The 72,089-nt window shown below is 41.1% G+C and overlaps 1 pseudogene; it reads right to left on the reverse strand.

Moving 5' to 3' along the window:
- Nucleotides 1-19,374: 19,374 nt before the first annotated feature.
- On the reverse strand, nt 19,375-47,349 carry LOC120401171 (annotated as a pseudogene).
- Between the last annotated feature and the right edge of the window lie 24,740 nt (nt 47,350-72,089).

Here is a 72,089-nt window from a genome sequence, read left to right on the forward strand (position 1 = left end):
TGTACATCTGCGTAATTGAGGTTTTAGATGTTTAGCGTGCTGAGCAGACATGTTTCTGATGTGCTCATTTTCCTCTGCTCAGTTCTTTCCTCAGATAAACCCATGTTACCCCACTCGAGGGAGGCAATGTCCTTTTGAAAATAACTTAAAGGGTCACTCTCAGTCACTGACTGGATCTTAAATGCCTCTCCCCTAATGGAGCCCAGGAGAGTATATAACTGTGTCCCCTGAATGGGGGTAAGCCCCTTCTTCAGCACAGTTACCCTGTTGGCATGGGTGTGTATATAGAAATTCCACTCCCTATACCTGCAAGGATGAATATGGCCTAAGAGTGTTGCACATGTATAACGGAGGTCAGGTTCATGTATAATGGAAGGTCTGTTCTTTGTTCTATTCTGAGCTTCTATTTCCATGGAGATATATGTTTTCAATGCATGCATCTCTGAATGACTTTTCACATGAAATGAAGGCCAGCTTGTCTTGAAAAGTTTTGCACACTGACATTGTTCCAGTGAATACAAGCATTTCTTGATATTTTGTAAGCTGTCGTTTCAGATGAGTCAGCAGGGAGTATCCTTAAACTGTATAGTCATACCTATAAACAAGAGGTTTGATTCACAGATGTCTTAGCCAGACTGGGTGCGGTATCAATGAAGCGATTCTAAAAAAACTTGGAACAGACAGGTGAGAATGTAATTCTATGAAAAGCCATTTTCATATTTTTTTTCCCAGTCTGAAGGCAGAATGATGCTTTAGTCATGGAATTCATTATTCTTGATTTTTCCCTTGTAAAGCTAAGTAGTTTTATTCTGAAAAGGCCTCAGGGTCTACTTTCCACCTGACATCATCATAAAGAAATCTGCTGGGTTATTTCTTTGGGGAAATAAAAGTTGGTTTAGCTTTGAAAGAGAATTTTTCCATTATACTTCAGCACAGTTTACACATTTAATATTTTATCCTGCACATTTTTAATATTTCGATAGGCCTTTCCATTTTGTGGTCTTTGGAGATGAGATCTGCACACAGTGCCTCATAAGAAACAATAGGTTGACTTTACATGAACCTCTGTACCACTTATATAAAACGATCTGTATCTAAAAACATTAGTATGGCATTATACAATACTGGTAAAACTTCCCGAGTCTTAACTGAACCAATGTAAAGTTAATGATAAAATAATTTGTAGTACATAGTGGGCCATATTCTCTTTTTGTGACAAGATGGAGGAGTGAGGAGATGGCTACTTTAATTTAACACAGCTGGCTGATTCCTTGAAGGATCACATGCCAGCTGAGAAGGGGCACAGTGGAGCTCCAGTCAATGCATTCCCAGACCAGAAGAGTGGGCCAGCTGGTAAAGGAGCAGGCTCTGCTGGCATATTTGCATTCCCAACTGCTGAGGGAATTCTCACTTTATCATTTGCAGCCAAAATACCTCGATGGACTTGGAGCTGAAAATCTGGCCCATTGTGTCTCCTTAATCCTTGAAGTTAGTTAGTTTCACCAGAAGCTTCCAGGCTTCTTTGGCTTAGTTTCTACTCACGTTAAAACCTCACAACTATCTTCTTGATTTATTAGCCACAACTGGACTATCCTGTGGGAATGGCTTATTTGAATAAATTCACAGAGATGTCATGCATCACTTTTTACAGATAAGGAATATGTCAGCTACATGTCATTGTCAAAGTGAGCTAGGCATTAGGATGCTAAAAACATTGTATCATATTAGGCATAAACATATTGGGTTATAACAGACAATCATACATATACACAAGATTGTCTGTTATAACCCAATATTTTTATTCCTAATATGATACAATGTTTTTAGCATCCTAATGCCTAGCTCACTTTGACAATGACATGTAGCTGACATATTCCTTATCTGTAAAAAGTGATGCATGACATCTCCGTGAATTTATTCAAATAAGCCATTCCCACAGGATAGTCCAGTTGTGGCTAATAAATCAACAAGATACTAAAAAACTTCTCAGACCATCTAAGCCAAGGCAGCTCAAATCTAGCAAAATAAGACCCCCAACTCGAACTATGCACCTGCAGACATGCCTTACATGCTTACATAACTAAAGAAATAAAACTAAGTAATAAATGGCATTTTACAGCTTGCACCTTAAACTCCAGGGTTACCATAAATAACTATTGTCCTTCCCTTAGGCTTGCTATACTGAACTTGAAGGTCAAGACAAATCAGCCTAAATGACAGAAACATCAAGGCAGACTCTCATAAAAGCCTAGCATACACTCCTAAAGAAAAGAATTCTTCATGTAAGAATATTGAACTAGTTGAACTGGTCGCATGCACTACGTTAAGTGTGCTCTATCAACAACAGTGATACAATAGCTGGACTTCACTTTGTACTTACATGCAGAATCAGAATAAAAAGAAGTACTGCTGATCAGCAGTGTGACTTCAAACTGGCCTTTGGATGGTTTTCTTTTTTAAAAAAAATTAGACTGAAAACTTTTTTCTAGAAATGGTTACTGCCGTGCTGGAACAGGTTTCTGGCACAGTGCTCAGGGGAATGGAATCAAATAACAACATGCAATAAGGGTAAGTCAAGGCTTCCAAAAGTGACTAATGATTTGGGGTCCCTCAGTATTTAGGCACTCAGCTTGAAATATTTTAAAGGGCTTTATCTGCAGCATTTATTGTTCAGCCCTTTCGGAAAACCATCTCCCCTTATAATAAAAATAATAATAATAATTGGAGATATACCAATCTCCTAGAACTGGAAGGGACCTTGAAAGGTCATTGAGTCCAGCCCCCTGCCTTCACTAGCAGGACCAATTTTTGCCCCAGATCCCTAAGTGGCCCCCTCAAGGATTGAACTCACAACCCTGGGTTTAGTAGGCCAATGCTCAAACCACTGAGCTATCCCACCCCTCCTTATGGTGTCTTTTATTGAGTTCCCAAATATTTGTGTGCCTGAAATCACTAGTCACTTTGGAAAGCCTTGGCTACAATAAGCAAAAGTACAACCAGAAGGAAATGTTTCACTGAAGAAAGAAAAGAGGGAAAAAAGGTTTTATGTTGCTGAAACAAGTTCTTATTTCCTTTATCTGGAATCAATAGCGCATACACTATTTATCTGTGCACACCTCTTTAGAAGGAATGTGTAATATATTATGCTGTCAAGCTTTGCCTCTGGCCTAGAACAAGTATTTCAGTTGCCTTTTCAATTAACAGCAGCTACTTCCTCAGTGTGGCAAAACAGAAAGCTGCTTCAAATACGCAGAAGGGATTTGTTTGTTTGTTTTGTGGGGGAAGCTTGTTTGCAGATTTTTGTGCAAACCATAGTGTTTGCAATCATGCCAGTTGCATAGCCCTGGAGACCTTAATTCCTCCATCTACATTGCAGGTGCAGCACAGAGAGCCCTATGCCAATTCACAAGTCTGACTCAAATGGTCCCTCTTTGGGAGTGATGTCATTTCTAGGGGGAATTCAGTTTCCATAACCATTTACTCCTTGGCCTCTCTGCTAAAGTTGCCAATGAGGAAGTCTTGAAATAGGGCTTATTATAGTGGTACTTGTTATTTGGAAGCCTCTCTGCTGAGAAATGGACCAACAGCAAGTACATATTGTGTAATTTACCATCTGGCTGGATGGAGTGGATGAGACACAATCTCTTTCCTAGCTCCCCAGCTGTGCAGAGAAATGCATGTGCTGCACCATCCCTTTAGATGGTACAGCCTGCTGCTTCCCTCCGCACTCCTAAACCAGCTCCCTTGACTAGGCCTCATGTGGAGGGACCATGGGTCTGCCACCTGTCTGTGCCCTTTGGGGTGCCATGCTCCCTCAGTGATGCTTAGAGGGGGCATCCCTGTGCTCTCCAAGCATTTTTCTATTTTTTCATTTTAAAAGAAGATAAAGGAAATTGAAGAAAAATATCAAATAACTCTACAGATTGGAGCGAACCCTTCAAAAGTCAAGCTTGTTGAGGTAACTTTTTACAAAATTCATTTCTGTGGCAGGTTTTTTATACCAATACAACAAAATTAAACACACTAAATGAAGGGCAAACTCAAAAGCTGCCACATAACTTGATATCCCACTGAATCATGCACTAACCTCCTTAGCCTAGAATCTTGAAATCCAAAGTTATGCCCTGCGCTAGTGCTAGAAATACCATACCTTGCCAATTCTGGAAGAGACCTGCAGAGCACAAATGCTTACTTCTGTCTGATGAGCCCATGAAGTTATGCCCAACCTATTCAAGTCAATCTGGGTCCAAGTTTCATAGGTAGTGTGGCTAAGCAGGAGGATTTGACTTATTTTCACTTGAACTGGAGGCAGTTCTTTCTTTTTCTATCCTAAAGGTCATAGTGCATAGGCATGAGAATGTGCCATCTCTGCAGATTAAGATATGGAAAACAGAGGAAAAATGCAAGAATGCTTACCAGTTAGCAGGGAAGAGAATGGAGCATGCAGAAGCTACTTGCAAAATGGCCACCTTAGGCTTACTCCTGCTTGGCTCTGCAAAATTTAAAGAGCCAGGCCACAGAAAGGCACGTGGAGAAAAAAGTTTCTATAAGAGGGCTACCATCTACTGGGGAGAATTAGATGGGGCCAGGTAGTTACAAAAGAAGGTTCAGTGTGTTCTGTTCTTTCACCGTAGGACAAGTAACCAAAAGACCCAATCTACTAGAGCTTAATGCCAAGAGATGCTGAGTACCCTCAATTCCCATTTGAACATGCACAGGACCTTATTTATTGGTGCATAAAACTGAGTTGATCTGAGCAGTATTTGTAGATTAAGCCATGAGTTGGCCTCAGAAACTGGTGATTATTGGGTACCCTAAATACACTGGAAAAAGCTTTTCTCTGAGTACATTTATTGCCTACGTGGTGATTTCCTACAGCTGAACTTGCTGAGTGGAAGCAGAGGTTTTATAAAGCTTGAAATACCCTGACATGATCTTTTTTGTCTGGTGGAGGCAACCTAGCAGGAAAGAAAAGATTTCTAAGAATAGCATAAGTGACAAATATTGATCTCACATTACATATTGGCAGAGGTGTTTCTGAGCAGAATCATGGTCTTTGACATAAATTTTAGCAATCTTTCTTGAACTACAGATAAAATCACCATGGAACAAGCAAGACCCAAGGCTATTTTTGTAGTGCACAGGTACATGAAAAAGCTAAGTAACAGACAGATTCTGTCATTAACAACAGCCTTACAGGTGAGCCCAGTGAGGTATCTAGTGAAGTTAATGAGAGTTTTTCCATTGACCTCAATGGGAGCACTTATTAATGATTAATTATCATTAGTCTGTATTTGAATTACAGTAGTACCAAGAGGACCCAACCAAGACTGGGACCCCCTGATGCTAGGCACTGTCAAACACAGAAAAGAGTCCCTGCCCCAAACAGTTTACAGTCTGAATAGACAAGCTGGATAAATGAAGCATTATCAACCCCATTTTACAGATGGGAAATTGAGGCACAACAAGGATTCATGAGCCAGATTTAAAAATAATATTTCAGTGCCTAAAGAGGCAGATAGGCTTCTAGTGAGTTTTTCAATAGCCCCTAGGCACCTAACTCCTATTGAAATCAGTGGGAGTTAGGCACTTAGAGACATTTGAAAATTGCTTGAGACACCTATTTGCATCTTTAGGCACTAAAATACCTTCAAAAATCTGGCCCTAAGGGACTTGCCTAAGGCCAGACAGGAAGCCTGTGGCAGAACTGGGAACTGAACCCAGATCTCCTGAGTGCCAAGGGTTAGGCTTTTATTGTGTGTAACTCAGGATGGAATTAACACATGGAACCTCTTTCAGTTCACATCAGTGTAGCAGCTGGCAGTTCTAATATTAGCTGAAACTAGTGAATATGTGTTAATTGCACTTCACAGGAAGTAGAATCAAGGTCCTTCACAGAGTATTTCTTTTACTTCAATATTCCTCTATAATTATATCTCCATCTTTAAAGGCAATATGCATCAGCTTCATGAAAAAAACAAGTGATTTGAAAGAGCATATAATCAAGTTCCTATTTTCTATAGCTTTGCCTATGATAATTGCCAGTTTTATGTCAGCATTATAATCACATAGAAAACATATAATTAATTTGCTTTTAATGTTCCATTTTATGTAATGGATTGCTTGCAGGATTAAACCTCAAATCAAACTTCACATACTTAATTTTGAAGGCTGGAAAGGGGACATCTGAAAGCCCTGAACTGTTTAATGGTGGGTATTTAATCCCAGGACATTTTTCTACGTTGTTAGGTCTTTTAAAGACAGATGTTCTTGTATGTATTGTGAATTATGTTTGGATCTTACAACAGTTTAGGGATCAATAACAACCTATAAATCTCAAACATATACATCTCATTGCTAATCACTGCACAGAGTAGTTTGTTGTGGTTTCCTTAAAACTGCTGTCAAGTTAAAACACAAATACTAGTGTGCAAATGTGGTACTGATCATAGTGTCAGTAGATTTATCTTGTTTGAGTTACTACTGAGCTAGTAGCCCAGCATAGAAATGAGTTGCTGTAGAGCATTTCTTTAGGAACTGTAAAACTAAACTCTTAGTTATTCTTGGGATCATAATCTATCCTGGTTGTGTGTGTGTAGAATTCTCATTGGACAGAGGAACAATATGGGGCATGATCGTTAAAGCATCTACAGAGTTCTTTGCAGGAATAAAGCTATTAGTTACCCTAGGTGTCAAGTCCAAATTCCAGTTTCAGAAATTACATTCTAGCTACCTAAAACTCCACTCTAGTTTCAACAGGACACATTACTAATCACTCTCCCTCCTTAAAGCGTGCTACTACTCTGAAAAGTGACTCTAAAAATATCATTAAGGTAGGAATTTGTATTTATTCTTTTTGTGACTTTCAATAACAAACTTTCTCACGTTACAAGAACTAGGGGTCACCAAATGAAATTAATAGGCAGCAGGTTTAAAACAAATAAAAGGAAGTTCTTCTTCACGCAGCGCACAGTCAACTTGTGGAACTCCTTACCTGAGGAGGTTGTGAAGGCTAGGACTATAACAATGTTTAAAAGGGGACTGGATAAATTCATGGTGGCTAAGTCCATAAATGGCTATTAGCCAGGATGGGTAAGAATGGTGTCCCTAGCCTCTGTTCGTCAGAGGATGGAGATGGATGGCAGGAGAGAGATCACTTGATCATTGCCTGTTAGGTTCACTCCCTCAGGGGCACCTGGCATTGGCCTCTGTCGGTAGACAGATACTGGGCTAGATGGACCTTTGGTCTGACCCGGTACAGCCTTTCTTATGTTCTTTAAGGTAATAATTTTTTAAGGTAATAATTGGAGATATACCAATCTCCTAGAACTGGAAGGGACCTTGAAAGGTCATTGAGTCCAGCCCCCTGCCTTCACTAGCAGGACCAATTTTTGCCCCAGATCCCTAAGTGGCCTCCTCAAGGATTGAACTCACAACCCTGGGTTTAGCAGGCCAATGCTCAAACCACTGAGCTATCCCTCCCCCTTAAGAAGCTGCTTCTCTATCTGCCAACAATAGATATGGACCATCGAATCTGAAAGTCAAGCTGTGTTCTTTCAAGCTCATGCAGCGCCACCAGTAGCAAAGATTTTGGAATTGGAATTGTCTAACTATTTTGCTTGATGGTTCATGAGACTAAAGAGAAACCAGCTTAATACAAAGGTCTATTTGATTTTCTGTGCTAAAAGACATTAAAAAAAATTAAAGCCGGTGTGACTAAATACAGGCAGGAAGCAGATTGATCTGTTGAGGGGTTAACATACTTACATAGCTTTCTGGCTGTGACTGCAATTTAGGTTGTTGTGTGATGATAAAGGTGAGGCATGAGGCTCCCATTTTGCAAAATAAATGCATAGGTGGATTGATGTGCCCCATTGACTTGAATGGGGGGGTTCTGCATGGGTGAACTTAGCTCAGAAATACCTTATATTTTACAGGATTGAGGGTTTCTATTTTCTCAGAATAGATCTCTTTTGTAAGTGTCTAAGCTTGGGGCTTGTTTCCTTTAAAAATAACAATGTCAACATTCAGTACAAAATACTTTCCATTTGTCATCTGTAATCTTATTTAGCTACATCAAAGTGCTACAGATTTGGTCTGTTGTTCACAGAAAATTAAAAATGCCACTTTCGTTGCCTCAGGCAGCTGGAGAGACTAATATTTTCTCCTCTGTGATTTTTTCCCTTTAATTAAGAGATCTACATAAGTGTGTTAAAGTAGAGAGATATAAATAGTCTGACCCATGTATTTTCCTCAAATTATATTCTCAGGATTTCAAGGGGATTTGTGGCATTCACCACTTTATTGAGAGGGGGAAAAGCATTTAGTTACTCACAAAAGAAAATAGTGACGTATGTTCTATGGGCCACTTCTTAACACTTTGAAGCACTAAAGCAGATGAGGTTTGTCATATCTTTTGTGCATCATATACTTCTTTAATTCAAGAGTGGTAATGGGGGTGATGGACAGAGCTACCATTTAAAATTCAAAAGAAGAGATTTTACTAATGAATAGAAGGCATTTCAATCTCGGGGAAAGAATCATGGTGAGACTGGAGATCTATTTTGAGAAAGTGTAATCATTGACTTCTGTCCTAATTTAAGCTATTTGTTAAATATTTATTACTCACACTTTCTCAGAAACCAAGAATCAAACACATCCATGATATTAGCTCTGAATTTACACCAGAAAAGAATGTGGCCCCAAAGAGCTGTCTTTACAACCAAAATATTGCATGTAACCAGCCTTTAGAGAGAAGCCCAATTTGAATAACTGGTATCTCTGGCATAGTTAACTGAAATCTTTGTATAAGGAATGTGAAACATTTTTCAAAAGCAGTTAAGTAGCTTAGAGCCAGTTTTTTACAGGTATTTAGATGCCTAAAGATGCAAATAGGAACCTAGTAGGCATTTCAAAAGTACCGTACTTAAGTGCCTAAATCCTAGTTAGGTGCATCCTAGTTAGGTGACTTGCATCCGAAGAAGTGGGTATTCACCCACGAAAGCTCATGCTGCAAAACGTCTGTTAGTCTATAAGGTGCCACAGGATTCTTTGCTGCTTTTAGGTGTTCGAAGGACTCCACAAGATGTCCACCTGTATACTTAGGCACCTAAATACCCTGAAAATTCTGGCCCTATGTTTCTTAGCTTATTTACCCCAGATATATGAATGAGAGTTTTGAAATTCCTGCTGCTTATTTTTTTTTTTTACCAATACCACACATTCTTAGGACTGTCCCACGCTTAATGAAAATATAAAGCAAGCTCCATACATTTGGATTTTGGCTCTTATCTTTCTTCATGTGATTGTGTGCCCCAGTAAATGTAAATCAACTGACTAGATTGGATTTATACTGCCAAACACCACCTTAATTTACTTCTAAACTCTCAAGATCATTAGATCTAAATTGTTATAAACAATTGATCTAAAAATAATTCAACCAAATTATTGGCTTTACCTTTTGTAGTGAATGAAATATTGGCTGTTAATCCCACAATTAAAGGAAGTGAATTCCTCTCTGAGAAAAAGTCCTCCATTTGGAATTTTATAATACTTTTGAGTATGATTGATGTATTTAGGACTGATGAGGCTGAATCTATATGTGCCCTCCTAGTCAGGTCAAACCCAGGAAATGTGCTTAACTCTGTCTCTATGGAACGTTGACATTACTCAGAGAAAGGCTGTCCTGATGCAGAGCTTGTTTTAAAAAACTCTGAAGGCCAAATTCAGTAGTGAAGTAAATTGTGGTACAAACTATATGTTTGATATAAGTGGGTTGGAAGGTGGGTCTAAGCAGCCCATAAATGGTACAATAGTGTAACTTACACCATATGGATTTCAAAGGGTGGGTAAAAAAAAGTATTGGCGAGAGGGCTAGCAGAAAAAGCAATGACCAGGAGTGTGTAAGATACCTTATCTTTTACTCTACTGCCCATTGTTTTATCTGGTACATCCTCACCTTCTGCTCCCTTGTCTTATCTGTGAAATTGCAGTTAAGAAGCGGGTAGTCAAAACAGAAAGTCTATCAGTAATCCCATATAGAGTTCATATTTCATTGCTCGAAGTGGTGTTTTTGCTTTGAATCTGTACATTGTGGGTGATAAAACTTTACCATCCTCAAGTTAAAAAAAGAAGTCAGACTGTAGAATCTGTAGCGCTTTATTTGGGAATGCACACCTCTCTCAGATAAAGTTTAATCTGTCCCAACAAATTGAACAGAACATTCCTTTAGATCCGAGATTTGTTATGCTGGGCCTGGCTGGTGACCTCAAGTTTCAAAGTACAATGACAGAGACAGCTCCATTCCAGGTCACTTGACTGAATTTATTGAGGAATTTCTGCACCTAGAAGAATTATGCTTAATTTTCAACTGAGGACTGGAGACTTCAGTGCCAAGTGTCCAGTGTTTTGAACTCTCTGAAACAAAAGAGGAAAAAATTAGATGATTGTGTCCATTTTCTTTTTAAAGTACTGCTCAGTGACTGCTTTTAATTTTTGCTGTCTGCATAATGCCAGTTTATTCATGCTCATACATGTATTTATGTTGCCTGATAAATTCCATGGAGTTGCACCTCAGAATGAATTTATCCCTACTCTGGGGTAGACTAACTTTTTCTCTGTGATTATGTACAAAGAGACTGATAATAGTCAGTACTCATCCTCCTGATTTATTTTTTCCTTTCTCTCCTTTGTGAACCAACTCACCCTTCTCACCCAGAACACTTGTAATGCTATAAAAAGACGGAGAAAAGGGGCATGAGTCTTTGAGGCTTCTTTACTGCACTTGCCTGACAGACACGTTACTGGCGTCAGCCAAGCCTGTGCATCCTTGTAGCTACTCTCAATCACTTGAAGGTTTATTCAGTTGGGGAAGAACGGACAGTCAGGATTGAGTTCCTGTGTGTGCTCACTGATGGTTCTTTGACAGTATGACAGACCAAAATTACCATCTATGGGCTGGATCCTCCGCTGGTGTAAATCACTAGTTCCATTGGCCTGACTGGAAACACCCTGAATTACCCCAGTTGAAAACTGACCCATGGTCAGGTAGTGAGATGTTCTGACCTTGGGGAAAGCACAATGAAGAATGATTAATGAAGACAGTAGCTGTTCCTGATGGGCTTGGAAGAGACTGCTGTATAAAAATAGCAAAGATTACCCCTATATTGCCATTGAACATTCAACATGTATAGGCAATTACCACAAAGATAGCTCTACACTTAGAATGGAAAATAGTGGGTATTTCAAATACACAGTGTGGTAACTGTCAGTGATCTTTTGAGACTTGTATAGAAACACTGTTATATACCTATACGGAGGCCTATTTTCAAAATGGACTAGTGATTTTGTATGGATCCATTTTGAGTCTCCTTAATGGGGCTTGATTTTCAGAGGGCAAATGGTCAGCAATTTCTGAAAAATTGGCTCCAGCTCAGCCAGTCAAATACTTAGGCAACCCATATCACTGGTAATCTTTGACATTTTAAAATTTGAAGGTTCAGGCCACTGGCAGGGGCCTGAGGACTGGGAGTCAGGAGACCTTAGTTATATCCTCAGCTTTACTATCAGCTCACTATGAAATCTTGGATGAGTGACACAAGACCTCCGTGCCTCAGTTTCTCCAATTTGTCAAGTGGAGGTAATAATGTGTATTCACCTATGCAGAGTTCTCTGAGATCTAAGCACTTTTATAGCAGATTTCATCCTATGTATTATTTTTTTAACAGTACATACTGAATCAAAAAATGACACTTTACACTTTTTGCTGATGAATAGTATCTCATTGCTTAGTCTCAAACAAATCAATCATTTATACCATAAATTAATTCTTGATTTTGTTTAGTTATACAGGCAAGGCTTGTTTGTCAAGTCAGTTGAGACTTTAATAGGGTTTATTATTTATACTAATTTTTGAGGTCCCACATACATGCTAGGCACTTTAGAGAAAGAAGTTGAAAACAGTCCCCCGCCCAGAAGAACTTACAGTCTAAGTTTAGATTTGACACAAGTGAGGGAAATAAACAAAGAGAGGAAAGGGAAGAAGTGGGACCCAGGAGTGTAATCCTGACATCAGGTGGTTACTCAGTTACAGCATGAGCACATCTTACTTAGTAGGTTAAATCTTTATGCTCTTTTATTTATATTTCTGTATATGAGGACACTGTGTGATTTTATGTATATGTCTATCTGAACATGTGCACACGCACACCCCATAACCAAATAATCACCTGATCCTATTTCTATAACTCTTGTCCTCTCTTTTTCTTTCCTCTCTTTTTGTTCATTTCCTTTTTATAAAAAAATGGAGATATCTTATCTCCTAGAACTGGAAGGAACCCTGAAAGCTTGAGTCCAGCCCCCTGCCTTCACTAGCAGGACCAAGTACTGATTTTTTGCCCCAGATCTCTAGGTGGCCTCCTCAAGGATTGAGCTTACAAACCCTGGGTTTAGCAGGCCAATGCTTAAACCACTGAGCTATCCCTCCCTTAAACTTATTACGTTTAAATGTAAACTGTAAGGTCTTTAGGTCTTCTTTTCCCTACTTATTTCTCTAAAGCACCTAGCACATATTTGGATATTGAAAATCCATTCCTCATGAGACATTAAGTTGGAAGTCTATGCTTATGCACAGAGGAGTGTGTGAAGACACTTCTTGTAAGTAATCTGATAAAAGTGAGTTTTTAGGAAGCATTTAAATGGGGAGAGGTTAGATGCTAGACAAATAGATTTTGAAAGGGGCATCATGGAATAGGACCTGAGGTGGCTGTGTGAAAGAAAAGAGGATATCAATTATCATGAACAAAGCAGAGGTAATATGAAAGGAAACAAAGCTGGAGATGTATGTAGAAGCAGAGTGATATAAGACATTGAAATTAAGCACAGAAAGTTGACATAATTGACCCGATCCTTGTAACCTTATTATCTCCTTTATTGCTACCTCTATTTTACTATTGATATTCTGCAGGGAAATTATTTAAGTTTTCATCCTCCAATTCCCAGTCCAAGGGTAGACTGCTGATTCTGTATGAGGCCCCATGGAAATCAGTGATGCTCCATGAAGGGATAGCATGCACTAAATTGCAGGGTTAGAGCTTTCATTACTAACATTCATTGCTTAACTTGTTTTGTGTCAGTACATTTTTTAAAATTAAAAAAATTGCTGAAGATATTTAAAACTAGAAATATTATTATTAGTATGAAATCAATGTAAATAAAGATGTCAGAGAAACTAAGCTTTAAAAGAAGCATTTTATTTGGTAAAAAATAATAAAAGTAATAAATTATTTCATGACAAATTTTGGTTTGCATTTGTACATATACAGTATATGCATAACATTAACTACAATGTAATGTAAGTATTTCCACTGAGAAACCAGAGTTTACATAATGAATAACAGTGCAAAACTAAATCCAGACTAGAAACAGGCATATTAATCTGGTATGGCCAAAACCTAGCTTCATGGAATTCCCTGGTGCTTTCAAAACATTTTTAAATTCTGTTTTCTGCTTTGCAATCAAGAATACCAATTCTGGAGGCTTGTATATGTGTATATAATACCCTGTCTATTTCCTTTGCATCATCTAGATTACAAAAGGCAGAAGCAATAGCTACCATTTACATGGGGTTTGGAAGGGGCAATAAAATCCAGATCTAGCTACAGCTTGGCTGTGTGAAATCCAGACATTGCTCTAAGTAAATAAAAAACCATATATTTAGATTAACAATTGATTGGAATATGTGATTTGATGCCCAAGTAGTATTATGAGTCTTTAGCCCATGATAAAGGAAAGCACTTAAGCACATGCTTAATTGTGTACTTTAACTTTATGCTAGGACTACTTGAGTGCTTAAAGATAAGCACATGCTTAAATGCTTTGCTAAATTGGGTTCTAAGAGCTTGATACAAAGGCCATTAAAATCAGTGGGAAACAATCAGGTTTTTGAGCTCTTTGACTGCTAGATGAGGCAAGAACAGGCATTGTAGGACAGACACTTAAATGCACTATGTTCACATGCAAATATTTGGTGTTTTACATCCAGTGTATACTTAAATCAGTAAATAAAATAAAATTTTGCTAGTGGTATCCTGTCAGTATTTTAATAGGAGACTCGCACAGGAAGGTTTTTTCCTGGCCTATGTTACACCCTGTGTACGCTACTTGTAGAGAAAGAGTGTCAGGTGAGCGGTCTATTCCCACCCCCACCCCCCGCAATTTTCTCAACCATACCCATCCAGAGAGAGAACACCAATTAGCAAACAAATGTCTATTACGTGCATTTTACTGGAAATGTTTATATGTTCTTTCTCTTGACTTAGCAATCTGTCTTTGATAGAAGAAATAGTAATTTTCCAAAAATTGTAACAAACTATATCTCATAAGATTTACTATATGTATGTACACAAACACAGAACTGCCATTTTTAGCAGCTACAATGGTAGCCCCAAAAGGAAAAATATGAACATTCCATGGTGGTATGCTGGAGAGCTGCCTAGGGCAGGAGAATGCAAATAAATGAGCTTCCATTGCTTACAGATCCTGCCTTACAGGGCCATGAGCAGCTCTGCAGCTTGTATGTTTTCCAGTGGAGTTCTCTTAATTGGGACACCCTCCTGAAAACTTGCTGATCATAAAAAATGTGATGTTAATAAAAAATGCTGCTGTCTAGAGCAGGGGTCCCCAACGCAGTGCCTGCGGGCGCATGTCCTGGCCGGCAGTTGAGCATCCGCCGAAATGCTGCTGAAATTCGGTGGCATTTCGGCAGCGACGCCTCTGGATGATGCCGCTTGCGACCGCCACCACGGTCCTTCGTCTGGCCGGTGCCAGACGAAAAAGGTTGGGGACCACTGGTCTAGAGAGTAACAGGAGTCCACACTGGGCAGTTCCCTAGAGTTGTGAGGAGGCATTTTCTGTACTGAACACTCCAGCTATGCCAGTTCAGCATGGAAAAGGCAAACTAACAACATGCATTAGTGAAGCAATTCATATACTTTCTGCCAATATCTCAGCTAAGAAAACTTTTGGTAGAGGGAAAGAGAAAGACCCAACATACAATTAAGACACAAGAAATCACCACTAACTGTAAATACCATCCCCACTATATAATAGCTATTGTTATTACATATCATTTTGCTTAAAACTGTTCTTTGGAAAATGTCCTGATCCCGCATCATAGAAGTCACTGGCAATAACCATTGTGATTTTAATGGGACCAGGAGAGGGTTCTAGGTGAAATGCAGCACACTATAGTTCAAGGACTCCTATCACAGCCATAGGTGGGGAGGAACAAGCAGGTTTCTGATGTAGCCGATGAACAAATCAGGCGTGCTTTTTAAAATTTTTTTAAAGAATTAAATAGCATATCCCTTCACTGGAATTTTTGAGAAGTGCTGTGGGAGGGGGATCCTTTCACATCAAACACTGATTATACATTTTACTTTATCTTTCAAATTTCATGGACCAATCTGCTGTCTTAACAGCATCTGGAAATTCAGAGTTCAGCTAGGTAGCCTATTATCTTTGGGTCACATCTCCTTTAGGTTTCAAACTGAATGATTTTATAGACCTCTAAGGGGGTATGATCATGACTGGTGTGGCAAAAGTAAATAAGGAAGTGTTATTTACTCCTTCTCATAACACAAGAACTAGGGGGTCACCAAATGAAATTAATAGGCAGCAGATTTAAAACAAACAAAAGGAAGTATTTCTTCACACAACTCACAGTCAACCTGTGGAACTCTTTTTCTAGAGGATGTTGTGAAGGCCAAGACTGTAACAGGGTTCATGGAGGATAGGTCCAACAGTGGCTACTAGCGAGGATGGGAAGAGATTGTGTCCCTAGCCTCTGTTTGCCAGAAGCTGGGAATGGGCGACAGGGGATGGATCACTATATGTTAGTATAAATCAGAAATAACTCAGTGGGGTGACAGGAGTGTAGAACACTTAGCCCTGGTCTACACTACGAGTTTAGGTCGAATTTAGCAGTTCTACATCGATTTAACCCTGCACCCGTCCACACGACGAAGCCGTTTTTTTCAACTTAAAGGGCTCAAAATCGATTTCTGTACTCCTCCCCGATGAGAGGATTAGCGCTGAAATCAACCTTGCCGGCTCAAATTTGGGGTAGTGTGGATGCAATTTGACGGTATTGGCCTCCGGGAGCTATCCCAGAGTGCTCCATTGTGACTGCTCTGGACAGCGCTCTCAACTCTGATGCACTGGCCAGGTAGACAGGAAAAGGCCCACAAACTTTTGAATCTCATTTCCTGTTTGGCCAGCATGGCCAATCTGCAGGTGAGTGCAGATCTCATCAGCAGAGGTGACCATGATGTAGTCCCAGAATTGCAAAAGAGCTCCAGCATGGACTGAACAGGAGGTATGGATTCTGATTGCTATATGGGGAGACAAATCTGTGCTATCAGAACTCTGTTCCAAAAGATGAAATGCCCAAACTTTTGAAAAAATCTCCAAGGGCATGAAGGACAGAGGCTATAACAGGGACCTGCAGCAGTGCTGAGGGAGGGTCGACTGATGACATGGCTTACAGGGAATTAAAATAAACAAAGGGGGTGGGTTTGCATCAAGGAGAAACATACACAACTGTCACACAGAATGGCCCCCTTAAGGATTGAACTCAAAACCTTGGGTTTAGCAGGCTGATGCTCAAACCACAGAGCTATCCCTCCTCCCACTATTCCAGACAGGACTGAATCTCCATTAAACTTTTAAAGGTGCTCCTGACAGACCTCACTGAAACAATTGTCGGCTGTTGATTTCACGGAGGGAGGGGGGAGCAAATTAATACAACACAAATCTGGTCTATTTATTGTTTTGATCCACTCCATCTCTCTTATACATCTTACGCTGGCAGTAGACAGTGCAGTACGACTGCAGGCACGACTGAATCTCCGGGAGACAAAACTTAAAGAGAATGACCTGGAGCCACTCCCATTTATGTCCAGGTGCCCCTGACAGACCTCACCAAGGTCTGCAAGGAGCACTCACGTCTGCCCAGGCGCCTCTGACCGACCTCACCAAGGTCAGCTAAAAGAACATCCAATGAGACGATGATGATGGCTACCAATTCTAATGCACCATCTGCTGCCAAAAGGCAATGAGCTGCTGCTGTGTAGCAATGCAGTCCCATATCTGCCGGCACCCAGGAGACGTACGGTGAGGGTGAGCTGAGCGGGCTCCATCTTGCCGTGGTATGGCGTCTGCACGGGTAACCCAGGGAAAAAAAGGCAAGAAATGATTGTTTGCTGTTGATTTCATCAGGTTGGGCGGCGGGGAGCTGATGACATGTACCCAGAACCACCCGCGACAATGTTTTTGACCCATCAGGCATTGGGATCTCAACCCAGAATTCCAATGGGCGGCGGAGACTGTGGGAACTGTGGGATAGATACCCACAGTGCAACGCTCTGGAAGTTGACGGTAGCCTTGGTACTGTGGACATACTCCGCCGAGTTAATGGTCTTCATGGTCTTAAGTGGGGACACACACAATCGACTGTATAAAATCGATTTCTAAAAAATCGACTTCTATAAATTTGACCTAATTTAGTAGTGTAGACATACCCTTAGATACTATGGTGCTGTGGGCCACATTTGTTCCAAGTTATATAGATAAAGCTAAATTAAGTGAGATCATAATCAGGGCCAAGACAACTTTTTCCATAATATTAACAATTGCTGCATGAAAATATGGTTGCTATTTAAAAAAGTTATTTGGATGGGAGTTGCTCTCCTCAAAAGTACAATTTCTTATTCAAAATCCCCCCTCCCACACACACCATTAAAATAAAGGAAATAACATACAGAAATCACTGGCGTGCTCATCTCAACAAACAGTTCAGGTATAGACATTAAAAATAAATGTTTGTCAATGAATTAACATTAAATATTAATAGTCAGTGTCATACTCTTCTCATATGAAATGTTGTTGTAGCCATGTTGGTCCAGGATATTAGAGAGACAAGGTTTCACAGATCTAAAGAAGAGCTCTGTAGAAGATCAAAAACTTATGACCAAGAGAAGTTGGTCCAATAAAATATATGCTTCACCAACCTTGTCTCTCTCATACTCTTCTTATATTTACTATGCACAGTAGTGGGGTCCTGATTATCTTACTCCTTGATACTAGTAACTCTTATTGACTTCAGTGGGAATTACTCATGTCTTAGTTAAATAAAATGGTTGGGTCCTGATCCAATGTCCATTGAAGTCACTGGCAGAACACCCGAATTTTGCAAACAGATTATCTCAATTTGAGAAATCCTTAAATTAGCACTGACTGATTCAAATGAAAAGAGTTTGTGAATGTTTCCATACTTTAAAAAAATGATTTGAATGCAAGCTGGTCAAGTGAACAGAGAGCATTCCTGTACATTGTCCTTTGGTCCATATAGTAAGTAGGAAGAAATTAGGAACAGAAGTTTATAAACAAGATAGGTGAAATCTTGGCTCCACTAATGTCAATGGGTATTTTACCACTGACGCCAATGGAGCCAGAATTTTATCCAGTCTGTCTAAAAGGTTTTTTGTTGCTTCCATTACTTTAATCTTTGGAAATACTTCAAGTTTTGAATGAAATAAGTGCCTACAACTTCTTTTAACTGGACTACTTAAGTTAGAATTGGAAATTCAATTGCTAACATTTAAAGCTAGGTACTGTATGGGAAACATACAGACTTGCCTGAGAAATGGTAATCCACAGACTAATTTTCTTCCTTGATGCTCCAAATTTAAAAACACAGGAAAGCACATGTTTCTAAGGATGCATTATGGAATATTGGCATATATGATAAAAAGTTAACTGTACATTTGAGGTTTAACTCCAATTGCAGACTACTTTCAATAAATCTTGATGCATCAATAGTTTTTAAAATGTCACCCTACAGTTACAACCACTTCACATTGTAAACAAGTACACTACACCCTGGTGTGAGGGTCACTTTGAGGTTTGTGGTGATATGTAATTACATACAATATTCAGTACAATAAGAGAGATTCTCCATTTGTTACCCTCACAGTTCAATATAGTCTGTGGGGACAATCAGTAATATGGTAAAGTCTGTAAGAGGCTTTCAAAAATTAGTTTAAATGGCTAAGTAACATACAATGAATTAACGTCTGCTTTTATTACTTTCAAGAGTACATAAATGCTGAAAAGACACAGCAGACCACGTATCCCAGTGTTATTCTATTTTTAAACAACAGGTTTTTGAAAAAAATATTAGTTGGAGTTTAAAAAACCTCCTCCCTCTTTTTCACACTTATAAGATATTATTACATGCTTTCTGCATGAGGGAAAGTATCTATCTCAAATTAATCTTACAGTATAAACAGTATAAACATCTCATTTAAAACATCTTTTAGACACAGAACTTGTGTAATGACTGAAGTATAACTCCTCTAGGTTTATTACATAAAAACATATACATCAATTCCAAAGTTCTAACCCCTGCAGAAACCCTTGTAAACTTTACAGGCCTGCCCATCAGTCTAAGTCAGTTAAATACTTCCAGTCCTGCTGCCTTTGCTATTTTTCACGCAGTCCTCAGACTATATAGGTGTTATTTGTTTTTGTACAGTAAGTTTCCAAACTTTTGCATAAATCCTCGAAGCTTGTTTTCATTTGGCTGTGATGGATGGTATACAGTCGAGTTGTAATGAACCACCTGATTGCCCCTGGCATAGTTATTCTCTAAGGTTTTGCTTTTTGTTTCTGGGAGGTGTGTACTGCTCTTGGGTGTATTTCTTGCTGGCTGACCAGAGCTTTCCATCTTCAAGAATGGCTCAAAGCGACTATAAACACGTCTTTCACTCAAACGAGATCTTAATAACTCCTCTTTGTTCTTTGAGTTTCCAGGCTGGGATGTCATTGTGCTTACTCTTTGTGGAGAACTAGAAACAGGTGCAGTTTCCTGGGTAGCATTAGTTATAGCTTTTTCACCTCTTGGTACTGGATCTGTTCAGTATTAAATCTTGGAGTGGATGCATCTCCTAGAGTTTCTAAGAACTTTTCAGGGGGGCATAAAGTAGGGCACTTTTTACTGCTTTCATCAAATGGAGGTTTTGGAGACTTTGGAGGCTTGGGAGACTTTGGTGGGCTCACAGTGACATCCTCTTTACTTTTATGCAAGCTGCCTTGTGAATTGGATGATGTGGTCCTCTTTTTCTAGGAGAGGATCAGCCTTAGTCTCAGATATTTTTGGCTTTTGAGTGCCTTCACCATCAGAAGCCAGAGTGTCAGAACTGCTGCACATTCTATAAAACACAGGAGCTTTGTTTTTAGACAAGTTTTCCTTCTTGTCTTGTGTGAGATTCAGCAATGACCTCAGTTTCTGGGATCCCTTTTTCAGGAAACTTGGAGAATTCTTATTTTCTTTCTTTAAAGTACATTCTTTGCTAGGTTCCTCTTTGCTATCTTCAGCTAGAGCAGCCACAGAGATGGCCTTTGTGGTAGTGGGGCTCTTTGATTCTTCTTCAATATTTTTATCTTCATGTTCTATGTGGTTGGTCACACTGTGAAAGCTTTTAGAGTTTTTTATTGTATCCTCTGGGGGCTTTAGATTTTCTGGCTTAAGTCTCTGCCTAGTCAATGTGCTGTACACATAGCTGGACGCCTGTTTGTTGACACCATGATCCAAAGTGGACTTGAAGTTGTCAAACATAGGGAAACTTCGCCTTTTTAGTATATTTTCATTTTGGTGGTTCTTCACATTTTCCGCTGGTCTGTTTGCATAGAAGGCTGTGTACATGTAGATAGATGGGTCCCGAGTGGCATTTGGATATACAATAGGTTTTTTGTTTTCTGCAACCTGTATTCCAGACTTTTTTGGTTCATCTGAGTCAGGTGGGACGTTAGTGCTGACCTCTGCTGATTCTTTGTCGGTCACATTTTTCACAATCGGGATATGATTGGGTGTCCCTTTAGGTGTTTCACTTCCCTCTGAACCAACAATAGTTGAATTTGAAGAACTTGTACAGCTGCTTACTTCCTGCTGTTCTGGCAAAGTTGGCTTAAAAGCTAATGATGACCTCAGGCGAGAATGAGAATAAAGGGCATGAGCTTTAATATTTTCCACTGTGTCATAGCCCTCATACCTGTCACCGACTGCTGATCCACTGCAATCTGCAGCTGAATCTGACTGATCATTTAAGTATGACTCAATTCGCCAGTTACGGAGAAATGATTTTGTAGTGTGTTCAAGGGTTGGCATCCTCTGCTGCAGATGGCGGATATGATTATCTGTTCCATTGAAAGACCTCCGTACAATTGAATTTCTTTCTGCAATATTTATCTTTGGTTGTGAAAAACGATCAGCAAAACTTTGTTGGGGTGCATTGCAGTTGTTTGTATAGCCTCCCTTTAATGAAGATACAATACTAAGACTATCAGATGGCATCTTCCAAGTATTTGATAGATTATTGGCCCGATTAATAGCTCTGTGTAGCAAAAAGTAAGGAGTCCTTTCTGGGTTTTCCCCAGCATAACTGTGTCTCTTCCAATGCCCATTTTGTTCACTGGGTTGATTCTGCTGAATTTTATTTTGCATGTTAAAACCTGGATGAAAGGGTAGTTTGTTGTAGGTCTGATTTCTCAAACCATATGTATCTATTTCATTCATTGCATATCTTCCTCGAGTTTTCAAGTAAATGGGATCTAGTTTGTGAATCTTGTCTTGCCTACCAAAAAGGTTTCGTTGGCTGGAAACTGAAGCTAAAGAAGACTGTGAATGCTGGCATGTGCCATTCTCCCAGAGTATCCTGTGACTATTTACCCTAACTAATTCTGGGGCAAATGAACTAGGAACAGAGGAACGGGCATACAGTGTCCTAAACTCTTCATCAAAGGATTCAACCAGTTGTCCTGTGATAACTTGAACCATGCTGAGGTTGTTTTTTTCAAATGACCACATAAAGCTGAAAGCAGAACAAATTACAATTAGCAATACTTTGAAACTTTTGGACAAATGCATCATACCAGGCCTCATTATTTTGAGTGCCTCCTCTCAGTCTCTGATTTAGCAAGCATAATTTTTCATGCACAAATACTTATTCATGCAGTTAACTGTGGGCATGATTCATGGCACTTAGATATGGAGGGCCTGACCCAACTCCATTTGAATTCACTGGAAGACTTACCATTGATTTCAGTGGGAGCTGCATTAGGCCCGTAACTATCTAATTGTACTTACAAACACTATACATTTCAATGTTTCCATCCACAAATTGGGTAGATAGGTGCACATGTGCAAATAATTTCACTAGCAATTAATAGTGTATGTAAAACTGTATGTACAATTATTTGTAGGTGCAAAATTAGCCCTGCAATTCAAAGGCCACATCTGAAAATTAGGCCCATGGTATGCATAAGTAATTTGTATTATTATATGAAAATAGTAAATATATGCAAAAGTCTTTCCACAATTCTGAATAAAAAAGAGCTTGTCTACACAAACATTTACTTTGCTGCAAGCTAGGATGTGAATCTACTCCAAGCTAGCCTGCTGTGGACTAACTGTCTGTGTGCTCTCTGCTGTCATACATTAACAAACTACTATAATGTGCTTCAGTGTAATCTAATTTTAAAGAGGACTAGATCAAAGCACATTAAGAAACTTTTAATGTGATTCAGCAGCGTCCATGCAGACAGTTAGAATGGGGTAAATTCACCCCCCAGCTTGCCACAAACTAATTGTGTGTTGACAAGCACTAAAAAAATCCTCAAAAATATGTACACTGGAATTGTTAAATAAATTTAGACCCCAAGAATTGGGTAGTGAAATCTCTTCATAATATACATACCTAATACTTTGATAATGGAAATCTAACTCTCTTACAGTGTGTTCAGAATGTTTGAAGGACGTGCCAATCACAGCATTAATGGAGAAGGTAGCTTTACATCAGCAAAAAATGCAAAAAAACCCACTATAAATGTTGTGTCACATGGATGCATTAATGCCATTGTGATTAACAAGTGTTACTCCTAGGGGAATTCTACATCACTGCGTTTGCACAGAGTTCATGTCCCCCACAGATTTCTTTGCTTCCCTGCAGAAAAAATGACTTCTGACGGGGGAGCAAAGGGAAGCCCAAAGAGTGGTCACACACTCTTCCCCGGCATTGCAGGCAGGTTGGTTCAGGCACATGGAGCCGCCAGTTGAGATGTAAATCACTGCTGGGGGGAGTGTCTAGGCAGTTGTGCATGTGTGAGAGGGAGACACTCTGTCCCTCTCGCTCTCTATTGCAGCACGCTCGGCATGGAGGGGCAGGGCTGCGGGGTGTTTCTGAGGAAGTAGGCATGGGGCAGGCTCTGTCCCCTCAGGCAGAGCACAATGTAGCAGCCTGCCTGTTTAGTGAATTCCCCCAGGAATATAAAACAGGTGGAAAAGGTTTAAGGCTCCTTTACATTGCCAGAGTGGTGTAAAGGACATTATGGCCTTATAAATGCTTATGGTGCTTTAGTGATTAGAACTGGCCTAAATTTTTGGACTGAAATTTTTTTCTATCAAAATGTGCTCCATGAACTGTTTGCAACTGATCTTTCTGGAGATGGCCAGTAGCCAATATAAATTGTGAGTTAATTCCCCAGTCCTCACTTACTGTTCAGTTGCCTATGATGTAACACTGAGCATGTGGCTGCATTTATTTGTTGACTAATAACTAGAAATATAGAATCAAACCTAGCTACATTACTAGTAGGAAAGGAGGTAGGGGGATTTCCTCCTATGCTCCCCACTCCCATTCTCAATCCATTGTATTGTAGTTTAAATAAATTACTGAAATAATTGAAACCAGATTGATTATATTGCATTATTCTGACAAATAAAATATGCAGAATTTTAAAATATTGTGTGCAGAATTTTTAAATTTTTGACATCGAATTCTCCCAGGAGTAAAATGCCACACTCTGATGTTATATTTTGTAGATTACATTTGTAACAGATATACATTTATCTTATGATCCCATTCTTCCTTGTGTCAAAATAATGAAAGACAACTGAAAGTGAAGGTATTAAGCAATATGTTACAATTTGTTGGTCCTGATGATAGTAATAAGGATTGTTGAGTTAATTTGAATGTCTTATTCTTTTATTTTATTTGTTCAGGTAGTTTTGTATTTTTTAGGAAAGAAATATGAAAATATAATAGAATTACATCAAAAAGTTAACTTAATGACTCATGTTAAACAGTTCTATTTCTCATTCATTTTCAATTAAGTTATTAAATGAGCATACTGTACTTTTGCACATTAAAAGTTCTGTAGTTTTAACTAATTTTTAGAAGACAAATTCAAATATGATAGTCCTAGCTATCATAATGCTTGAAACCTTTTTTTAATGGAAGCTTAATTTCAGCAGAAATGGATGATTTAAGCCCCAAAGTGCCTGGTCATGAAAACTGTAATTTTCTAAAATGCTTTTCTTTTAGACATAGTAATTTTCAAAGTCACATTCTCACAGACACTAACATTTCAAAGGCATTATCAGTGAAAGATGTCAAACCAGTCAGATTCCTCTGTGTCCTTATACTTACTCACTTTTGAACCTGTCACTTCCCTCATCACCTTGCACACCTCACATCTGAATTTAGTTAGCTGAGTCTCACTAAGTGTAGAGGGACAGATTGTCAGCTGGTGTACACTGGCAGAATTCTATCAGACACCAGCTGAGGATCTAGCCCATAATCTCTATGTTGCTGCAAATAAATTTGAGAGCCCAAAGAGAGAAGTGTTGCAAGAAAAGCAAATAAAAATGTCTAATAATGTGAAAGATGAAGTTGGCCATCCTCCTTTTAGCTTACCACATTTTTATAGTCTCTTCCAGCTCCTGAGTATGTAAGTTATGCCAATTTTCACTCCCCTGCACACATTTGTATATTGTTAAGTAGGTATAAATTGGTCTAAGGGAAATCTAACCAAGTGTAAGAGAGTCTAACTTACCTTACCTTATACATTATCACCTCTGAATTTGGATCACAGTGTAGAACACAAAACAGGAAAGAACAAATTAACGATGCAAGTATCTGGAGGACTATTACAAACAGAAGTTTAACAGGAGAGCTTATGAAATATACCTTGGTAATCTTTTCTAAGGTGAATACTAAATAAGAATTATTAAATGGTATGGGACAAATACTGGGGTCCTCACTCTGGCCTTGTCTACACTACCGGGTAAGTCAACCTAAGTTATGTTACTCCAGCTGTGTGAATAATGTAGCTTAGGTTGACTTACTGCGGTGTCTACACTGTACTGCATCGATGGGAGATGCCCTTCCATCAACTTACCTCTTTTCATTTCAGTGGAGTACCAGAGTCAACGGGAGAGCAATCTGCAGTCATCACTAGTCCCACCAAATAGACTCCCACTGCATCAATCGCAGCAGCGTTGTAGACATGGCCTCTGTTTTTACTGACTTCTTTGAACTGAAGCCAAATTGAGTCTGTTTGAGTCCTTATTCACTAAATACTGAATGAGGAGTTCAAAATTTGGCCAATAAAACTTCTATGTCAGAGTTATTAAATAATATACAATATATATTATATCAAAGTTAACCATAGAGTATACTGACCATTTTCAGAAATAGCAAAATTAGTTATCATGAAAGAGTCATATTCTGATTACCTTTAAGGAAACATATTCTATTCATAGCTTTGTGTATTGAACTTACCTGTAAGTACCATACATGACTTTCTTACAGTCAACCAGAAGAAATTTCTGTTCCATTTTTCCATGGAATTTTGCCCCTGATTTGGAATAATAATCTTGTCCTTTTACTGTCCGCACCCTCATGTTCTGAAAAGGATTATAGAAGATATTTAAAATGAACAAAATGAATGTTGCCATTTATATTTAAGATCTCGGGGCCTGATAGTGAACTTTTAAGTATCAGGGAAGTAGGGGGTTGGAGGCTGAGAGAGAGAGAGAGAGAGGGAGAGAGAGAGAGAAACTGTTACCTACCTTTCATAATTGTTATTCTTCGAGATTTGTTGCTCATGTCCATTCCATTCTAGGTGTGTGTGCACCCACGTGCACAGTCAGAGACTTTTGCCTTAGTGGTATCTGTAGGGTCAGCTGTGGCATCCCCTTGAGTGCTGCGCTCATGCATCAGTATGCCACTGAACATGCACCCCCTTAGTTTCTTCTTGCTGGCAACTCCGACAAAGGGGCAGGAGGGCGGGTAATGGAATGGACATGAGCAACACATCTCAAAGAACAACAAGTTACAGAAAGGTGGGTAACCATTTTTAATTCTTCGAGTGCTTGCTCATGTCGATTCCATTCTAGGTGACTCACAAGCATTATCCTCAGAGGTGAGCTCAGAGTTCACGGTCTTGCAGCTTGCCACACTGCTCTACCGAAACCAACATCATCCTGAGCCTGCTGGATAAGCGCATAATGGGACGTGAACGTGTGGATGGATGACCTGGTGGCTACCTTACAGATGTCCTGGATAGGCACCTGGGCTAGAAAAGCTGACGAAAAGGCTTGCGCTCTGGTTTAGTGGGTATTCATGATCACTAGAGGTGGCACCCTTGCCTAATCATATCAGCAGTGAATGCAGGCAGTGATACAAGAAGAAATTTTTTGAGCAGACACTGGATGACCTTTCATCCTGCTGGCCACCACGACGAACAATTGCGTCAACTTATGGAATGGCTTGGTCCTTTCAATGCAGAAGGCTAGCACTCTCCTGATGTCTAGGGAATGCAACCTATGCTACTCCTCTTCCTTGTTATGCGGCTTGGGGGGAAAAACAGGTAAGTAAATGTCCTGGCCCTGGCGCAACTAGACCTTGTCTTTGTAAAAGACTGCATAGGGCGGGTCTGAGGTAAGCGCTCTAATCTCAGAGACCCAGCGGGCAGATGTCATTGCAACCAAGAATGCAACCTTCCAGGAAAGGAGAAGGAGAGAGAAGGAAGCCAGAGGCTCGAAGTGGCGGGGGGTCCTGTGAGCCGTGACAGCACAAGTTTCAGGTCCCACGGAGGGATGGGGTCCCTGATGTGCGGGTAGAGGTGCTCGAGGCCCTTGAGGAACCTGGCAGTCATGTCCTGGGCAAAAAACAACTTACCCTCAAGTGGTGGATGGAAGGCTAATATAGCAGTCAAGTGGACCTTGATAGTTGAAAGGGACAGCCTTGGAGCTTGAGATGCAAAAGGTAGTCCAGGATTAACTGCAGTGAGGCCCGCTTGGGCCGAATGCATTTATTTGAGATCCAACAAGCGAACCACTTCCATTTAGCCTGATAGGCTGCCCTGGTGGAGGGCTTTCTGCTGCCCAACAGAACCTGTTGGACACCCGCCAAGCACTCCTGTTCCTCTGCATTTAATCATGCAGCAGCCAAACCGTCAGGTCTGGGTGCAGAAAACTGCCGTGGTTTTGTGACAGCAGATCCAACGAGAGCAGTAGCCATAATGGAGCAGCCACCGAGAAGTCCAGCCGCATGCTGAACCAGCGTTAGTGCGAACAGGCCAGCGCTATGAGGATCACTTTTGCCCTGTCCTGCTTGAACTTCACAGGACTCTGTGGATCAATGGAACTGGGAGGAAGGTATACATTTGAACCCCCGACCACGGAAGTAGGAAAGTGTCTGACAGGAAACCTCTGTTGAACCCCTGGAAGGAGCAGAAAATGTGGCCTTTCCTGTTCTGCCTGGACGTGAACAGGTCCACCTGTGGAGTAGCCCACCTATGGATGGAGAGACCACTCATGGTGAAACGAGAAGGTCCTGCTAAGGTGATCTGCCAAGGCATTCCTCGCCCAGGGAGGTGTGTGGCTACAAGATGGATGTTGTGTTATACACAGAAGTCCCATAGCCTGAGGGCTTTCTGGAAAAGGGCAGACGACCTAGTTCTGCCTTGCTTGTTGATATAGAACACAGCCGCTGTATTGTCTGTCAGGACCTGGACCACCCTGCTATTTAGGTGAGGTAGGAAGGTGTGGCAGGCCAAGCGGACCACTCTGAGCTTTCTGACATTGATGTGTAGGGAATGATTGAGACGGAACCAACAACCTTGCATGCTGAGATTGCCAAGGTGGACTCCCCATCCCAGGTCCGAAGCATCGGAGACAAGGGTAACCAATGGCAGGGGAGGCCCTGCGAATGGAACTTCCTCCAACACCAGTGCAGGATTTTGCCACTGTGTGAGTGATGACAGGATGTGGTCCAGGACCTTGACCACGTGGCCTATGTTGTGTCTGTTGGGGATGTAGATCGATGCCAGCCATACCTGTAGTGGCCTGAGGTGGAGCCATGCATGCCGGACCACGTAAGTACAGGCTGCCATATGGCCAAACAGCCTCAGGCACATATGAGCAGTGGTAAGAGGGTGGGTTGCATGCACAAGATCAGGTCTGCCATGGCCTGGAACTGGGTCTCAGGAAGTAAGGCCCTGGCCCGAATAGAGTCCAAGACTGCTCCGATGAACTCTATGTGCTGCGTTGGAACTTACTTTTTCTCATTTATTAACAGCCCCAGGTCACGACAGGTGGAGCAAAGCATGTTGAAATGACACTGAACCTGATCCTGGTATCGGCCCTTTATTAAGCAGTCGTCGAGGTATGGATAAATTTGCACAACTCGGCACCTCAGGTAAGCAGCCACTGGCCACTTTGTAAATACTCTTGGGGCTGACAAGAGACTCAAAGGCAGAGCTGTGAATTGAAAATGGCAGTGGCCCAACACAAAACAGAGGCAATGCCTGTGCCCCGGGAAAATGCAAATATATGTTCTTTAAGTCGAGGGTGGCGTACCAGTCTCCCAGATCCAGGGAGGGAATAATGGAGGCCAGAGAGACCATGTGAAACTTCAACTTCTTGAGAGACTTGGGTCTGAGGCCCCCTTTTGCTTTTGGGATTAGGAAATAGTGGGAAAAGAACCCTTTCCCTTTCATATCTGGGGGGACCTCCTCCAGATCCTCCAGGCACAGGAGGTTCTGAACCTCGTGAACATGAGAAGGGTCCCTGAAGAAGGATGGGGAAAGGGGGTGAGAAGGAGGGTTGGCCATGAACTGCCAGGTGTGAAGATATTATGTTGAGCACCCAACGGTCCAAGGTCAGCTGCAACCAGGCCAACCGGAAGAGGGGTGGATCCTGGGAAGTGACTGGGGTGCTGTCTTCGGGCGCATCCTCAAAACACCTGCTTCTGGCTTCCTTGGCCTCTGGAAGAACCAGGCTGGGCAGAGGAATGGGAAGACAAAGGGAGAAGCTGCTTAAACCCTTTGTCTCTTCGTTCTTCTTCCTTCAGGAGCTGAACCGGGAGACACCCCAGGACGTTAACGGAGGTGGGGGATGGAATGGTTTTCTAGTCTGCAGAGGGATGTATAGGCCCAAGGAATGGAGGTTGGCACAGGAGTCTTTAAGGCCATAGAACCATGCATCAGTCATCCCTGCTGCCTCAAACAGGAGGTCCTGAAGGGTAGTCTGCATCTCCTGAGACAGCCCGGAGGATTACAACCAGGAGCTGTGCGTCATGACCACCGCAGAGGTGATTACCTTGGCCGCCGAGTCCATAGCATTCCAGGCCATCTGGAGGGTGCCTCTCACCACCACTTTGCCCTCATCCACCAAGGTGGCGAACTCCTGGGCTCGGTCCCGTGGAAGGCCCTCCTTGAACTTGCTGATGGAGTCCTACAGGTTGAAGTTGTACCTGCCTAGCATGGCCTGATGGTGAGACATATGAAATTGCAGGCTGGCTGTTGAATAAATTTTCCACCAAACAAGTCCAGCCTCTTGGTGTCTTCATTTTTCAGTGTGCCACTTGCCTGGCCCTGCCTATCCCTCTCATTGACGGCAGACACGGCCAAGGACCCCGCTGGAGGGTGGGTATACAGATATTCAAATCCCTTTGCCAGGACATAGTACTTCTTTTCCGCCGTCTTGGAGGTAGGTGGAAAGGAAGAGGGGGGTCTGCCACGAAGATTTAACAAAGATTTAGGACCCTGGGTGGATGGGCAATATGACCCCGGCCAGGGTGAAGGAGCGTATGACTTTAAAGAGGTCGTTCAACTCCTCTGCTAGCTTCTCGACCTCCAAGTTCAGGTTGGCAGCCACCCTTTTGAGCAGGGCCTGGTGCTCCTTGAAGTCATCAATGGGGGCTGCTCATTTGTTCTTGGTTAATTCATACAAAGACGATTAAGAGGACTGCGCTGCAGGAGGAGGGATGGATTCCTCTTGGTTGTCTGGGGACAGCTCCTTGGGCATCAGGGCCCACTATGTCACCCCCGCGTTGGATTCAGCAGCGTGCTGCAACTCGGGTGCTAGCTGTGCCATGGGAAGTTTGTCTGATGTGGCTTGGGAGGAACGGTGGGAGTATGGGACTGGCATAACATGAACACCTCACGGGTTCCAGTACTGCCATGGAGTGTGCCACTGCCCCTGCCTCCGTGCTGCCACCACAGGAGGCAGGCCGGTCTTGCAGGCTGGTGGTAATTTGCCTTTTATTGGAGAGGGGCTGAACCCCTCAGACCATTGCCCTTCCAGTGACCTGTAGATGCCTGAATCTGCCGACTGACCCTTGTTGGCAACCGGTAAGGAGAGGGCGAGGATCAATGCCTGCCTGAAGAGCGATACTGGGGAGCCAGCGACCGGTGCTGTGACCTGGAATGATCCCACACTGGGGGGGAATCAATGCCTGGGAGACCACCTAGGTGACTGTGATCTGTGCCATGGTGATCTCTGGTAGGAGGCCCGATGGTACCATGGGTACAGGAATCGGCATAGCTACTCAGGTGTCCCATGCCTTGTAGGTGGAGATCTTGGCATCAGGGACCTGGGTCTTCTAACTGGGGACCGAGGCTGCAGTGCTGGAATCCTAGGCCACAGTGATGAGGATTGATGCCTGCAGTCTGGGGATGCTCTGCTTCTTTAGAGGATAGTCCCATAACTAGCTTGTCCTTAGATGCCAGGGCCTTAGCTGGGTCAGTTGCCTGGCTTGGCATCTGCAGTGCCATCCAGCCTACTTGCTCTTTGGCCACCAGGCCTGCTTCAGGCATAGATTGCCCTACACCAATGCCAAAGTGCCAGGCGTGGAGTCCGATCGAGAGGCCTCCGAGGTAGGACAAAGGGCAGCCTCCATGAGGAGGGCCCTCAAGCAGATATCCTGCTCCTTTTGAGTTCAAGGGCAAAAGGTTTTGCAGATCCTGCACTTGTCCTTCCTGTGGGACTCCCCCAAACACTTCAAACAGCTCTCGTGGGGGTCACTAATGGGCATTGGCCAGCTGCACGATGAGCATGGCTTAACGCCTAGGGAACGGGGTATGGCCCACTCCAAGGTGAAGTTCCAGCCGGGACTCTAACTCATAAACTACTACTCAAAAACTAAATTTAATGGTCTAACTAAGTACCTATCAACTAAATACAAAGGAGACAGAACAATGGACTGTAAGCACTCTAAGCAACAGTCAGGGATGGTAAGGAACTGAAAGGGTGTTGGATCGGTGGTGCATAATATACTGACGCATGAGCACAGTATTCAAGGGGGCCCCGCAGCCAACCCTCTGAATACTGCTAAGGCAAAAGTCTCCAATGACTGTGCACGTGGGCGTGCATATACCTAGAACAGAATTGACATGAGCAAGCACTTGACGAAGAAAGATTATTACTGCACATGGAAACCCTGTGCATAATAGATAGTAAATCCTGACCTAACGTCTCACCTGGGAGCCCCTTTTAGGCTTAAAAGGCTCACTGTTACTTTGTATCTCTGACTGTGGCAAGGGACAATATAAATTCCCCTTTTGTAACTGGCTTTTACACTGGAAGCTGCTTGTAAAACAAGTTGCCTGCTGAGTATCTGTGAGATACAGGATGCTTTAGGCAGCCATGAAAAAACACCAAGAAAGAGAACGAGCAGAGGGTTAAATACATATTCTTGTTGTGCAGATCTTATTTCTTTTCTTGCAGTTTGTGGTGTTATAAGCTATTTATTACTATTTAAAATAAATGAAACACTAACGTGGTAACTCAAAAGGCGGTAGAATAGAAATGAAACCAACGAGTTATTGTATATACATATCTACACAGAATTTGCACATTTACAGCACTTATCTTCATTATTATTACATATGGTTAATATATGAAATAGTGGAATATAACATTTTTGAATAAGGATCAATAGCTTGTCCAATTAACTGTTCATAAATAAATAATAATGGGCTAAATTCTGCCCTGACTTATACCATATGACTAAATGCACAGGTTGGAAATCAGGGCAGAATTTAGCTCTGTAAAAACGTAATTTGAGGCAGGATGTAGGAGAACCATTAGGTCAAGGCATTGTCTACATCAGTGGTTCTCAAACTTTTGCTGGCAAGTTATACCATACCATGACTCATTAGCTTGTGTGATGTTGTATGATTAAAATATGATTATGTATATCATTGTTGCTACCACTGTTATACAACTGCAACAAATCTTATGGAAAATATGTAATGTAATGTATCAAAAGTTACAATCTATCAAATGATTATCCTGTTTATATGCATGTTTCATTTTGTGTCTGAAATTAGGAATATTTACTGTATACTTGTATTTCAAATGTATTTGCTGCTTGGGTAACACCCAGAAGGTAGTTTGCATCCAGTCTTGTCAGCACATTGTGAATGGACTATTCAAGTTGGTGGCCAATTAGAGGTCACTTAGCTTGCACAATTGATGATGGAAGAAGCCTGTCCCTGCCCAAAGGGCCTGCCTGGAGATGTTTTAGCCAAAGTCTGGGTAGTGGCTGCTCCTATGAGTCATCAAATCATGAATGGGCATGTGACTAGCTCATGTGACTCTGGACTCCATCATGTGCTGTAATTTTCCACAAACTAAGACTGAGAGTAGTCCCTCCACATGGGAGAAGGTAAAAAAAACACCCTGAAAGCATCTCCATTTTGCCTCTTTCCTGCTCTGATTTCTGGACTATGGACTTACACTAACAGTAGCATTACAACCAATGGACTGAGGACTGTCCAATCTTTTGGAAGTTACCAGAGACTTAAAAAGCCAGAAGTTTATTCCACCACTGCTACAAATCGATACAAGGACCTTACAATGAGTGCATGTATTTGTTTCCCTTGACCATTATAACTCTCTCCTCTTTCTTTTCTCTTATAAATAAATCTAACTACTAAAGGATTGGCAACAGCTTGATTATTGGATAAGATCTGAGTTATATATTGACCTGGCTGTGTGGCTGATCTCTTGGTATTAGAAGAACCCTTTGTTTGATTAAATTGGTTTTAAATAACCACTCATCATTAACAGTGTTTGGGTGGTGAAACAAGAGCTGGGATACCTAAAGAGACTGCATTTCTGACTTGTTGTTAACCAGTGTGATGAGACAGAAGTTTACTTTTATTACTGGCTTGGTATATCTTATGGAAGAATAACCTGCAGTTTGGGGTAGGGATGCCCCATTTTTCAGCAGTTTGTCCTGAATCTGGTATTCTCAGCTGTGACCCACTGAGTTATGGTGACAGCTTGCTATGTATGTTCATTTGTCTGCCCATAGAAAGAAGGGCTGGAAATCCAGTAGGGTAAATGTCATCCTGTAATAAGCACTTGCACAACAGTTTTCATCTCCAAAGATCTTTATAGACATTAATTAATCCTCACAATCCCTCAAGTGTTTACAATATAACCTAGTTAATTTGCACTTTGATAAACTGGCAATTGTCATTGAAAGTTGCTGTCCAGTGAAGTAAACAAAAAGTGAAGTTCTGCTTTTGCTGTGATAGGACCAGTGCCAGTGACATCACACTCCCTGTGGAGCAAGATTCCTATATTGTCACATAGCATTGGACCTGAAATTTCAAAGACTCTACGAAAAAGGGCTACTATAGTTACTGTTCTCCCAGCTGCTCATCGTGGTGCTGCTACTGCCCGGGGGGTTGGGGGGGGCAAGTTCCTTGGAACTCTGATCACTGCTTTCTGCACCCAGAGTTCTAACTTTTACACCAGAGAACCAGCTCGCTGCTTGTAAGGCATGGAGAGAAAGTGGTAGCAGCTTTGCACGGAGTGAGGAAGCAATTAGAAAGGTTTTCTCCAATGCTTTGCTGTTACCCTCTTCAAGAGCAGCTCTGAGAACACCTGCTTCCATCTACTCTGCACTCCCCATGGAACTGAGCCCAACAGCAGAGCTTTATTGCAAACTCATCTTTGATAAGTTTTCAAGGTTCTTTTTGGCCAAACTTTCAAACCTGAGTACTTAGAATTACACAAAGACAACTAACATTTTCTATCTTGGTGACAGAAATCAATAAGAGCTGTGGGGGCTCAGCACATATGAAAATCAGGCCACTACTGACACAGGCACCAAAGCATGGATTTAGTGTCTAACTATAGGCACAGAAGACTTTTTGTGAGTTATTTAGGTTCTGAGGGCTTGTCTTCTCTACCCCACTAAATCAGCGCTGTTGCCATCAATGCAGTTGCACCGATTTAGTGCATCTGGTGAAGACACATGATGTCGATGGCAGAGCACTCTCTTGTCGATGTAATTACTCCACCTCAGTGGACAAAGCATGGTGTAGACTTTAAATTGATGCAACTTACGTTGCTTGGGGGGGTATTTTTTTCCACACCCCTGAGGGTACGTTTACACTTACCGGCCGGGTCGACGCGGTGAATTCGACTTCTCGGAGTTTGAACTATCGCGTCTAATCTAGACGTGATAGTTCAAACTCCGGAAGCGCTCCGTTCGACTCCGGTACTCCACCACTGCAAACGGCGGTGGCGGAGTCGACCTTGGAGCCGCGGAGTTCGGTTCCGCGGCGTCTGGACGGGTGAGTACTTCGAACTAGGGTACTTCAAATTCAGCTACGCTATTCACGTAGCTGAATTTGCGTACCCTAGTTCGACCCCCGTTCTTAGTGTAGACCAGGCCCGAGTGACATAACTTATATCGACCTAAGTGGTAGCGTAGACAAGGCCTGATAAACGTTTGTCTTCATTAGTCGATATAGGTGAGCTTTCACCTCTCAAGGATAGTAAGGATTTTGAAGAGAAAAAAACCCCCTAGCCTATCCAAGATCCGAACTTCGGACTAATATTTAGTCTGTTGGACCTTTTCCACACCACAGGAGCATTATGCCAGCTCTACAAACAAGTGGTCTTTATTTTTTAAGCCAAACATTTTCTTCCGCTTTAAACTATTTTCACAAACCTCTTCCAGGTGAAAAGTACTGCCAAATTCATACTTTTCTTTTCAGTACAGGAATTCTATGACTTTCTAGAAGAGGCATCAATTTCTCTGTTAAACAGACACTATCAATTTCCAAACAAAATTTCACCATCCAACCTTAATGGATGTCAAATTACACCCTAGATCAGGAGTTGGCAACCTTTCAGAAGTGGTGTGCCGACTCTTCATTTATTCACTTTAATTTAAGATTTTGCATGCCGGTAATAGGTTTTAACATGTTTTAGGTTTCTCTCTATAAGTCTATATATAATATAACTAAATTACTGTTGTAGGTGAAGTAAACAAGGTTTTCAAAATGTTTAAGAAGCTTCATTTAAAATTAATGATCTTTAGCAGCTGGCCTGCTCAGCCCGCTCCTGGCCTGGGGTTCGATTCACCTAGGCCAGCAGTAGGCTGAGCAGGGCCTGCAGCTGGAACCCCAGGTTGGCCGTGGGCTGAGCGGGGCCGGCGGCTGGGACCCGAGCTGGCAAGGGGCCAGCAGCCAGAACCCCAGACCGGCAGCAGGCTGAACAGGGCTGTCACCCCAGACCAGCAGCAGGCCGAGCTGCTCAGCCCGCTGCCGGTCTGGGGTTCTGTCCGCTGGCTCCTGCCAGCCAGGGTCCTGGCTGCCGGCCCCTCTCAGCCTGCTGCCAGTCTGGGGTTCTGGCTACCAGCTCCTTGCCAGTTGGGGTCCCAGCAGCCGGCCCCACTCAGCCCGCTGCCAGCCTCGGGTCCCGGGCCTGCCCACATAGAGTAGGTACCTACCTTCTCCCTGGTTCTGGCCCATTCTCTTCCTCTCTCTGCACTGAGCTGAGGGTGGGGGTGCATTGAGCACAGGGCTGCGGGTGAAGGAGCAGGTTGGGGGTTGGGGTGTAGGGTATGGCCAGGAGCTAGAATGAGGGAAGGGGCTCAGGGTTGGGGCAGGAGGTTTGGGTGTGGAGCGCTTACCTGGGCAGCTCCCATTTGGTGCAAAGGGTGCAGGTGGGAATGTTGGGGGGGGGAGCAGGAGCTCCTATTTGGTGCTCAGGGTGGGAGGTGGGGATGTGGGGGGTGCAAGAGTCAGCATACAGTGTGGAGGGGCTGGGTATGTGTGGGGAGTGCAGGAGTCAGGGCATGGGGTGTGGGGAATGGAGGAGTCAGGGTAGGGGGTGGGGGGCGGCTGGGTATGTGTGGAGGGTGCAGAAGTCAGAACAGAGGGCTGGGGGCGTGTGAGGGGGTGCAGGAGTCAGGGCAGGGAGTGTTGGGGGGCTGGGTATGTGTGGAGGGTGCAGGAATCAGGGATGGGGTCATGAGGAGGATGTAGGGAGTTCTCCTGCAAGCGGGTGCAGTGGTCAGGGCAGAGGGCTGGGGGGGTGGGACATGGGGGTGCTCCCAGCCCCCTGCCCTGAGTGGCTCACGGCAGTGGGCTGGAAGGATACACCCCACTCCTACCTCCCTTCCCTGCTTCCTTACCGGTCTGAGCAGTGAGGGTGCTGGGGCTGCTCTTCTCCCCTCCCTTGCAAGGGCCATCGGCGGCAGGGAGGGAGAGGAGGTGGGGCTCAACACAGCACGCTGGAGGAAGAGGTGGGGGAGGGAGAAGCTTGGCTGCCGGCAGAGCCTGCCGTACAGCAGCAGCCGGCAGGACCAAGCTTGCTTCTGCCCCCTGCCCCCGCCAGAGAGAGCAGTAGGCGGGGGCGGGGAAGAGCGGGCTGGGTCGGGCAGCATTTTTAATGGCATGCTGCTGCCTGCCAGGGTTCGGCAGCGGGCTGAGTGGGAGCCCGGCAGGCAGCAGCATGCCATTAAAAATCGGCTTGTGTGCCCGTCTTTGGCATGCGTGCCATAGGTTGCCGACCCCTGCCCTAGATTGATACTGTAAGATTAATCTCTTTTGGTTATTTTCTAATGGTCTAATCCTCTTATTTAGGGTAAAATTTTCTTTAAATAAAGCCACTACAAAAATGTACATTGGTGTTTTTGGATAATCTTTTATTTAGTACTCACTGTTCACTATGACCTAGAGCATAAATGTCCACTTTAGCCAGTAGATCACTAACTGGAACCCCTTTCCTGCCACTAGTGAAAATAGATGTAGTTAGGGCATTCTTGCATCATTCATTTGTTGGTGAAATGTGGTGTAGTAGATGAAGTAGGAAGACATGAATACACTAACTCTTCCAATACAGAGGGGTAGCCGTGTTAGTCTGGTTCTGTAAAAGCAGCAAAGAATCCTGTGGCACCTTATAGACTAACAGATGTTTTGCAGCATGAGCTTTCGTGGGTGAATACCCACTTCGTCGGATGCACCCACGAAAGCTTCACCCACAAAGTATTCACCCACAAAAGCTCATGCTCCAAAACGTCTGTTAGTCTATAAGGTGCCACAGGACTCTCTGCTGCTTTTACAGAACCAGACTAACATTCACCCACGAAAGCTCATGCTGCAAAACGTCTGTTAGTCTATAAGGTGCCACAGGATTCTTTGCTGCTCTTCCAATACAGGCAGCACTGAGCTAAGGTATGGTCCATTGCCAGAGGTGCCTTTGCCATCTCATGTGTGTCTTTTTCCTTCTGTTTTAATTTTTTATTGTCTGCAGTGTTGTTGTCGCCATGTTGGTCCCAGGACATTAGACAGACAAGGTGGGTGAGGTAATATCTTTTATTGGACCAACTTCTATTGGTGAAAGAGACAAGCTTTCAAGCTACAAAGAGCTTGAAATAATAAATAATATTATTGTCAGACTCAAGCATCAGAGGGGGAGCCGTGTTAGCCTGGATCTGTAAAAAGCAACAAAGAGTCCTGTGGCACCTTATAGACTAACAGGTGTATTGGAGCATAAGCTGACATGTAATGGCAATTTACAGTATAAATATACAGGCCAGAATCAGTCTGGAGATAATAAGGTTAGTTCAATCAGGGAGGATGGGGCCCTCTTCTAGCAGTTGAGGTGTGAACACCAAGGGAGGAGAAACTGCTTTTGTAGTTGGCAAGCCATTCACAGTCTTTGTTTATCCTGATTTAATCCCCAGTGAAGTTAATGAGAGCTGTGCATGCCTATCTGATGGCAAAGGTAGTCCTATATTATGGAAGCACAGGAAAGCTTCTGTTGAAATACAGTATTGGCAAGATGTAATGGATCTGATTCAGCTCTCAAGTTCACATATGCAACTCTCATTGTGAGCCTAGGTGTGTGCATCTTAGGGCAGAATTTACCCAAAGGAAATAAAGATAATTCTTTATCCTACTGTGTATAGAAATGTCATTATTTCCTCATCTTTCCATTTCAGTGAATATGTAAAGGGTGTAAATGCTTCCTGCCAAATTTGTTTTCTCATCATGCAGCAGCAAGTCTGTTTCTTGTTTCTCACATGAGAAGTAGATACAAATGTTTGCAAACTATAAAGTCTGTCACATACCCCACCTATTATCTCATAAAACATGATGATCTGACATCAGCTGAACAAGTTGGATCACGTCTCAGGTATTATAAAACATGTTCTAGCTCTTACGTTTGTTCATTATTTTACAATCAGAAGTAAGTACTCAAATTAAAAAAGAGGACACATTCCGGAGATGTGGTACTTAGGTGTTGTTTTCTTAGGTACCCTAGTTCAAATCTACTAATTCATCTTGTTGCTGCAGCATCTGTCAATCATCCAGAAACAAAGAGGGCTAACACTTGCTTCTAATAAGTTTTGAAAATAATTTGCCTCTACAGTTTTCATTATATAGATGGCCCTTATCATCTAAAAAACCTAACAAAAAAACCCAGAGGATTTTTGATGACTCTTTCCTCCTCTCTCCCTCCCTAGTTACACAAAGGAATTGGGTATCTGAAACAGAAAGTCCGAGAGGTTTAAAGAGATGGATGGGGAAATTATTGAAACAACTTGTGTGGGGAGGAAGAGAAAAAACAATGCAGGAGATAGAGGGTTAAGATAAACTTATGAAATCTAAAGCAGACAGAGAGAGAGACTGAGGAATAGAAAAGAGCAGAGTGTTTAAACTGTATTTGAGTTTCTTTTGGCTACCAATCAACTAATGATAATACTTTCAAATAGCTTCAAATAAACTCACCCTCCTAAAATTTTTAAATCTTTCCCCATTTGAAAAACAAAGTTGCAGAAAAAGTGTTAAATTAAATATCTGACTTGTATATTCTTCCAGATGCAGATTACCACAATAATCTTTTCTACAACACAGTCTATGATTATTCTTGGTTATGACTGTCAGGAAAAGCAGATGAACAAGTACTGACATGAAGTCAGAATATAGCTGAGTGCAGATTTCTGCATGGCTATTAAATGATGTTTTAAGACTAAATCTTTGTTTCTCCATAAATAGACAAATGAATGGCAAACATCATAACTCAAAACACAGGGCCTGTTTCACCACTGCATTACTCCAGTGTTTATACCAGTTTAACTTCATTTATTTCAGTGGAGTGAAGAAGAGTCAGAAGAGGCTTAGAGTCGGGCAAAGGCTATCTCTGCAGCCCCAGTTCCTTTTTTATACAATGTCTGTTTTCAGGAAGATGAACACAGACTCTATCATGCTCCTGTAGTGTTGAACCAAGCCATGGGAGAATAACAATGGCTGCTGCTGTGATTTTATGTTGAAGGAAGAGAGGATATCCATACAACTCTTCCTTCTCCTCTTTCTCATCCAATGACCAGGAGGGGGTGGAACTGAGGGACAACTTATATACCTAACACAAAGAGTTGACAGTGGCCCAGCCTTAAGAATCTTGAATGGAAGAGAAGCAGAGAGATGGAGGTGACTTCTCTAAAGACTGGCCAACCCCTTCAAAGATGCTAGCAATTCCCTATCACTTTTTTGGTAGCCATAGAATAACTACCACAGGAGCAGTAAGGGCCTGGTCTTCTGAGCAAAAGCCAGCAGAAGGTGCCGCTGGGAGAGGAAAGTAAATTGAGAACCCTTGTTATAAAATAAACTAGAAGACAGTAAATAGCAAAGGTATCTGTGTACCATTATCTGCTTACTATTTACCATAGGTTTTGTGTCTTTGAGGTAGATCTTGGAGTCTACTATCCTCTTAATGAATGCATATACAGTACTCCCATTCAAGTTACCTGGGCCCACATAAAATGTGATGTCACTGCACTACTTCTGCCCAAATTCATTATGAATGGCAAACCTCTCTAATACACATTAATCTGCCCTAATCTACTCTAATTTAATTACATTAGCCCCATCAACCCCAATACAAATTATTTATAGGTTAATCCCCTCCAACTCCACCCAAAACACAGGTTCACAGCCCATTAAAACAATAGTAACCGCGCCTGAGCTTCATACAAATGAAAAGAAGCAGCCGAATGTCACTACTCCACACATGCAAAGGAGATCATGGATACTCCAAAGTGAAGGGGCTTTGTACAAGTGTACAGAACTTGTATCTTATGCTATATCCTTCATCTATTAAATCTCTTCAAACCACTTTACAAAAGCAACCATGAACTTGTATCATCTGTACCTGTAGCCACTTTTAAAGCTTAATTTTCTATTACAAATGTCCCTTTATACATGGCTTTGAGAGAGCTTGCAACCATTTTTTTCCAACAGAGGAAGTGGCTTAAAGATATTGGTCACAAGCTCCTGTCATATGAATGCCATTATGAAAGGTTTCTGTTTGTTTGTTTGGTTTTTTTTAAAGCTAACTAGAACACTACATATGTTGCCAAAGACTTTTTTCAAAAATTAACCATTACATTGCTAAATGTCTTTAATTAAGTTAGTTTTATACAGTAATTTTCAAACACCGGTCTTAAATTCAGTTATGTACATTTGGGTATGTATTGCAAAAGTAAATTTGAATACTTCCTATAGAAAATGAAGTTTTAGAAGTAACTACAACTGCTCATTCCTCAAAAGAAATTAATCCAAGATGACTGCTGTGATATCACAGTTCCTCCAGGACTCTTAAAATGTCTGCATTAACTCCTTGATGATATGGTAACACTGTAAATAGTCTCGTAACAGTTGAGAACATGAACTACACACTTGGTATATTTACAAAGAACTGCAAATGAGTAAGTGCTAAAGTTCAATGAAGGAAGCTACTTATAGTATCTCAGAGGAAATGTGGAGAGCTATCATTGAGCAGCTTCAATATTTTTTAGTGTTATTCTTGGCACAACAGACCGAGAAGAATATCCCACATATGTGTGTTAGATCAATAGACGTAAACTGTATTGGACTGTGCTCCCAATGGTACACTAAGGATATACAGTATGACTTTTGGAGTATTTAGATTCTATCCCTCTACATATTATCTTTCTTACCAGAGAAAGACACATAGTTCATATTCATAAATAAAAGTGAATCTAATCATACTGAATATTCACAAGGACAAATATATGGTAAAGCAGTTCATAGGAAAATGATGAAAAATGGAATCCTGTGCCTTTTGATATAATTTTAACATCAAATCTCTTGTTTGTTTTTTAAAGAAAGCCCATATTTTGTTTTCCTAAACAATTTATATTTTCTTTATGCTTACATTTTGCAGGCTGATTTTACAAACATAAAAACAAAATGATTAAGTCCTGCCAGAATATAATATTCTTAAAATAATAATAGTACCCAGAAAAAATATGTAGTTTTATAGATTGTACTGCATATATTTATTTTGCAAAGTCCTGAAAAGGATCAAATGTTTTTGAAGGTAATAGGGTAAGGTTGTGCTTTGAGCCTATTGATAGCAATTAATTTTTCATAAAATAAATTACATAAACTAAATCAATATTAGATATTTACTTCCTAAAAATAATATTCTCGAAGAGAACTACATAAGAGCTAGGTATTGTAGTAAATATGTATTTTATTGTAAAATATGAAGCCTTACCCTGAATCTCTGAACTTGAAAGCCCTGTTTTTCTGTCATTTTAAGAAAGTGACTGAAGTTGAACTCATCAAGCAGAATATACACGGCAATCCCTCTGGTAGATGCCTCTACAGTTTCTCTGAAGATATCCACATCTGTAAACATATCCATAATTATGGCAATGACCTGTTTAAAAAAAAAGAAGAGAAACTACTATAATAATTTAATGTATAAATAGTGTATAAATAGTACTCCTTCATAAGCTCAAAATATATAACATTTTGCATAATGCATCTAATGAATTAGTACTCTCTACATGCCAAAAAGCTCTAAGGTTGCTTTTTTTCCATCCAGGATAGTTAACATGGTGCAATTTTTAAGATACTTTGATCCTATCTTTAAGAAAGTACAGTAGAGGCTATATGCTTACGTTTTCATTGGGTAGGTGACCACTTGCACGTCACATTATTTACATACATCAAAGTTTGCCAAAAGGCTGATACAGTGCTTGTGCAGAAAAACTTACACAAAAACAGTGAAAGCATACTGTAGTTTGGCTAGGGAAAGAAAGACAATGGTATTGTTACTGTAAAAGGCTCTCATTAGTCTTCATCTGTAATACTGTTCTCAGTTTTGGCCATCTGATATAGGAAGAATGCCCCCACCCCAAGACTGTGGGAGGCAATAAGGATGACTCTAGGTTTCATCAGACGGGCCTACTCAGCACTTTTAGCAGATGAAACTCCCACATAATTCAGTAAGGGTCTGGTTGTGTAAGGACTAAGAAATGCTGAATAGAGACCCTTGTTAGGCTTACCATACTGAAAAATAGTAGCAGCAAAGAATCCTGTGGCACCTTATAGACTAACAGACGTTTTGCAGCATGAGCTTTCGTGGGTGAATACCCACTTCTTCGGATGCAAGAAGAAGTGGGTATTCACCCACAAAAGCTCATGCTGCAAAACGTCTGTTAGTCTATAAGGTGCCACAGGATTCTTTGCTGCTTCTACAGAACCAGACTAACACGGCTACCCCTCTGATACTTGAAAAATAGCAGATACTTCTGAATAAGGAAATACAATACCTATTGGTTTGAAGATATTCGACCAACTGTGATCATTGGTGATTTTAGAAAAAATAATATTGAAGTGAGAAAGAGAGGTAGAGACAGAATATATGAGTAGCTGTGAGAGAAACTTTTAACCTTTACAGATAATCTCCCAAATCCATTATATTCTTAATAAAAAGGTTGTACCACATCACTCATAAAAATGACCAAATTCTGCTCTTGTGTGTGGAAACCTTTCACAGTGCTCAAAGATACTAAGTTTGCTTTACCACAGTCACTAATTTTATTGGACCATCTGTACTTATGATTTCTAATGTTGTAATTGCTATATTACATCCCTTAGTCTTATCCTAGAACGGAGGACTGAGATATTCAGCTTATTCATAAAGTTGGTGAAGCCATGTCATACACATCCAGGCCAGAGTTAATTATTTCTCCAGTGAGTCATCTTCATTACCTTTAAGAGTTTGCTTAGAATTATAAGAATCACTCATAGCAAATATCTAAATGTAACAATGGAAAGATTAATGGCTTCCTGAAATATGATCTAAAGCAAAACCAAGTCATCAAGAAACATGAGCGAACCATTAAGGAAAATGGCTTTGGGGAGGCCAGAAGATGTGAAACACATTACAGGCCAAGTTAACACCCTGTCTTTAAGTGCTTAGCAGTTGAAATGCTCCCTATAAATTACATGGGATGGAGAGGCGGTCAATAGCCAGGAATCATGCTGTACCTCTTTCAAAAATTTTAGATTTCATACCATTCCCATTGTAATTCTCTTTGTAATCAATGTTAGTTCCTTTTTTTTATTAAAGCAAAACAGTATTAAGCGAAGCTGTACTATACTGTGATACTGCATGTGGATAGCCTAAAGCTTCTGACAGCTGAAAACTCATACAATCTCTAGTTTTGAGAATGTGTGCACTGAAGAAAGGGTTTAACAGAGGGCATGGCCTTACAATATCCATGTTTTTAGTCTCTTTAGATTGTGGGACATCCTGGTAAAGAGCCAGCCCTACCATGTCTTCTTCCCTGTCCTGCCCATGCCTTCCTGGCAGCATAATTGTCTCAGACACCATTGGTTCCTCTAATGAGGCTGTCAGCTTCCTCATCTTGGAGTGGGTAAATGCCACACGACAGAAGTTAAGGCTGCAAGGATTTCCCCAAGAAAATATATCAATACAGAGTTGTTGGATCCTATCACTCCTCCTCTATAGACCAGCAGCCCGCTAAACCCATGAAGCCTCAACTATGCAGAGGCTTCAGCAAACTATGGGAATGCAATCCTTTGGATATTATAGTACAAACAGGAGTATACTGAAGAGAACAGAGAGGTTATATTACCGCTGTACACGTCACTTGTGAGAGCACGTCTGTGTCCATTTCTGGTGCCCACATTTAAAAAAAAAAAGGATGTTGAAAAGTAGAGAATTTAGAGAAGACCTACAACAAGTATCTGAGGTTTGGAAAGCCTTCCTTACAGTAAGAGGCTTAAGGAACTCGACCTACTTAGATTATTGAAGGGAAATATAAAGGGTGACTAAAAACATCACAACTATTTACTGTAGGGAGATGATATCAGATGGCTCTTTAATTTAGCAGCCAGGGGCATAACACGATCCCGTGGCTGGAAGTGGGAACTTGCCAAATTCAAACAGCAAATAAGAAGCTCATTTTTAACAATGAGGATAATAAAGCATTTGAGCAACTTACCAAGTCGTGGTTTCTCCATTACGTGAAATCTTTAAATCAAGATTGGATATCTTCTAAAAAAAATGCTCTTGTTCAATCATAGGTTATTGGGTTTGACACCGGATTTACTGGCTGAAAATCTATGCCGTGTTATGCAGGTCAGACTACCAGAGATTCATAGATTCAAAGACTCCAAGGCTAGAAGGGAGCGCTGTGATCAAATCTGACCTCCTGTATAACACAGGCCACAGAACTTCCCCAAAATAATTTCTAGAGCAGATCTGTTAGTAAAACATCCAATCTTGATTTAAAAAATGCCAGTGATGGAGAAATCCATCACAACCATTGGTAAACTGTTCTAATGGTTAATTACCCTCACTGTTAAAAATGTATGCCTTATTCCAGCCTCAATTTGTCTAGCTTCAACTAGACATTGGATTGGATTATACCTTTCTTTGCCACTCTGAAGAGCCAATTAGCAAATACAATGTAGTCACATCTTACGTGGGGGTTAGGTTCTAAAGTCAGCACGTAAGGCGAAAATTGCGTATAGTCAAAATTACCCTTGAAAACTCCTTAAATCGCCCATAAAGTACAGTATACTGTACATGGTTTTGTGTATACAACCCTGTATATTAATATGTATAAATGTATAATGTATACATTACTGTACAGTATATAATAAAGAGTACATATGCAAAATATAATTTTACAGTACTGTATTTTTAATTACAGGTGGTAATTACAGGGGGTCATCAGGGCTTGATGTTGATCCAGGAGACAGAGGTGACGGAGAGCTTGGGTGACGAAGAGTGAGTCGTAGATGAAGTGGTTGGCTCTGGTTCAGCTCGAGAAGTTGATTGCGTAGGCTCATCTGCTGCTGGTTGTTTTTCCTTGATTGGCAATTGTCGCTGTTGTCTCTTGAGCTGCTCAAACACTTCTTGGTACGGTCTCAAATTGTCCATAATACTATGTGTGATTTTGAGGCTTCGTTCCATAGAGGGATCATATTCAGAAATTAAATCATTCAAGTGTTTTGCTGCTTGGAACACTTCAGCAAATTTATGAAGATTCCAACTTGCTGGCTCTTCCTGTTCATCGTCATCATCTTCGTCTTCTGTAGATGATTTTATCAGTTCCTCTAACTTTTTGTTAGTCAATGTTTCTCTATGGCTCTCAATTAATTCTTCAATTTCTTCCTCAAGGATGTTGACGAAGCCATCACCACCCACTTGCCTGGCCACCTGAACAATGCATTTAATTTCTTTGTCAATGGTCGGGAAATCCTTAAAATCATTCACACATTCTTTCCATAGGTTTCGCCAACATGCATTGACTGTTTCAGGCTTGATTGCATCCATTGCCTGTATAATATAAGTGATGCAATTGACAATGTTGAAGGATTTCCAACACTCCATCACATTAAGAGTGGGATGAGCATCCATAGCGCTATGTAGCCGTGAGAATGTAAGCCTCGTGTATGCAGCCTTGAAACAGCATATCATGTCTTGTTTGAGAGGTTGAAGGTGGTATTGGGGGGGAGAAAGATGACTTCAATGTTGTTATGTGAAAACCAGAGCGCTTCAGGGTGGCCAGGAGCATTGTCTATGATCAGCAACACTTTAAAATCAAGTCCTTTCTCTTCAAGGTACTGCTTGACCTCCGGAATGAAACACTTGTGGAACCAATCCAGAAATAATGCTGCCGTCACCCAAGTCTTTTTATTTGATTGCCAGAACACAGGCAGGAGATTTTTGTTCTTGCCTTTTCAGGCACGGGGATTTGCAGCCTCGTAGAGTAAGCCCGGCTTTATTAAATGCCCAGCCACATTGCCACAAAACAACACAGTCACACGGTCTTTAGCTGCTTTGAAGCCAGGGGCTTGTCTTTCTGATTTTGAAATGTAAGTGCAGTTGGGCATTTTTTTCCATAAGAGCCCAGTCTCATCAGCATTAAAAACTTGTTCCAGAAGATAGCCCTTTTCTTCCATGATTTTCTTTAATTGTTCGGGGTAGGCTTTTGCTGCCTCTTCATTGGCAGATGCAACTTCACCAGTAGTCTGCACGTTTTTGAGGTTGAAGAGGTTCCTAAAACTGTTAAGCCAACCTTGGCTGGCTTTGAATTCCTTCTCATGAGAAGGCTGTCCCTCTTCAGCAGGGGGTTTGGACAGTGCATAGAGGCTAAGAGCCTTTTCTCACAACATGTTGCCATCGATAGGCACATGTTTACGGTTTATGTCTTCAAGCCATAAGTTTAATGCCTTTTCAGCCTTCACTAAAGTCTTATCACACACCTGGCTCGTCACCTTAGCAGTTACTGGAGCACTTGATGCCACGGCTTGACGAATTTCTCTCTCGAGAATCTTGATGGCATGGATGCTAAATTCGTTGTGGCCATATTTACGCACCACATTGGAGACCAATATACCATCTCTCAATAAGTCCAAGACAGCCAGTTTTTCCTCCAGCATTGGAAGAGAGCGCCGTTTCTTCGGTTGAGCACCAGATGAAGTAGTTGGCTTGCATTTAGGAGCTATGTTGTACAAAAAATACATACCTTTAAACACTAGAATCACACTCAGCATGGCGAGATGCTCACACTATGAGAGGCACGCAGGAACTGAGACAACTGAGGGAACTGCAGATTCACGACTCCCATCTCACGCTCACTCCAGGGCATACACTCATTGGGTGGAATCGCCGGCACTATTTACAGGTATCTTGTTGTTTTTCTTTTTCTTTTTGCCAAGCGCGTATAGTTGAATTTGCTTAAGTTAAATGTGTGTATGATGGCAACTCACCTGTATTTGTTCCCCACCATGGATGGCACATAATGGAGGCTTGGGGAGGCTAAACCTCACATCATGGGAGGGTGGGGGGTGGGGAAGGGCAGTGGTGAATTACCACACGGGCCCACGGACCTGTGCCCAGGTGCCCCGGCCAATTTGTGGCTGCCAGAAAAAATGTCCCCCCATTATCCTCCCTCTGGTGGCCCTGACCAAGCTCTCAGCCCTCTCCCTCAGAGCAATGAGTGGGAGTGTGGCCTCATCCGGAAGAGGCAGGGCCTTCCCCAGAAGAGGCAGGGTTGGGGCTAGCCTCCCTGAGGGGAAGATTTACTCCCCCGCCCATGTTCCCCATATCGGTACTTATAGACTGTGATCAAGTCTGTTTGTTAAACTAAACAGACTGAGTTCCTTGACTCTAACACTATAAGCCACGTTTCTAATCCTTTAATCATTCTCATGGCTCTTCTTTGAACCCTCTCCTGTTTATCAACATCCTTCTTGAATTGTGAACACCAGAACTGGACACAGTACTCCAGCAAGTTCCAAATACAGAGGTGAAGTGACCTCTCTACTCCTACAAGATTACCCTGTTTATCCACCCCAGAGGTGAAGTGACCTCTCTACTCCTACAAGATTACCCTGTTTATCCACCCAAGGATCATATTATTCTTTTTGGCCACAGCTTCCTACTGGGAGCTGATGTTCAGCTGATTATCCACCACAATCCCAAAATCTTTTTCAGAATCACTGCTTCCCTGAAGGGGTCCCCCCATCTATCCTGTAAGTAATGCCTCCTTTCTTTGTTCCTAGATGTATATATTTACATACATTAAAAGGCATATTATTTGCTTGCACCCAGCTTACCAAGTGATCCAGATTTCTGTGTGTCAGTGACCTGGCTTCTTCATGATTTACCACTCCCCCAGTTTTTGTGTAATCTGAAAACTTCATCAGTGATGATTTTGTGTTTTCTTCCAGGTCACTGATAAAAATGCTAAACACAATAGGGTCAGGAACCAATCCCTGAGACACCCCACTAGCAACACACCTGCTCAATGATGATTCCCTATTTACAATTACATTTTGAGATGTAATGGTCTTGTCTGGCTTCAGATCTATTAATATTCCTTGAATTTCTGGTTCTTTGCACTCAGGGGCCCGCCTCCACACAGGATGTACAGTTTTGTTATTTAATTAGAGATTAAGACTTGGCAAAAACACTGAGGATTACACATTTAATTAGTATGTTAATTTGTTTGAAGCTCTACTGATAGCATTAGCAGCTTTATTTATATTCTTCATCAGTTTCAAAGTACTGAATTTATTGTTGTGTTTTAAATTGTTTTTAAAAGCTCATCTGCAGAAATAATTTCTATGCTAATAGTAGTAGCAAGAAGTCACAAAACAGTGAGATCTACTAAGGGAGAGGGCAGAGGAAGAAGTGATACAAATTCAAAACATATACAGCAAGTCATAAAATTGTTCGTTGCACAAATGCTGTACAGAACAATGTTATTTTCGGTTAATTGTTACATATCCTGTTGTAAAGGAATTCCCCATAATCTGAGTACTTAAAAGTATACTGCAGTGTTTACCTATAAACTGTCTTTGTTCTTTTTGAAACACTTTATAATCCTTGAAAACAGAAGTCTCTTCTGAAACAAATAGTTATGTTCATTTTGTAAAATGTACAAAGGTTATTCAAATTATACAATAGATACTGAACGGTTTAAACGGTACTTTCAAGCCAAACTGCCGGAATCTTATGACTCCAGCAGAAATCTTTACACAACTTTTCAAAATTGTTATCACGCAGCAATAAAAGTGACCTTGAACTGAAACAACCAAGCATTCTTCACTGTCAGAGGAGGAAGGAAGTTGGCTGGGTAAGCAAAACTGCTCACAGAGAAAATAGAAAATTGAACGGCTCTCACTGATTTAGGGTTAGATAGTAACAGCTGAAGATGACTACTCCTATAATTTATGTTTATTTTCTTCCCTAGTATTCAAATTAAAAAGTCTATATTTGTTAAAGATTAGGCATACAAATGTACCCGCTCCCACACATTTGCTACTGTCTTCTATATTTTCTAAATGGTGCATGGGTTTTCAATAGGTAAGGCCAAACTGGATCTCAGTTACAGCATTACAAATATGTAACTCCACTGAAGTCAATAGGCTCAAAAATTTTCCCATTTAAACAGTTTTCATTGACTTTACAGAAGGTACCATCAGACCCATGTTTTATAATCTACATTTACATCAGTGAAAGAAACAGAGCAGAATTAGACTCACAGTACCTAAGTAAAATGTCATGTTACTTAAAAAATTTGGATAAGTTTAAATAAGTTTTTAATTATAAGAAAAAATATTTTTGCTGAATAGTGCTTTGGTTTTAGGTAATGAAATGAAATATATCACCTTAAAGCAAAATAAATGTCTTTAAAGTGACAGTATCTGGACACAGTATTTCAAACGAAGGTCTGGTCTACACTACAAGTCAACCTAATTCCGTAAGTGTCTACGCTACAAGGTTGCTCCTGCCGATGTATGTGACCCACTACACCAACCTACTAACTCCACCTCTGCAAGAGGAGTAGGGCTTATATTGATGTAGTTAGGGCAACTCAGTGTCCCTGTAGACACGGTTACTTACATCGCCTGATGGCTTTCAGCCCTGTGCCAGGTTCACAGCTTGAGATCTCCACCCCAGGGCTGACAGCCCAAGATGTCATTCCCATGGGAGGCTCACCGTTGGAGCCCCCTGTGCCACTGCAGTGCTGTAAATGTAGAGAAGCTCTCAGTACCATAAAAGTACCAGAACATGTTAATAAATGATTCACAGCTCTCTCCAGTAAAAAACAAAATGCATTTCTTGGATAACGGTTTGAATATAGGAAATGATGTCTTCCTACATAATATATATTCCCATTGTTAAGATTTAAAATCTCTCTGACAAGTTCCAATCGTAAAGAAAGACAGATATGTGCATGTTTTGAAGGTTAAAATAGCAACGTTTTTTATTAAAATAACCATACAAAATTGAACTTAGCACCTGGCAGGCAATCCTTGCCTAACTTGACCCATTTGTATTGTTCCTCTGCAGTGTCATTTGACCCCTGTTAGTCAGCTGATGACTGTAACCCATGCTGTGGCCTAATTCAGTTGATCTACATGCATTGGGATCAGCCTTGGAGATTGGTACATTGGGCCGAGCTGTACTCCTCTTACTTGATGAAAATGGTTAAGGCCTTACTAAATACACACTGTTAAGAGGTCCATGTGAAATGAGATGCACAGTCCAGTTCTTAGTGTGTAAAGTAATCATATCACCAAAAAAGATCCCACTAGCATAACTGATAATAATTAGCTGTTAGTCTCAAAAATAGGTTAAAAAAAAGCCAGGATAAAAATTTGTAAGCATTCCCCCCTCCCTCCTTTTTTAAGGTACTGAAATTAATGAAACTGTCATTGAAATGGCAAAAATTGAAAATTTTGAAGATGCCTTAGGTTTAATGGACACAGAATCTAAATCCTGTCATTCAGCTAGTCATTCAAGGTTAGGGGTTGAGACACATTGGTAGGGTTCGGCGTAGCAGCTTTTACTGCCCTGCTGGATCCATTCTGTAAATAACCGATGACTTCACTTTCCTGGACTGTTCATCCAACTCCGCACATCTCATCACTGCCGAATGTGCGAAGCTAAGGCTGACTCTTACAAAATACAGAATCAATGACCATAAACTACAGATTAAAACTGGGAGACCCAGAGTGCAGAGGAATTATTGTGCAACCAATGTGACTAGGATTTAGATATAGAGAAATTCTCTACTGTCCAAGACACATTTGAGAAAGATATTTCATTGAATTATTAGAAACGCTAAAATACTTTCTATAAAAATAGAGAAAAAATATTGCATTACCCCTGGTGGAAAGGAAAGATATAGCAGAAATAGCACCAGCCAAATTTGACAAGGATATGGGATAAAATCTCAAACATAGTAAGAAGATCTGACCTCCAAATTGTATCTGCCTTTCAAATAATTGAGGGGCTCTGTCATTTTCTCACTTTGGCAGCACTTCCGCAGCTCAACATGCCAATAAAGCACTACTGAAATGAACTGTGCTCTTCTACGGCCTGCATTACAATATTACAATAAATGAGGAGAGGACCAAGATTAGCCCATTCACAAATGTAATTACGGTATTACAGCTCTATTCTCACTAGTGCAGCTCTATTCTGAATAGTGACTGTAAAAAATGGCCTTATGTAGTTCCATGTTGACTATCTCTCTATGATTCTGGACAAATCTGTTTGGTTTACAAAAAAAAGGGGGGGGGGGTTCTATTTTAGCTGCCAGCCCTGCTAACTCAGCTCTGAAAATTAAGCAAGATTCTTTCCAACTTGTGCATTATTCATGGCAATAAAGGTTCTACAGGCTAAATTAGACCACACCATGTCTTATAAATACCTGTTCAAACCTATTCCCTTTCTAGGGAAAATATGCTGTTTTGCAAATATTTAAAAAAAAACTGTACAGCTGTTTCACAGAAAAGCCTACCACTTCTATGCTCTGGAGTAGGGATGTGAAATTGTTGCAGGGGGGACTGCACTGGTGTCAGGGATATGTCTTTTTCTTTCTGAAAACCCCTTCCTCATTCACTTATACACCCTCCAACTTCTGCAACAAATAAGGGAGGAGTCCTACAAAGAACAGTCTCCTTCACTATACAACCCTGATTCATTCCCAGGGCACTGTCCCTCCTGTGCCATGAATGAGGCAGAGGTCTTACAGAAAGAATAATATGTGACCATGTAATTAAAGAACATCGTAATGCACAGGTGGCAAGAGGGCCAAATTAAGGTTGCACAGGCAACTGTAAATATGACATTTCCTAACTTTTGAGTGCTTGACTCTGCAAGCTAAATAAAATTATCTTAATGTAGTAGGATCTTTATGTAATTTTTTTTTTAGGAAACACTAAACCAATTTAAAGGCAACAAAGAATTCTGTGGCACCTTATAGACTAACAGACGTTCTGCAGCATGAGCTTTCGTGGGTGAATACCCACTTCTTCAGATGCAAGAAGTGGGTATTCACCCACGAAAGCTCATGCTGCAGAACGTCTGTTAGTCTATAAGGTGCCACAGAATTCTTTGTTGCTTTTACAGATCCAGACTAACACGGCTACCCCTCTGATACTTAAACCAATTTATTATGCCCAACTATAACAGTGCCCCCATCATGAATGATGAGCAGGATGTGAACCTTGAGCCTTCAGCACCACAGCAGACTGCTGCTACTGGAGGTACTGGACTAACTACACAAACTAGCAGCACAAGAAGGCTGCTATTCCAGAGAGTACATGAGTCACTGGGATCACGTGTTCAATCTGGAGGATGGTCAAGAGGGGCCTGGCCTGAGTATCTTTGCCCCCAGGAATCAGAGAAACTCCTGTCCCATGCAGCACTTCCAGAAGGGTAGATGGGATGTGGAGGTCCCATGCTAGGTTCAGGTGATGAGATATGGGGAAAGCTCAGCCCCTTACCCCGATTGCTACAGTTGATCAAGTAGCTCCTAGATATTCCTAATGCAGCGTGTGCTACTGCTGCTGCTTTGGTGACACTGGGAGACAGCAGAATTTATTCAGCTCTTCAGAATGTTCTGATTCAGCTGCTATTTTGACAGCCTGCCAAAGTTTTCCTACATACAACAGAAATTAAGTCGCAATTTTTAATCATTTATAATTCAGCTAAGCCAAAATGGAATTACATAGGACAAAGACAAGTTAGGAACAATAAATAAATGGATTGTTACCAGCTCCCCCTAAAATATGTTAATGTTTGTGTTATGAGTATACAGTACCAAAATGTATAGGATGTGTCATCTGCTTGAATCAGTGTTATGAGAACCTTATATTTTATTTTAAATTTGTATTTTTATACATAAGATTTTGTATTTTAATTTAGAGACTGTTCAAAATGCATAATTATACACATCCACACTATAAATTTTGATAATTTCCTCAAAGTATCCCTAGTAGTTACAGCATGCTATGCAGTAATCTCTTACCACATTTCAACTTTGAAGTTGCTAAAAGTACCACTAACAAAGCTGTACCACTTTTTGATTAGTTTAGCACATTTATTTCATTGTTGATATAATGATATAATGTTGCCGTGATGTTTTTCAGAGTTTGAAGGCTGCTGTTTCACATGCTGACTCTTCTTATACATGACAAAATGCATCAATGATTCATCAGTGCAAGGACATTGAAAAGGCTTTTAAAGCACATTAATAAAATACTTTTAAAGCACATTAATAAACTCTGAAGTTGCTAAGAGTACTGCTAACAGAGCTGTACCACTAACAAACAAGCAACCTCAACAGCTGATACAAAAGCACAGGGCGGCTGGATTTTTAGTTCATTATGTGCTTTTCAGCTAAAAAGATTGAAAGCTTTGGCATTTGTTTACCTCCTCCCCTTCAGTTCACACCTCTAGTTGATCTGTTGGTCATTACATAAAATTTGCAGGTGTTCCTTTGTTGTTCTCTTTTGGACAACTTGTTATTAACCTTTCAGATTTGAGTTTGACATATTAATTCAAATTACCTATTCCCAGTTAATGTTATTTTTTTAAAAAGCAGACTTTAGTGAAAGAGATTATGCTATTAAAATAAAAAACAATTAGAATAATACTGCATTACTATAATATAGACCCCAATCTTAGAAATACTTATGCATCTGCTCAACTTTACTCCTGTGTTGTTCCTATTGATTTAATTGAGACTTCTCAGGACAGGGAAGTTAAGCACACATGTGTTGCCAGGGTGAGGGCTGTAGCCCTTGTTTCAACTTGAAATGGTGCATCTAACTTTAAAGATGTGAATAGCCCCACTGAAGTCAACAAGGCTTTTAGCTCTTATGCTTAAAGGTAAGAATGTGCTTATGTACCTTGCTGAACTGGGTCCACAGTTCTCAATTTCCCCAGCACTTTGGAGGACAGGATTAGAATTCAAAATGACCTTGACAAATTGGAGAATTGGTCTGAAATCAACATAATGAAATTCAATAAAGACAAATGCAAAGTACTTTACTTAGGAAGGAAAAATTAAATGCACAACTACATAATGGGCTATGCGGGAGTATTGCTGAAAAGGATCTGGGGGTTATAGAGGATCATAAACTGAATGAGAGTCAAATAATGTGATGCATTTGCAAAAAAAGATTAATACCATTCTGGCAGGTATTAACAGCAGTGTCATATGTAAGACATGGGAGGTAATTATCCTGTTCTACTCAGCAGTGGGGAGGTCTCAGCTGGACCAATTCTGGTCACCACACTTTACAAAAGATGTGGACAAACTGGAGAGAGCCCAGAGGAGAGCAATAAAAATGATCAAAGGTTAGAAAACCTGACCCATGGGCATCAGGTAAACATGCCCTTGGGGGAGGCTAGCCCAGAGCACACCACCCCCACAAACTCCCCGCGGACGCTGATCCCCCCCTTCCCTGACCTCTACGCATCCCCAACGCTGGGTGGGCGGGTGGGCAGCACGGCTGGAGCACCCTCAGGTCCAGTGTGATCCTAGCGCCAGAAGGACAGGTGGCCTGGCATGGTCTTGTGCACCCCAACCCCCAGCCTGCTTGCCCCAGCCTCTTGGCCACAGAAGGGAACAGCAGGCAGGAGGGGCCCTGGTGGAGTGTGGGCGGGGCCACATTAGGCTGTCTGGGGAGCCATGGCCTCCCCTGCCTACGATACTTGCCACCCATGACCTGACCTACAAGCAAATGGGCATGTTTAGTCTTGAGAAAAGAAAACTGAGGGGGGGGGGGGACCTGATAACAGTCTTCAAATATGTTAAAGGCTGTTACAGAGAAGATGGGGATCAGTTATTTTCCATGTCCACTGAAAGTAGGACAAGCAGTAATGCACTTAAATCTGCAGCAAGGGAGATTTAAGTTAAATATTAGGAAAATTTTTCCAACTATAAGGGTAGTTAGGCTCTGATAATAGGCTTCCAAAGGAGGGTGTGGAATCCCCATCACTTGAGTTTTTTAAGAAGAAGTTTGACAAACTCCTGTTAAGGATGATCTAGGTATACTTGGTTCAGCGTCCGCTCAGAGGGCTGGATTTCACAACTTCTCGAGGTCTTTTCTAGCCCTACGTTTCTATGAGTCTGAGATTTACTGCTAAGAGCAGTAAAGGGACTTATCTTTGAGCTTTCATTTAATAGAATTTCTTTTGTAAGAATGCTCCTGCTCCTTATTTTAATTCGTATAGTTGTCTACAAAGGTTTATTTTCCTGATCTATCTTGAATATCGTTTTCTAACCATATATTTTACATCAGATTCTCTCAACCCACAGAAGAACCTGCACAACCTAATAGAGATTCGATAGTAGTTTGCTTACCTGTAGTTTGGACCCCTGTTGAGACACATTCAAAGGTAGAAGTGATTATAGAAGCCAATATTAGTACAGCTCCTGTTGGAGCTGTGTTGTTCAAGACCAGGTTGGGGGTGGGCCTGGTGACGATTGGCAGTGCAGATGTCTGGAGCCTTTATTTACCAGTTCTCACTAGGAGATCATCCTGAGAACATGTGTGTATATGTGTGCGTGCATGGGGCAGTGACAAGTGGAGCAAACAGAAGAATTCAAAGGATAATCAGGGAACTGAAACTCCTGGAGTTTCTGCTCCTCTATTTGGTTATTCCCAGTAGGGGAAAATGGGACTCTAAATGCAAAGTTATCCTTTCAGATCCACATAGCTCTGAGGGAGGAATTTCACTATATTTTTTTCCCTATAAAACCTATCATATAATTTAAAAAATAATCTGTATTTTATTAATGTGCTTTAAAAGCCTTTTCAATATCCTTGCACTGATAAATCATTGATGCATTTTGTCATGTATAAGAAAAGTCAGCATGTGAAACAGCAGCCTTCAAACTCTGAAAAACATCACTGCAACATTATATCAACAATGAAATAAATGTGCTAAAATAATCAACTCCAAAATGTTTCTGCTAATGAATACTTTGCGTGTGAGTGAGGCCAAAGCTCTTCAAAGATTTTCTTTTTTAAAGAAAAAACAAAACAAAAACCTGCTGCCCACCAGAGAGTCAGGCAGAGGATTGGAATTAATGGTCTTTACAAGCTTTCTTCTAAGAAAATTGATTTTGGTGGGGTTTCCACAATGTGGAAGTTGGATGGAGCTTATAAGTGAATCCACACCATTGTTCCTTTCTTTTTCTTTAGAAATGCAGTATGAACATATGGTCAGCGTTTATCATCTATCACACCGGATTACCATATTGAAAATAAGATGCGTAGACAATCACAGTATTAAAGGACATTACTGGATATGAGTTATAGTAATCAAGCAAAGTTCCATTAAACCAGTCAACTTTACAGGTATTTGCTAATTAGATTCATGACAAATTGCAAATTCCCTGTGGTTTAGTACAAAATCAGATTTTGCTGGAAAAAAATGATTCCACAGAACCAGTTTTCCAAATTCAGGAGACTGATTTCTCCCATCATTTGTCATGTAAAAACTGCATACTATTTTTCATCTTTGAGGATATAAAAATAGGTTTTATAGGAAACAAAAGTCTTTTAAATCACATAGGGCAGTATGTGACTTTCATATTATATCAGTGATCTCCCACTGTTACATGATTGGAGGTTTTACTATATACACATAAGCACCCATATCTCCACTCCACTTTATAGAAGTGGAGAAATATTCCAAGAAAAGGCCAAGAGAGGAAAATCAGTTTTCATTTCCTCTGCAGAGCAAGTATGTCCCTACTTCAAAATCTTTGAATGGCTGAGGGCCCCAGGAAAAAAATTGGGAAAGGAAAGGATGGCAGAACAGCTTATTCTTCATTCTAAAAATACATCTTAGTTAATAATGCTAAGAGCAAACTGATTTTATGGAGCCAAGTCCTCTGCATCTTTTAAAATTCCTATCTTCGCTTTCCTATTAGGAAAGGAACATCAGATTTTGATTACAAGTATTTGCACTGTAAAAAAAGCAAAAGAAATAATATTGAATTATTTAATGGCACTTTTTTCACTGAGCAAACAGATTTTGTCTGTTGGGATGGTTCATCACAATATGATTAAATAAGCAGATTGCTTTTTGTGTTACTTTTGGGGACCAGCAATCTGGGCTCCTCCTATAAGTAAACAATTTGCACACAAAATTAGAACAATCTAAACTACTGTACTTATGCTGCAACTTCTATTAACTAAAAGCTTTTTCCTATAAACCAGTAAGCATGTAGATCAGACATTCCTGTGGAAAAACAAAACTAAATATGTATTACAATGTGCAGAATCCTAAAATCTGACTATACTACAGAATTTAGAGTCAATGGGAGTTTTCCCTGCATAAAGGACTGCATCTTTGGGCAATTTGGTATATATATATAAAAGTTACACTAACCTCCTCAGTGTTCTGTTACCCCCCTTCCCATGCAAAACACAGTTCAGAATTGAGTCTGGTCAGTTTCCAGACTTCCTTAGAGAAATGCATATGGCACAATGGTTCTAAGAACTTCCCAGTACAATTTGGCAGAAAGGTAGTGCAAATATTTTGTTTAAAAAAAAAAAAAAGCAGCAACCCCAAATCAGACAATTTTTGCCTCGTTTCAGTTTTTGTTACAAACTTAAATCCAGCCCAGTTCCATCAAAAACTTTGCCAAAGTTTTCAGGTCTTCTGAGTAAGCTCAAGCTGAATTTTGAATACAATTAGACCAAGTTTTTAGCAAACCCCATTCTTCTCTTCTAGCTTCTCATACAAACCACATGAAATAGGCAACTTTGACTGATTGTTACTCTGCTTTTTCAAATGTGAAACTCAAAGTAAAAATCAGGATGAACACATGCGAACTGAAGCAGAATATCATTGCTGAAATGTCTATAAACCAGGACTAGGTTGTTTCTTACATTTCTAGTCATTAGCACCACTTTAAAAATATCTCATTTTTCTGCTATTTTATTTCAAAACACTGCATTTCTCACTTGGCATATTATATTCCTATTTGGGCATCCTATACTTGCTAGTTCCCTGTTACATAACAAAGCTGCTCTAACACACAAACAGACCTGCTTTGCTAGAAATACTGAGGATTGTTAAAGTTTTTCCTTTTTTCCTATTGTTTTAAAAACAAATTGCATCTTAATTATAAAGCAATGGCCTCAGATATTTTTGTGTCAGAGAATGGAATTGCTAATTTCCGTATCAATTATACTGTATGCCTATACTTGATTAAAAGTAATTTCATAAGGAATATCAATAATCCAATCTTCTTGTAACATTTTTTGTAAATTCTATACATTTCCTTGTTTTGTGAGCGACAATTGTCAAACCACTCAATCTGCTACCCTAAAAATAAAATTATATTACTATTCATAAAATGAACTACTAAAATAAGGCCACTTTTTTGGTCACCAACACCCTAAGACAGCCCAATTTATTTATTTAAGCCTGCTGGGTCAGATCCTTAAGATTGTGTAATTGAACATAGCTGCACTGAAGATAATTTCTACAAATAAAAGCTAGTCAAGCTCTGGTGCACAAAAAGTTTTCATTAATACTGTGATGTTGCACTCCATATGTTTTATGGAAATATGCTTACGAGTATGAATATGATGTAATTGGAATATGCTTTAGGCAAAAGGTCTCATTTGTAAGGTATCATTACAAAGCTTATAATCTACTGAGTGTGATCATCCTATGTATGCGCATTTATCATTCTTGTATCCGAAACTAGAAATATGAAGTATAACTCTGAGGTCCTATTGTAATTATGCAAATTGTGGGCCACTAATGGTGATTTAGATGGCTCCCATTGATTAGGACAAGTGGTTGTAAATGGCTCTGTTTACTTGCAAACCTTCCTGGGTAGGTGCGGGCCAGCCCTGGAAGAATGGAGGCTGGGGTCTCACAGGACATGTGAACATGTCACCTGATACTGGAATCCATCTTAAACCTGGTGCTTTTCCATTTAGAAGGAGGGGACCCAGAGAAACAAAAGATTCCCGCCTTGTGCCTAAGCTATAAAAGGGGATGGAACAGAACAAAGGGGCTGACAGTCTTGAGAACACCCCTGCTTTCCACCTAAGATGTCTGCTGGAACTAACAAGGACTGTACCGGGGAAAGGATTGGGCTCAGACTAGGAAGGAGTCTAGTCTGTGAAAGAAGCTTATTGGAACAACTCTGAGGGTGAGATTTTACCTGTAATCAGTTTCTTAATGTATTCGGCTTAGACTTGTGTGTTTTTGCTTTATTTTGCTTGGTGACTTGCTTTCGTCTTGAAACCACTTACATCCTACTTTTTATACTTAATAAAATCACTTTTGTTTATTAATAAACCCAGAGTAAGTGATTAATACCTGGGGGAGCAAACAGCTGTGCATATCTCTCTGTCAGTGTTATAGAGGGCAGACAATTTATTAATTTACCCTGTATAAGCTTTATACAGAGTAAATCAGATTTATTTGGGGTTTGGATCCCATTGGGAACTGGGTATCTGGGTGCTGGAGATAGGTAACCTGCTGAACAGTTTTTGGTTAGTCTGCAGCTTTTAACCAAAAACTGCTCAGCAGGTTACCTATCTCCAGCCTCATTGACTTTGATAGAGTTATATTGGATTTATGCCAACGTAAGTGAAAGAAGAATCAGATTTAGTAACTCCAGCAGATCATCTACACCCTATTACAATAAAGAACACCTAAACTGAACAAAAATTAAGACATATCACCATCCCCCAGAGACCTCCACTCCAAAACCCCCTATCTACCTGGACAAAATCAACCCTCCCCAAGAGCCTGTTCAAACAGATGGGCCTTGACTTTTGGCCTTCTAATTTGTTCAAGCTGTGAATTTGGACTGGAATCCAGATCCAGGGTTTTGGTTCAGGCCATTTATCATTTGCATGTTTTTAACAATATATTTGGCATCAGAATATTTGCTCATCTCTATTAGTATGACTTGCCTTTTCTCAAGGGCAGGGATCAGCAACCTTTGGCATGCGGCTTGCCAGGGTAAGCACTCTGGCAGGCCGGGCCGGTTTGTTTACCTGTCGGGTCTGCAGGTCCGGCCGATCGCAGCTCCCACTGACCACAGTTCACCGCTGCAGGCCAAAGGGGGCTGTGGGAAGCGGCGCAGCCTGGGGAATGTGCTGGCTGCTGCTTCCGCAGCCCCATTGGCCTGCAGCAGTGAACCGCAGCCAGTGGGAGCTGTAATCGGCCAAACCTGCGGACGCAGCAGATAAAGAAACAGGCCCGGCCCACCTGGGTACTTACTCTAGCGGGCGTGTTGTATCTCAGTGCTTCTCATGCGGGCATGGTCAGAGCCCAACAATCAATGTGATTGGTAGCAAAGTCATTTATTTCTCTCCAGCATGCTGTTATATACAATTATGGCAGGCAATCAAGCAATTGCTAATTGGTTAATAAGATACACACAGGCACAGCTATAACTTCATAGGGTAATTGTCATCCTGTACAACTTTCTGATTTATTATCCTGTTTACTGCCTACTGGCAGATGAGAACCAGCCCAAGGCCAGCATCTCACTACACAGCTCACAGCCTAATTAGCCCGTCCTTGAAGCCTAAATGCCTTAGCTTCCCACACTCCCATCTGCCAACTTAGCAATACATTCCCACATCTCCCCCCTTTTCTCAAAATCAAAAAAAAAGGGGAAAGGCATTAGCAATACATTCCCAGCTCATAGCATTACATTACTACAATCTATCACAAACCAAAAATAAAACTCTATAAGGCCTACCTATAACCATGCAATCCTTAACATATAACACCAACAACACCAAACAAAACAAAACATAAAACACCAAAAATAAAACAAAATAAAACAAATAAATGGTGTAAATTCTGCAGGGTTCCCCCCTTCTCTATTGCACACCAACCTGTGACAAATTTCTGTTACCAATTCATCCCTCATATGTCAGGTGATCAAACTGACACTGAGGGGGGGGGGGTCCTAAAGAAAACACACCATAAACCACATAAAAATCTTCCCTAAAACAACACAACAACAATTCTGGCCAGAAAACAAACACCACAAACAAAACATAAAACACCAAACACAAATTTAACTCTATTAGCAAATGCATGGTACATTAAATGCTATGCAGCTAGCATCAATTTTCTTTAATATCTAAAAAACAAAAACAAATCTACCCCTACTGGGCAATCAATCATTACATAAAATAGACAAATACCCTTATTGATTTCAGGCAAAACAGGGGAATTACTTCATCAGTTAAATCATTTACATTAATACAGTTGCTTCCTGGCTTGCTTCTGGATTCAAAGCTATTCACAGCTTAAAGTTTCTTACTTTTAACTTCTACTTTTAAACACTGAAGAAAAACATCACCACTTATATGCCCTTAAGCCTAATACAATTTCAATTACATAGCACTATATACATTCTTCAGCTAATTATTCATAGCCAAACAATTGCAAACTAATTTCTTTGCCTAAATTTATTTAGAAACATTTCAAAAACACCAAAAAACTTTACTCTTTAGCATCTTACAAAATTCAACTGCTATTCCCTCTAGCAACCACAAATTAACTTATTACTCTGCCTTAAATTACTCGCTTGTACTCCAACAACCACCTTTCTCAATTTAAATCACCATTCCAAATATCCTCCTGAATATTTGAAATTCCCAAGCTTGTGCTTAATTACCTTTTCTTTCCGCTACACCCTCAAAAGTTTCCAACCTGCTTTCCAATTTCTTTGTCTGTTGCCTGCCCGCCTGGGCCCAATCCTTTTTTCTTCTCCAAGTTCTCTGTCTGTTGCCTGCCTGCCTGGGCCCGATCCTTATTTCCTCTGAACCGTTCCGTCCATGGACACTAGCTTGTTCCACAACCAATTAGCTAGGAGGGTGTACTTTTTAACTAGCCCCCACCCTTCTGGTCTCTTCTGTGAACAGTTATCTGTACTTTCCCACCGTGGGGGCTACATTCTCATGCATATAACTTTAATTACAACATCTACTTTCCGCCTATCTCATTTAATATTGGCTACATCTAGTATCAAACAACCTTACAACTGCCAATAATCAGCACATAACACAAAAAATTACAAAAATCAGGTAAGGCTAACAAAGCACTTTACATAAAGGTACTGTGGGTCACACAGGCCCAAAGCCGTCCTCCCAAATTACCTAAATTTATGCCTAGTAACACCAACTCCTCCCCCCTTTGAGAATACTCAACAAACTTTTGGCTGAGTTTTCTCAAACTTTAAAAACAAACACAATCAAGCTCTAAAAAGCTGGGGTTAAAAATAAGGGGGTAATTAATTCCACATTCATCCTCCCCATGGACCCGGCAGGATTCGGTATGTGAAAGCCCACACCCACCCTAACCGGTCCACATACTGGGGAGGAGCACTGCGAATGTTCACACTTCCACCCAGACAGTGTCCAAGTATGTCTCTACAACCCCAAAATCCAATTAATACCACATTTTTTAGCAGGAGTCCCAAATTTCTTCCTGCCAGTGTACAATTTTTGTTTCTTCACCAGGGTCAGTTCTCAAAGTCCTTTTAGTCAGGAATTTCTGAACTCTGGCAATATCCGTGATATGAGAGTTTATACTTATTTCCCGAAGCAGACGTGGTTCAGCTCCTACGGGGGAAAGGTCACCAGCACATAACCCTGTAGTGGTTTTGCTTCTTTCAAAAAAATTCAATGACACAATGGGGGCATCCGAATGCATGGGGGTTGGGTGGACCAGGGGAGGGCAGCTCCCTGCACAGTGACCCTTCCCCCCCCAACCTTTGGAGTGATGGGGGGTGGGGAAGCAGCGTTGGAGGGAGGGAGTTGCCAAAGGTGGTTGGGGCTGCTAATGGACAAGGGAGAGGTTAACCAGCACGTCACCTTGTCCTTTTTCCTGCTGTCCAAAAGCACTGCAGAGCTAGAAAAGGAAATAGGCCAATCATCAGTAGGCAAATTCTTCTGATGTGGAGGGGTCCTCATTAGTTATACCACAGAGACCGCGGACCCACTGCAAATTGCCTACTAAGCGCTGAACATCATGCAAATTACGAATGTCCGTCCGAATAGTCAAATCGGGATATACCTGTGATGGCACGTGTTCCACCCGAGCCTCCTCTGTTTCCCCGCATTCGTGACACCCCCAGGTCCCGTGGACACGGCATGGCTTGGGAGGGGGTGCATACGGCAAAGCTGTCTCCATAGGCTCGGGCGTATCGGGGGGTAGCGGGACCGTAGCAGGATCAGTCATATCGGGGCTGAGGGCCACATTGGAGGGTAATGGAACCGTAACAGGGGCAACATTATCCAGGTTGGAAGCCAAAGGTATCACTGTGTCCTCGCCACCGAAAAACTCCCTGGCTCCAACCGGCAACACAGAAGGCGTTTCGGATGTTGGGCGGAAAAGCTCAGAAAGGGCCGCCTGCACTCCTGCCTCGGCCGCGAGAGTTTCTACTATCTCCTTCGTCTTATTCCATACTGGACTCAGGGAAAAGGCTTCCTTATCGCCCTGAGCCACCGACTTCCAAAGCTCGGAGCCTAGCCGCTCCCACACAGTTTTATCAAAAATTGTACTCGGCTTAACGAAAAGTCCCCTTCTCTGTCCCCACCGCAGCAGGCGGGATAACGTATCAGAGGGGAGCTTTTCTCCCTGCCGTTCCGCGATGCGTATCAAATATTCATGCACCGTTTTTTCTTCCGCTGATGCAGCGATTCCCATGTTAGCCGCTCTCCTCTGGGCTCAAGTGCGCCTCTCCTTTCGGACGCCTGGGGGCTTCTCCAGCACTCCCCGCCGCGACTTATAGCCGCTCTCCGCCGCGACTTATAGCCGCTCTCCTCTGGGCTCAAGTGCGCCTCTCCTTTCGGACGCCTGGGGGCTTCTCCAGCACTCCTCGCCGCGACTTATAGCCGCTCTCCGCCGCGACTTATAGCCGCTCTCTTCCGCGACTTATAGCCGCTCTCCTCTGCCTGGGTCAGGCCACCGACACTATCATAATTCGATGCGAATCACGTCGGGGTCACCATTTGTTGCGTTGCAATGCTTCTCGTGCGGGCATGGACAGAATCCAACAATCAATGTGATTGCTAGCAGAGTCATTTATTTCTCTCCAACATGCTCTTATATACAATTATGGCAGGCAATCAAGCAATTGCTAATTGGTTAATAATATACACACAGGCACAGCTATAACTTCATAGGGTAATTGTCATCCTGTACAACTTTCTGATTTATTATCCTGTTTACTGCCTACTGGCAGATGAGAACCAGCCCAAGGCCAGCATCTCACTACACAGCTCACAGCCTAATTAGCCCGTCCTTGAAGCCTAAATGCCTTAGCTTCCCACACTCCCATCCGCCAAGTTAGCAATACATTCCCACAGCCGCGGGCCAAAGGTTGCCAATCCCTGCTCAATTTAAAATGGGAAATTATAATTTTGAGGTTGGAGTTGAGGTTTGTAAAATGAAATTGTATATTTTCTACAATGTTTATACGTGCTTTAAATTTATACAGTTGAATTATGCATGAGAGGGGCATGTTTGTGTGTAAGTAAATGGGTAGTGAGTGGCAGAATGATAGGAGATAGGAAAAAATATTCAACCTAGTTTTGAAGATTTAACTTACTCATCTGATATAGACACAAAGAAGATGGGAGCAATTTGTCTGGAGAAAAGTTTCTCATTCCCAACCCCCTCTCTTCACACTTGGATGTAATCAACTCAAGATGCTTACTTGTTTTCCAAACAAGCAAATTATGCTGCTGTAGACATGTATTAAAAGAAATATTATTTAAATGATATTTAAACTCTGATCCTTAATGATACATGCTTAGGCCTTCAGGTCTTGATCCTGCCAGGACTTATGCAGGAGAAGTCAATAGGACTTCTTATGTGCATAAAGTTAAGTATAGGTGGTAACTCATAGGAGATATTGGCCTTAGTTTGCTTTCAATACATCTTTTTGGGGCAAAATTATTATTTTTATGTTTGAACCAACTAGTTACTTTTCCACTAGCTATTATTGCACATGTATAAATGTAGCTGAACTGCAGGCTCTTTCAGTTTGCAGAGATACACAATAACTGTTTGATGCCATTAGATAAAAAGTTGAAAAATCATTTCACCAAATCACTTGACACTTCAGGGTGATGGTGCTGAAGCACCAAGATAGCACCAGATGAATTGAGGGTCATCCAGTATTTCACCCAGTGCTTAGCTAGAGAACAGGGCATAGATAAAGCTTAACCTGACTGAGCTTCAGCCAGCTTAAAACAGATTGATGTTGATAGAATCGAGGAAACGGCAGGAAAATATGACCAGGATTAGATCTGCCTTGAAGTGAAGGTAAACCATTTGGTTACTCAAGTTTACAATGTGGGGGTTTCTTGGATCCCTATCTGCTGTTAGATGATCACATAGAAGCTCAGGATACTGAAGGGCTCTATCTTCAAGAGTGATACAGTGCATTCTTTCACACGTTATTCTATCAATATGTTTTAACCTTCTTCTGGGTAGTCTACCACTGTAGTTGTGAAAGTGGTCTGAGCAGATCTGGAGTTGCAGTTAGCAAAATTTCTCGACAAGAGGAGTGCTTATGATGCTTTTGAAATAAAGCCAGGTTTGTACCTAGATGCCTTTTTTAAGCGTATGAGAAGTGAGAGCCTGTTTTTGAAAATTTTGCCCTGGCTCCCTCATACCTCACTCTTGGAGCAGTAAGATAAACATTCCAAACCAACCAACTGACCACTTAAGCTAATCATTCTTATTTAAAAGATTAGGACACTCCAGATATGCCCCAATAAGCACTGTTTATCTGGGGATATGATAGGACTTTATGTTTTTATTGTCCTCTGAAAAGGGAGCTCTATGAAGTCAGTCACATACTAATGGAAATGCTTCTTAAGGAGTACTGATGTCCCACTAGAACTCAGGTTTTTATAACTATAAATACTTGCTGCATGGCTCAATAACTATATTAACTAAAGTTATATCTTCATGTACTTGTTTCTATGATAGTTAACCTCCCAGAGTAATAGCTGACAATTTAAATTATTCCTACACTTTTGGTTTATATTATGCATTTCTTAGGGTAAATCTACACTCTGAGATGAAGGTATATGTGATGTTATTGACAGGAACTGTGTCCGTATAGATCATTGTTGCAACCAGGGCCCTATGGTTGCACCAGGTCTTGTACAGAGGAGGTCAAGTGGGATGTCTATGAAAAGGTTGTAGTTTTCTGGTTATGATTATGCCATCTGTATGGGTGTATCATTTTTGTATTTGAAGTTATGAATATTGGCTATGTACTTGTATCTCAATGTGTTTGATTCTAAGTAGCCTCAGCGAAGCATTTGGTTAGCTCCGTGAGAAAGGACTATTCTCAGTAAGTGCCCAATCAAGAAACGCTTAACTGACAATGGATTTTGGGAGACGCCAATCCACATCTGAGCTTTCCCGGGAATGTTCAAACTAACACGTAAACAATGGCGTCGGCCTGCAAAAAGCTGAATCATTCATGGACATGTGACTTGCCCAGGTGGCTACAAATTCCATCTTGTTACTGTGATTTTGCACAGGAGAACTAAGGGGTTTCCACCCACAAGAGAAAGAATATAAAAGGCCCTGGAAACCCCTCCATTTTGTGTTCAGCTGGCTCAAGAGATGGCCTATCTATCCTCAAGAGATACCCCAAAAAACAAACAAAACTGGAACAAAGGACAATAACTACAGGGGTGATAGTGACTGCTGGACCCAGACTAGGAAGGAGTCCAGTCTGGGAAAGAAGCTTATTGGAACATCTCTGGGGTGAGATTTCATCTGTAATCAGTTTCTTAATGTATTAGGCTTAGACTTGCGTGTTTTATTTTATTTTGCTTGGTAACTTACTTTGTTCTGCCTGTTATTACCTGAAAGCACTTAAATCCTACTTTTTATACTTAATAAAATCACATTTTGTTTATTAACCCAGAGTAAGTAATTAATACCTGGGGGAACACACAGCTGTGCATATCTCTCTATCATTGTTATAGAGGGCGGACAATTTATGAATTTACCCTGTATACGCTTTATACAGAGTAAAACAGATTTATTTGGGGTTTAGGCTCCCAGAAAGACTGAATACTGGGTGCTGGGAAAGTCTCTGTTAACTAAGAAGCCCCTAAGCTGAGTGGATCTCAGTTTCAGTGAACTGCTGGGGGGCGTGGCCCAACCTCTTGGTCTGTGCTATAGTTGACTGGAGTGTCTTACTCAGCAAGAAAGGAGTGAAGGGAAGCCTTCTCTGGCAGGGGGTGGTTTGTTCACAGTGGTATCCCAGCACATCTAGTGACAGTCTTGAGGGAGTTTCTGTGACCAAACCCATCACAATATAATTTCAGGTTGAGGAGACATGCCCACACTACCTCTGATTGAGGTTGTACACTTAAAATAGAATGTAGCCACAGCAGTGCAAAGAGCAGAAGCGGCTACCCACTCCAGGGTCTCAGATTGGTAAGTACTCGGTATGGCTAGCCCCTTCTGCTGCTAGGCTATTTTTAGCACACAAGCTTGATCGGTGCAAGCATGGTATTCCATCACACACCCCAGGTCAAAGAGTAGACCTATTCTTATTGGCAGCTAGAGGAATTCAGTTACTCTCTCTGTGGCTCAGCTGTAAAATAGGGATAATAATTCTTACCCACTTTAGTAATGCACTTTGAGATCAAAGATGAAAAACATTATCCCTATTCTTATGTAAGTACTAAGGCCCAGAGTTTTAAAACAGTTTAGACATTGATGAACTCAGCTTTGCAATGCCTAACTGATTTAGACACCTAACCCACATTTCCCAAAAGGATTTAGGCACTTGAGTGTCAATAGAAGGGAGGTGACTAAATCCCTGTTGAAAATGATTTTAGGTGCCTAAATCAGTTCAGCATTGCGATGTTGAGCGCTGCAATGCCTATATGCCTTTTAAAAAAAAATCTAGCTACAGGTATTATTATTTATATACATTTACCAAAGGCTCTTAAGCAAAGTCATGGGATAAGAGGAAAGTCCTCTCATGGATCAGTAACTGATTAAAAGATAGGAAACGGAGTGTAAGAATAAATGGTCAGTTTTCAGAATGGAGAGAGAAATAGTGGTCCCCCCCCATGGGTCTGTAGTGGGATCAGTAGTGTTCAACATATTCATAAATGATCTGGAAAAAGGGATAAATAGTGAGGTGGCAAAATTTGCAGATGATACAAAACTACTCAAAATAGTGAAGTGCCAGGCAGACTGCGAAGAGCTACAAAAGGATCTCTCAAAACTGGTTGACTGGGCAACAAAATGGCAGATGAATTTCAATGTTGATAAATGCAAAGTAATGCACATTGGAAAACATAATCACAACTATACATATAAAATGATGGGATCTAAATTAGTTATTACCACTCAAGAAAGAAATCTTGGAGTCATTGTGCATAGTTCTCTGAAAACATCCACTAAATGTGCAGCGGCAGTCAAAAAAGCCAACAGAATGTTGTGACTCATTAGGAAAGGGATAAATAAAACAAAATATTATGTTGCCTCTCTATAAATCCATGTCATGTCCACCTCTTGAATACTTTGTGCATCATCCCATCTCAGAAAAGATATATTGGAAAAGGTACAGAAAAAGGGCAACAAAAATGATTAGGGGTATGGAACAGCTTCCATATAAGGAAAGATTAATAAGACTGGGACTTTTCAGCTTGGAAAGGAGACATGTAAGGGGGTATATGATAGAGATCTATAAAATCATGACTGGTGTGGAGAAAGTAAATAAGGAAGTGTTATTTACTCGTTCTCATGACACAAGAACTAGGGGGTCACCAAATGAAATTAACAGGCAGCAGACTTAAAACAAACAAAAGAAAGTATTTCTTCATACAACATACAGTCAACCTGTGGAACTCTTTGCCAGAGGATGTTATAAAGGCCAAAACTATAACAGGGTTAAAAAAAGAACTAGGTAAGTTAATGGAGGTCCATCAATGGCTATTAGCCAGGATGGGTAGGGATGCAAAAACATGCCCTGAAGTGTCCCTAGCCTGTGTTGCCAGAAGCAGGGAATGGGCGATGGGGGGTTGATCACTTGATTACCTCTTCTGTTCATTCCCTCTGAAGCACCTGGCATTGGCCATTGTTGGAAGATTGAATACTGGGCTAGATGGACGATTGGTTTAACCCAGTATGGCCATTCTTATGTTCTGTTCTAATTACAGTAGCACTTAAAGGCCCCAGTCAGGATCAAGTCTACAATGTACTAGCTGCTGCATGTATGTATAAAAGGTAAAATGGTACGGGGAAATGGATGCAAAAGTACAGAAAAAGTGATCAGGATGATGATGATGATAGTACATTTGGGTTTGTCCCACTTCTATAATTATTCAGTTAAATATTATTGTTGCAAATTAAACTGACTTACCGACTCTTCATAGAAAAAGAACTAATGTGTCTGATCTCAAAATGTATGAACCAGATCTTGAAATAATTATTTTGATTAGCTCTTACTAAGGTGGGTAATCCCATTAAAATCAAAGGGATTATTCACACTGGTAAGAGTTGCAGGATCAGGCCCTGTTACAATATCTAATTGCCCTGAAAGCCATCATTTCTTTACCCTGTAAGGCAGTGGTTCTCAAACTTATTTGATCAAGGACCTCTTCTTTGTGTCTGTATTTATTTATGCCTCCTCCACCCCCCAAGTACACATACCTCCACCCAGCTCTGAAGGCAGCGCCATGCCAGTAGCAGCCCACAAGTAAGGGCAGAAACATGAAAAGTAATATTCATCAATATCACTTTTCACAGCAGACTTAGCATCCCATTGCCACCCTTCCTTGTGCGCTGCTGCTACCACCCCAGGGCTGGTGAGGCAATGCGTTTGGGGGGAGAACCCGAGCCCGGGCTGCCTCCCTGTGAGGAATTGGGGGAGGAGGAAAAGAGAGCCTGAGCCCGGGTGGTGAGGCTCCAGCTGTCAACTTTATCCCCAGCTCTTGGGTGTGCATAGCCGTTCTGCATGAGCCCCAGCCACCCAGGGCTGATAGCCAGAGCTCTTAAAAACAAAACAAAACAACCCCACCCCAACTTGCACTTCCCTTGACACAGTCCCATGCCTCCCTTGGGAGGCCCACCCCAGAGTTTGAGAACTGCTGCTCTAAGGTAAGTAATTTAGGGTAAGATTTTAAGAGTGATAGGAGCTGAGTATTTTTAAATACATGGCCCTTAATTTTTACTTAAAAGTAACATATCTGTTTATTATTAATATTCATCATTATTATTGTATTTTATCTTCAGCAATATTCTCAGGGGTGAAATCCTGGCCCTTTTGAAGTCAATAGCAAAGTCTATTTTTCTTTTACAGAGCAGAGTCCTGAATTGCAATTTGACGTCAACATATGTACCACTTCCACTGGAATACTTATAACGTTCTCTGTATAGAAGAATTTAGCTTTGAGCAAGTTACCTAAAACAATTAGGAGTAAAGAGCATCTCTGTAGCAGGATCATATGTAGGAGAATGTAATAAATCAGCTTTGCTCCTCCAAATATTCGTGCGCATGTTTAACTTTAAGCATGGGTAGTGCCATTGCAGTTAATGACACTATGCATATGAACAAAGTCACATATCTGCTTAGCTGTTTGCATGATCAGAGCCTTAAATTTCTATATATAAAATAGTTTTGTAAAATTGAAATAAGATGCCCTACTAATAGTGGCAGTTAAAATAGCATCATTTATAATTTAGTTCATTAAAATTTTAAAGTAGCAATAGCATAAATTTCAAATTAGTTTTACAAAGTCTCAACCTGACTGAAAGCAGTGACTTAAAAAAAAATCAAGTGATTTAAATCGTTATGTCAATTAATTATTTAAATCACTTCACTCCAGCCATCCCTTTCATCTTGCCACTTCTTGACTCCAGATATCTGGTGTTTGCCTTCCCCAGAGATCCCCATGAGCCATGGGACTGGAAAGCCATGGAATCCCTCTCCAGTTTGCAACCCCAAATCTCTGCCACCTAATGACGGAATTACCAGGATATTAATGTGGTTCAACCCTGTTCTGGAGGAAATATACCTAGGATTACAATTACATATTAAAAAACCCAAATAAATAAATAAATCATACAAAATGGGTTCATTCATTAATTTTCCCCCCAAAACTGGCTGAATCAATATGGTCATATAATATACCTAATTCAGCTACTATTTGAGAAAATCTTATATTTGCGACCAAATCAGCATGACCCACACATTTCACAATGGAAAAAAATCCATTTGGCTGGCCAGCTATAAGAATAGAGTTATTTTACTAAATTTCTCCATTAGTATTTGCTTTGTATACACTGCATTTTTATCTTGTTATTGCTGTGTAAATTTTTTGTCAGGTAAGTAGATAATGCAATATACATTTCCAAAACAAATCAACATAGAATGAATGCCTTAAAATACTTTCTTTCCTCAGTATAATGAAACTAACTT

The sequence above is a fragment of the Mauremys reevesii genome, linkage group 3, assembly GCF_016161935.1.
Source record: "Mauremys reevesii isolate NIE-2019 linkage group 3, ASM1616193v1, whole genome shotgun sequence".
Classification (NCBI taxonomy): Eukaryota; Metazoa; Chordata; order Testudines; family Geoemydidae; genus Mauremys; species Mauremys reevesii.